General features: G+C 31.9%; 1 protein-coding gene across 8 annotated transcripts; it reads right to left on the bottom strand.

Annotated features, from left to right (window-relative positions):
- Positions 1 to 36,079: 36,079 nt before the first annotated feature.
- On the bottom strand, positions 36,080 to 53,252 carry LOC107877913. 8 transcript variants are annotated; one of them, XM_047393536.1, is made up of 19 exons: positions 53,105 to 53,252; positions 51,784 to 52,087; positions 51,336 to 51,524; positions 51,127 to 51,210; positions 49,025 to 49,084; positions 47,627 to 47,671; positions 46,860 to 47,056; positions 44,125 to 44,583; positions 43,805 to 43,931; positions 43,499 to 43,696; positions 43,224 to 43,313; positions 41,274 to 41,336; positions 40,903 to 40,977; positions 40,765 to 40,815; positions 40,152 to 40,229; positions 39,822 to 39,956; positions 37,629 to 37,736; positions 36,777 to 36,842; positions 36,080 to 36,444 (listed from the first exon to the last, which is right to left on the bottom strand). In XM_047393536.1, exons 2-19 carry the CDS (start codon positions 52,075 to 52,077, stop codon positions 36,376 to 36,378), a joined length of 2,388 nt encoding a protein of 795 aa, XP_047249492.1. In that variant the 5' UTR covers positions 52,078 to 52,087; positions 53,105 to 53,252; the 3' UTR covers positions 36,080 to 36,375. The 8 variants fall into 8 exon arrangements, with proteins under 8 accessions (XP_047249492.1, XP_047249493.1, XP_047249494.1 ...); XM_047393537.1 differs by having other exon boundaries at positions 51,784 to 52,084; positions 53,105 to 53,158; XM_047393538.1 differs by lacking the exon at positions 53,105 to 53,252 and adding an exon at positions 52,463 to 53,102.
- Positions 53,253 to 72,089: the final 18,837 nt, after the last annotated feature.

Genomic DNA, 72,089 nt, shown 5'->3' with positions numbered 1-72,089 from the left:
TAAAATAAAAAAGAGATTATTCCCTCATAAATTGTCCAATACTACTAGTATCAGAATTTGGTAAGATGAGAAAATGTCTTATTTTCGATTCTTAGACGAGGAAACAATTCAATCAGTGAAGAGGTTAATCTAGAGGGGGTTGAGCACATTCATGAGCACCCTAACAATTCAATCAGTGAAGAGGTTAATCTAGTGGGGGTTGAGCACAATCATGAGCACCCTTACCTTTCACCATGTTGAAAAAAGATTTAGAGTATGTTTGCTATACAGGAAAATATTTTTTAATATCAGTAAAAGTTGTAGTAGGGTAGTAATTATATTTTCATTTTTAATTGGAAGTTTTGAATTTGAGTTTTGATAATAGTATTTTACTAGGAAAATAATTATTTAAAATCATGAAACTATTTGGCTAATGAAGATAGAAAAAATAAATTTCATAAATAACATACCACATTGCTTGTCTCCTCACTGACCCTATTGCCATGCTACACCACCCTTTCCACATTGATTGTCTGTTCCCTATCCCGTCACCTCACCCTCCCATACCTACACCACCTCATCTCCTTAGTATTTGTGTAAATTATACATAAATAATCTTGAGATAATATCTGTGGCTTAATTATTAAATGAAAAACAAAAAAATATAATCACGAAATATCATAAATGGCACGCATATACTGTTCGTTATACTTTAGTGCATATATGCCCCTGCCAACTATATTTTGGGATGTATATACTTTTTAACCAAACGGCAAGGCACGTGACTTAATCTTATACATTTATACTTTTTTATTTATTTTATCCAAACTTAAATAACCCATTCAATTTAGACCCAAAATTAATATATTAAATTAAGTTATTGGGTCTTAAATTTCGGGTGGTTGTTGTTGTTGATATAATCATTTTTATTTGTGGGATAAGAGGGAGGACGGAGGTAGTATGGTGGTTTGGAGGCGCGGCGAGCTCATCAAAGCTATTGATTGCGGTGGTGATGGAGCTATTTGGTAAAATGTTAACCGGAGCTCGAAGCTCCAGTGGCGATGAACAGATGAGACAGTGGTTCTCCAGCATAGAGTAGAAGGAGGAGAGGGGCGGTTTTCAGGTGTAGTTGGTTATTTCACCGGAAAGAGGGAGAAAGGAAGCGTTAGGGGTGTGGTTTTACAAGAGATGATTTTTTCGATGGGTGGCGATTGTTCTCTTCTAAAAAGGATAGATTAATCTGAAATTAATACATTAAATTAAGGACAAACAACATAAATTTCGATAGTTTGGAGTTTAAGTACATAAAATTTCAACATTTTATATAATTACTAAAAATATTAATTTTGAATCTGTCGAGATACATAATTAACTCCCAATACATCTAACGAAGATACATTTTTTCATTGTAAAGATACATAAGTAGCTCCCAATACATTTTTTTCAATTCTGAATCTATCGAGATACATAATGCATCGAATGAAGATACATTTTTTCATTTGTAAAAATACATAATTAGCTCCCGATACATTTTTTTTTTATTTTAGGTCTATCGAAATACATAATTAGCTCCTGAAACATCCAACGGAGATACATAATTAATTAAAATTTTTGTAATTACTTTGTAAGGGCGAAAATTTATTTAAATATGGTAAGTTAAGGTGTATGTTTATGTTATTTTTCCTTAAATTAATTTAGACCTAATTTAATTCTGGGTCTAAATTGGACGAATTATTTAAATTCAAAAAAAAAAAGGGTAAATGTACAAGATTAAGCCACCTGTTTCGCCATTTGAGTAAAGGGTATATATAGCCCAAAACATAGACAACAGAGATATATACGTACTCCAAACTCTGAATACAGACCTAGATTATTTGTACAGACAGATTTTTGAGGTGCTAAAATTCAAATCCGAGAGAGAACAATCTAGATCATACGTTAAGGTCCCTAAGAAATCACTTAGTGAATTATGTAATAGCTCATCGATCTAGCTCCATGACATCGAAAATGTATCAGGGCTCAAGTGATTCGCCAAAGCGACGAGACCTTGAAAGTAGTGTCAGTAGAGGAGTCTTTCAGATGCATACCATTTATCATAATCTAAGAATATATTTATCACATTTCTGATTATTAAATGTCAAAAATTAAGTTAAAGAAACCACATAGCTATCATGCAAAAATCACTTATTACCCTTGAATATTTTGTGCATACTCGAACCTTTTCTCTTTTCTCTTTCCCCTCACCCCATGTAAGTATAACTAGTGTTATTTGGCTCGTATAATTTCTTTGTTTGTTCATGTAACATTATAATATTATAATATTAATTAAAAGTAGTTCAATAATCTCTCACTATTTTTAAAATATTAAATTATATATTTATTTAATTTCTTGTGTCCAGTTTCTTTTTTGTTCATTTATAAAAGAATATCTTGTTTCTTTTTTTTTCAGACTCTTTTAATTTATCTTTTTTCATATGACATGTTCAATACCACAAGATTAAAGGATATTTTAGTTTTTTCCACATATATCTTCAATTTAATATGACAAAATTTAAAATCTTTATCACGCATTTAAACTTCGGGCTAAGTCAAAATCAGGCAAACAAGTTAAAATAAAGGAAGTAAAAGTTTTTGTAAGTTAAAAAACAACATTTTTAAAGTATATTTTAGATTTTCTTTTAATTTCAAACAAATGCAGACACTAAAATTATTCTCCTTTTTGTTTTACTGATTTTTTTTAAAATTAAAGATTTTAACAATCTAAAACGATTGTTGTTTTATGTTGAATTACCTTCATTATCTTTTTCCTCAATTAAATTTACTGACTAACCCATTTTATTTTTAAGAAATACAATATTTAAGTAATATAAAAAATATTTAATGTTGCATATTATTGTATGATTACGTCAACAAAGTTAATTTATAGATAAAGATAACATTAATAGTTGAAAGTCTGATTTAGCAAAATACTTTTGTAGATGTTCTTTCAATGAGTGAAATCTTACAAGATTATTAAAACTTCCATTAGAGAGAAAATAGATTTTAAAAAGCTAGGTGTTATCTCTTATTATTTTTTAGTTAATTTTAATCTAATTGAATAAATATATCTTTTATGGTGTCAATATCACTTTTTCTATGACTCATTATTTTTTGTATAGCATTTTAAATGTCAATATAATTATTTAAAATTATAAAAATAAAAATATTTTTTAGTTATTATATAATAACATGTGAAGTAATATTGAACTAAATCAAGGATAATATAAAGAAAAAAGGAGAAAAAATAAATTAATATGAAATTTAATAAGTTAAAAACATGTCAAAAGATAAATTTAGAAAAAGAAACCTTTTAAAGTAATTGATAAGCATTAGTTGCAATCTAACTAAAGATGACAAAATATTTAGATAAGCATTAGTTAAAATCCAACTAAGTACTACCAAATCTTTGGATTCTCCCTTATTATATATTATATATATTATATATTCCATCCGTATCATTTTATTGGCACTATTTATTTGGCACCCGAACTGAAGGGTCGTTTTGTAGAATAAATAAGAATAATGCAAATATAGTGTATTAGTAATACTTGATTAGCTATATTTGCATTAGTTATGCTTGTATTTTTCTAACGCAGTATTTGATTTGATGTATTAAAAATAACATGAATTACATAATTATTTTTACAAAAAATACCCTCCATATATATGTTGGAAAAAATGTGGAAAAACTTTTGAGGGATAATTGTGTCTTTAATCATGCTAATGCATGTATTAGATCCATTGCATTACTAATATCATGAATTTTGAGGTATTAATAATACACATTTTAATACATAATATTGCATTAGCTATACATAGGGTACAAAAATATACCAAACAAGGTACTAGTAATACACAAGACTAATGCATACATTATTCTTTTTAATACACTCTACCAAACGACCCCTTATAGTTACAGAACTCTCATTACATTTTTAAAATGACATTTTTAAAATATATATTTTTTTCTTAAAATTTTGTGCTTGGTCAAATAACTCATATGAGTGATTTGAAAAGGTCAAAAAGCGTTTAGGAGGATTCTTTTTGAGTGACTAAGGAATTTTCAGGGTGCCAGAAATATGAACTATGTGTAGCGTACTCCAAATTGCACTTTACCAACAAAGGTTAAGGCACCGCTCCCTCTGATTCAAAATAAATAGGAGTAATTTTTTTAGAAGAAGCATGCCTTTTAAGAAGGTGAAAAAACTGCAACGGTAAGCTACTCTCTTTTGGGGGAAAGTCAGTTATAATTATCAGTGTACTACAAAGTCTGTCTTTGTATTTATTATCAGCTGTGGTACCTCCAAAGTGTATTACGTATGATCTGCATAAGATTTTCAATAGATTTCTATGTATTACAAAAGAGTTTTTCATAATTTCAGCTTTCTTTTCGCTTAGACTTATTCCCGATTTTTCTATTATATTTGTAAACTGTTCTAATAATTTTAAATGTTCTTCTTTGGTTTTTGTATATAATAATATATCATCTATGTATACTATACAATTAGATAATTGTTTAAAATAACTATCCATAAAATGTTGATATCTACCTGGTGCATTTTTATATCCAAATGGTAATACGTTCCATTCATAAAATCCTTGTGGTACCGTAAATGCGGTTAATTCTTTAGATTCTTCTTCTAGCTTTAGGTGGTAAAATCCTAATTTACGATCGAATTTGTTAAAATAATTATATCCTTGTATTTGTCTTATTTTTAATATCTTATTTGGTATTGGATAATTATATGTTATAGTTTTTGCATTTAAATTTCTATAATCAATTATCATCCTACTTTTTCCTCTTTTTTGTTCACTATGTTTATTTACTATAAATGCTGGACTATTATGTTTTCTAATAATTCATCTATATGCATTTTAAATTCTTTTAAATCGTCAAAATTATATGTTAATGGTTTTTGGGTTATTATGCTATTTTTATCTATTAATTCAATTTTTATAGTAGTTTTATGTTTTTCCCATAATAAATTTGTTATATACAATATATGGCTCAAATGCTAACAAACATTTATATAATGAACATAATTCTTTCCTATTTATTTCCCATTTTATTTCTGTCTCGTTGAACGTACCTGAGTAGTATCTACAATGGTGTTCTATTTTTTCTGCTTCATATCGATATTTAAGTACTCCTCCGTAACTATATTCACTAGCATCTGGGTACAAGCAAAGGAGTTAATCGACCAAGATACCAGAATATGAATATGAATAAAATATTTGAAAAACCATTTACACCAAAAACACAAAAAGACCACTTGTTCATACCCCCACAAGTTAGCACATACCGAGATAGCCTAAATCAAGATAAAAAAGTTTACAACTACACCGCCCAGAAATACATAGAAAATATCTACAGAGTACAAACTTTTCTAAACCATAACCCCAGAGCTACAAACATCAAAGAACCAAACACCAACTATATAACCCAAAAATTACAAGGATATAACAAACTAATTGCACTACCCAAAACTAACCCAAGCCTAGTAAAAACCTGTTTTGACTATGGACTATTAAACACCATATATACCCAAGATGGAGAAGAATTAACAGCTATGGAAGAATTACACAAGATATTCACCACCTACAAAAGGATAACGAAAGAAAATCTATTTTACATAAAGTGTTATACTGCACCGGCAGAGATACTATATGACGAAATAAAACCAGTTATACAAGTTGTAAAGATAGGACTAACTAGAGATATGATCATACCAGAAGATATTACACAGCAATCGGAGATACCCAGAATTGAGATACCCGACTTCTACGCAAATAAACGACTTATTGGACTAGCTATGATTATCCAAGAACTAGCAAATAATTATACTAATGGATAGTGACATTACTTAACCCAGAAAAACAATCTACCGCAAGAGCAATTAAAAAAGGATTTATTTCAGATGGACTACTGACAAGATATTATAAAATAATCGGACACAAATATCCGGATCACCAATATTCAAGGTGTAATGGAGAAGATAACATTATTCCAGAAGTACATCTAGAATAAAAGGAGAAAAAATGTCAGCTGGAAAAATAAGATAAGAAGCAATAATGGAGATATAGCAGATATGATAACATCAACGGAGACAAGATATTAAATTATTTATGATCATTGTATAGATTTTGTCTTTACGTAAAAGAATTGTAATTATTGTTCCTATATGTAGACTTTTTAACTTACTAGACTTAGAATTTTCAAAAGGCTATAGGTCTAGGTAGTAGCCTTTTTGACTTTTTATAGTTTTTTAGCATTGTAAAAAAAACGTGTGAAGATTGTAAAGATGATTTCATTCTATAAATAAAGAAAGCCGAAGGCATTGCAAAGCAAGCCTTCATGCGTTGAAGCAAATACTCTCTCCATTCCACAATAAATATTTTACTCAGTTAATTAAAAACAAACATATTTCAATAGAAAAAGCTATGGAGGAACAAACTTCAGAAATATCAACACTACCCGAATAGGTATATTTATTTATGATTATGAATAGCTAAATTCATAATTCCCAACAATCATGATATGATAAAATAAATTCATATTAGTTACTTTATAGTAGAATTATTCGAAGAATAATATGTTAAGAAGTTTATTAACAAAGCGGAAACGGAGAAAAATCCCTAAGGACTATGCCAGGGTTTTATGGAGTGTCCCAACGTCTCTTTCTAGCTCTGGAACTTTAATGTCTTCCGATCGACATAGCTCTGCATACTGCTGAGTTAGCTAATTTGTAGCTATAGACTTCAGTTTATCTTCATTAGTCTTTAGCTTTTCTATCTCATTACCCATACTGTCCACTTTCATTGAAAGCGTAGTTAGGGTGTTAAGTATTTTTTCTAGAGTATCTTCTTCTATTATTTCAGTCTGTGTAGCTTTGTCTTGATATGTAATCTGCAATAACATTTTTGTTAGTACTGATTACTTCAATTGTAAATGTGAAATTTAATATATTCAAGACTAGTCTTCGAATCTCTTTTGTTGTAACTGAATTTTGTATTTTCTTTGTTAACCACCAGCGTACCTGTGTATTATCTGTTCGTACAATAAACTTGTTATATACAATATATAGCTCAAATGCTAACAAACATTTATATAATGAACATAATTCTTTCCTATTTATTTCCCATTTTATTTCTGTCTCATTGAACGTACCTAAGTAGTATCTACAATGGTGTTCTATTTTTTCTGCTTCATATCGATATTTAAGTACTCCTCCGTAACTATATTCACTAGCATCTGCTTCTACTATATATATAAATTTTCTATTTTCATCTGGAAATTGTAATTTTGGTAATTCTTTACAAAGTAATTTTATTTTTTGAACTTGCTTTTTATATTCTTCATTATAGTTATATTCTACATCCTTTTTTAATTTTTTCTGTAGTGGTTTTAAAGTTTCTGCTAATTTTGGAATATATTCTCTTACTTGGTTTACTAATCCTAAAAATGATTGTAATTTCTTCTTTGTATCTAATTCTTCTTTCGAATTTATTATTTTTTGTATTATATGTTGTTGCATTTTTACTCCACTTTTATCTATTTGTATTCCTAAAAATTCTATCTGGTTTTTCATAATTTCAGCTTTCTTTTCGCTTAGACTTATTTCCGATTTTTCTATTATATCTGTAAACTGTTCTAATAATTTTAAATGTTCTTCTCTGGTTTTGTATATAATAATATATCATCTATGTATACTATACAATTAGATAATTGTTTAAAATAATTATCCATAAAATGTTGATATCTACCTGGTGCATTTTTATATCCAAATGGTAATACGTTCCATTCATAAAATCCCTGTTTAAGGGAAAAAGTATCCGGATTACCATGTTAATAGTGACCGAAGAATATATTATTTAAGAATAATCTAGTATATAGTAATCTAAGATGACCATATTTTGTTATGTACATGGTTGAAGGAAATATTTTGAAAAAAACAATTTTATGAAAATGAATAATTATTTATCTGATGTGATGGTAGATAAATTTAAAATACTTATTTTGTATGTACTTAAAGATATAAAAGTAGTAGATATAAGAAAAATTATATTAGAAAATGCATTTGGTAAATATTACATGACTAGAGTAAATTATATACCATACCTACCTAATTACTCTTACAAATACTTACCATGATAAATTACATAGAATTTTTAGAAAAAGATATAAGAAACATACAATTACTAGAAAAACAGATAAAAATAAATACATGGAAAATAAAGATATAAAATACATAGAATTTCTTAATAAAAATATGCAAGAACTACTAAGGCTAAAACAAACAACTACAAAATATTACAATAAAATCAATTTTAAAAGATAGATCATCTAGATTATCTTAAAGTTTTAATCTTATATATACTTAAAGATATAGAAATAATAGATATTAAGAAAATAATATTAGAAAAAGTAATAGACTATGAAATTGAAACCATAAATTGGCTAGAACAGTTATACGAAGAAATTTACTCAGAAGGATATTATACAGATTAAGAGATGTTAGAATATATTAGAAAAACTAGAGAAAATCAAGATAATCTAAATAATGAAATTATATAAAAACCAAATAAGGGAAATAATGGAAAATCTAAAAGAAAAATTAATATGGATAGAAGAAACCTTAGAAAATTTAGAAAAAAGTACATGTGATAGTTTATATAATTTAAAAAACTCACTACGAGAAGAACAACACAAGATAATAAATAACATTGAAAATCTAGAATTAGATATACATTACAGTACAGTTAGGATAAATTATTATACAGAAATTTGTAACTCTGCAATTACTACAGGATAAAATAATAAACCAAATAAATTAATGAATATATCTTACGCAAAAAGTAAATCATTAAAAGATATTGAAACAAAATTTATGAAATATCCACGCACACAGAAAAATAGATTCACTAGATACCTAATAAATCTATTTCATACGTCAGATATCCGCACCCCCTGAGGACAAAATTAAACCTATTGCTCAGGATATTTCAGGTTTCATATGTTGGCAGTTATGGAAAAGGAGAAACAGAATAAATCATAGAGGTTTCATGTCAATGCATAGGGTCATTCGAAATTGATGAAAATCTACATCATTTAACCCTAGTAAGGTATCCCTAGTTAAAGGAAATACCTAACAGATGGCTTCTTTTGTTGAATTTTTGAAGAGGTACATGCAGAGAGTCCAAACAGAGGTAGTTGAATGGAAAAAACCTGCACAAGAATGGTATAAGTGCAACACTGATGGCACTTCAAAATGAAATCCTGATAAAAGTTCAATAGCATTTTGTATTAGAAATGATGAGGGTGATTTGGTTTATGCAAGAAAATACAAGTATTTATGTAGAAGCACTAGCCATGAAAGAAGAATGCAGCTATTGTGTTGAGCATCATTTGTTGACTTAGAGATTGAAACTAACTCATTTACACTAGCTAAGATGGTGAAAGGGGAATGGAAGATTCCTTGGAGCATAATTGAAATTATAAAAAGGATACAACAAATGATGGAGGTGAAATTGATCAAAGTACAACATACCTACAGAGAAGGAAATTCTCTAGCAGACTATTTGGCTAACTGATGTTTTAGTTTTGTAGGTACAACTAACTTTAATACTTTCATGGAGTTACCAAGGAGAGCTAAGGCAATTGCTATGCATGACAAGCAACAGGTACCACATCTTAGAGTCAGGAAGATGAAACAGCAAGCACCATATTAGTTCAGGTACTTTGAATCATCACTTAGAACTCCCAAGGACAGTAAAGGAATCAGATAGGGGAGGCTCAACTGAACCACAAAATGCAAACAGAAACACAGGTTTTGTATGTACAGACTAATAAAGTAATTGAAATATTACTAGGTCTTGTAGATTTGCTTAAACTAATGTAAAAGTGGTATTAATCTCTAAGAGGTCCATTCCTTTGGAAAGGGATAAGTAAATCTGCATACTAGTAATTTTCATTTTGAGAGAAAATCAGAGCTTTATCTAACATGAATTAAAATAAAGTTAAGTACTTGGAGTTCTATTCCAACGGAATCGATTACATAGCATCTGGTGAGAGATTTAGGTGAGTGGAAGTGCAATCGATACAAAATTTACTTAAATTATTATGATACATTCAGTCAAAGATATCCGATTTCTTGATCAAAAGAGAGGGGAGCATGCCTTATAACCAAATCAGAGGAAAAGTAAGTATCGAATTTCAGATTTTTAAGATGATGACAAACTCTTACAACAAGAAGAAGATACTTATATTTGAGAAGATCTGAATGGTTGAGCTACGAGTTGCAATGGAGTTCACAAGATTTTGACATCAATTCATCTCTACAGCAAGGGGAATGTGGAGGCTCGATTGAGGAAGATGAAGCGACTCAACTTCACGTAGTTGCTAATCGATTTATAAATATTTGGACTTGGTTTTTCTTAATAAAGTGGGCTATAAGCCCGCCCTTAATTTAAAAAAAAAAACTTTTAATAAAGTTAGTTAATGATATAAATTAAAGAATAATTAGTTAATTTAACCTGGAAAATAATTAATACTACATCTTTGATCTTTAAAAAATTCATTTATTTTGTTAGAATTTTCTTTTTGGGGATAAGAGGGATTAATTTTGGGGGGAATGGAAAAAAATGGCCACTCGATCAAAACAATTACCAACCGAGTGGCCATTAGTTTTGCATTTTCCTTATATAGCCATTTGGCCTTTCTGCTTGCTACTTCTTCCTTCTTCCTTCTTCCTTCTTCTTTATTTATTTTTTGTTCTTTTTGTTGTTTTTTTAATTTCTTTAACAATCAGATGTGATTTTCATATTCCCCCTCCCCTCCTCCCAAACTCTTCACTTCTATCTTTTATATAATTAGTGTCTATACATGTATAATCAACATATAAATAGATAATTATTTAGATACATATTTTATACAATAATTATATATTTTCTATACACATCTTATACATATACATATTTTATACAGTATTTTTGTACACATTCTATATATATACATATTCTATTCAACAATTATAAAACTTTTAGCATATCATATATAAAAAATTATATTCTATGAATAATTATACAGTTTTGATACACATTTTATATATTAATTATATAATTATTTTTTACACATTTTATGCAATAATTATATAATTTTTATACACATTTTATACAACCTTTAGCTGCAATTACTATTCGGATACGTATTTTATACAACAACTATAAGTTTCTATACACATCCTATACAATTATATATATATATGATAGAAATTGTATAGTTCTATCAAACTATACAATTTCTATACATATATCATATATTGATATACATTCTATATAACAATTATATCATTATTATACAGTTATATTTAATTATTATTTTTAAACAATCAAAAAAAGTAGACTATTTTCAGTTAAAAAATTTGTAGCAAAAAAAAATAACTGAAAACATCTTTAGAAAAGGTCGAATGACCCAAGTTGAAAAAGGCTGAAAATAACCAATATGGTCGAATAACCCAATGGCCATTAAGTGACATTACTTTGGCCGATAGGACGTAAAATATCTATAGACCCAAACATGGGCCAATATTTTTCTGAGGTGAAAATTATCCCTTATACATTTATTAGATAGAAAATTGCAAGTTATAACAACACTTTTAGATAATTATTTTAATTGCAAGTTGTAGCAACGTTTTAAAAAAAAAAAACTAATTTATTTATTTAAAAAAAAAATGGTTAAATATTTTTAAGTAAAAGTAACTCCTTTTTTTAGGGTTAAGTATTCAATTCCTCCTTAGTAACTATATGGATAATTATGGAGGAGTAAAATCTATTCAATATTATATCTTTATTTATTATCCTTCTTACCTTTTTCAAAAAACTCCAAATTTATTATTTTCTCTCATAAATTACACGATTCCTTCTCTCTCTTTTCACTTCGTTTTACTTTATATATTTTTCATATATATTTCCTCAGAATCAATCAAAATCCTTCATAAATAATCACAAATTTTATTTTTTTACCATAATATTTTTTTAATTCTTCTATTATTGAAGAACTAGATGTAATGCAATTTATTTTATAAATCTTAATTTTTTTCAATACGAAAGGTGGCAGTATCCATTAAATTTTAATTTAATATAAAAGTAGATGAGATAGAATTTTGATTCAAAGAGATAAGCAAGTAGTGTATGGAGTGAATATATAAATTGGTATCACCTAAATTGAATATCACAATTCATAAATATCAGTTTATATATCTATTTCATACACATTTCATGCAAATGTGACATGTAAAACAATTACTTTTATAAAGTGATTTCATTTAGTTTATAATCTTAAGTATATCTTCTTAATTGAATATCACAATCACATTATACTCATTCCATATAAATATAACATGTAAGAAACTATTTTATAAATCTTGAATGTAATATTGATATTAGACAAGTTTCATACGCGAAATAATTTTAAAAATACATATATTTATTTCATAAACGAAAATAAATAATAACGTATTATATTTGGTGAAAATCGGTTTCTAATCCAACTTATGTGATCATTATACTCAATTCACCTAAATATAACATGTAAGAAACTATTTTTATAAACCTTGAATGGAATATTGATATTTCATACTGATTTTATACAGATTTCATACACGAAACAGTCTAATAGTATATAAAAGATAATTTTCACTATATTATTCTTATGAAAGATTCCGATCTACATTCAAATCCTTGTTTATGTTGTTACCAACACAAATAAAGGATTGTTCAGCATTTTCTCTAGAGAAAATACATTAAAAAAAACCTCAAACTTGTATCCAGAATTCACTTGAACATCGTAACTTTACGAGTATTTATATTTCCCCCTAACTAACTTCAAAGTGGATTAATTATCACCTTGACGTGGCAAATCAGATAATTCTCAGTGCGTAAATAGCAAAAATTAAAGGGGAAAAATCAAGTGGGCCCCACTTTGTCTTCTTTCCAATGACCTATTCCATCCCTTCTTTCTCTCAAAACCCTCTTTTTTTTTCACTGTTGACGGGATCTCCTCGAAAACATGGATAGCGATCCAATAAAGCTCAATCACCACTTACCTCACACCATCCCTATTTTTTTCTCCTTCTTCATTGCCAAGAACTCGGCGCGCGACCAGCCGCTGTGAGATCGTGGTCAAAACGCTGGTCAATTTTTTTTCTTAACTCTCTTTCTCTTTTATTTTCTTTCTTTTAATAAATTTTGTACTTTTTGCTTTTAAGGCCAACCTCCGTGAAGGATTTGAAAACATTCAGACATGCTGTGTTTTGTGCCAAACTCCGATAATCGCCATTGCAGCAATCGTCAGGAGTTCTTCACTAACTCAAAAAAACATGATTTTTAAGATTTAGCTTTTAAAGGAAGAAATAGAAATATGAAAATAGTAAGTCAGAAAGCAAACAAGAAAATTGAACGACATTGCAAGTATATGAGAAAGAGTAGTACCATCAACTCCAATTTCAAGTTGATATTTGTATTTCACCCTTTCTCTATTTTACACACATCATTTATCAAATTACTAGAATTATATTGTGAGTATTAAATTTTCTTTGTCAAGGTTAACCTTTAGCTTTGTATTTACAAAGATGGTGAAGAATAAGAAGAATAAAAAAGATAGATGAATAGTAAAAATAAGAATAAAAATGACATGGGCGAAAAAAAAAGAAATGAAAATTGAATTTCTTCAGTATCTGACATGTCGTCCATGTATCATTGAGGTGATGACTATGTGATACAAACTAGCCAACAAACACAAGAAACAAGATGAAAACAACAACACAAAAGAAGCAAACACAAGCCGATTACAAGACAAAAAGAACAACACCAACGATTCACAATAAAGAAAAGGATAGATAGTGAGACATAAGCTATTACAAGCCTTAGAAACTAAAGTATGTATCAAACACTAGAACCCCTAAGACCCACAATAACAACACTACACTCTTACGAATACCTCAAGGGAATCGGAATCTTCAAGCAACCTTCGTTTCTAAATGGGTAACCAACACAACGATTCCACGTTGCCATAAGTGAATCCGCACATACACAAGTGATCCACACTTGTAAGACACTCTAAAAGAGTATTCTACCAATATTCATCAAAGTTTCTAAAAATGACCTAATGAAAGATATTTAAAGTCTTAGGCTACACTTATTACATAGTAAATAACCAAAAGTCCCTAAATGACAGGTTACACTTCATAGGCGTCTCTATGCTTCATGCAATGACAAAAAAGGCCCTTAATGGGCGACCTTGGGGTGTAAATGGGCTATTCTTTACACTTCAACACTTATCCTCTTGGTTAGGCATCCCCAAGCTTGAGTCTTTACGTATGTGGCCTCCAATGGTGTCGTTGAAAGCTATGATGCCCCTTTGACTCGTATCATCCTCCCCTTCTTGAAAAAGGATTCGACCTCGAATCCGAACCTTTCAAAAGAGTAGAAGACACAAGCAAATAGACTTTTCTCATAGAATGAGGGCTAAGGTTAGCACAATCAATCATTGCATCTTTCCAAGGTTGCTCAAATTGCAAATATAACCAAACATCCTTCACAATATTGGGAGAAAAGTTATCATTTAAAATGCAAAGGAGTTGGTTATGACTAACATCAAGAATTTCCCTTAAGTGAGTTCCATTAACAACATAACCAAGAAAATCATCACATGTTGGAACAACTAAGGGTGGAAATAAGGAGTCTTCAGGAATTACACTACCCTTCCAATCACAAGAAACTATGTCCAAATACCGCACCTCCCTCTTACCCGAATACCCTTCCAAGAAAGAATCAACTAGTCTATCTATATAAGTGTGACAAGAAACAAGGAAAAAGAGTTGCTTATCAAGTGGAAAACATAGACTCTTCTTGGAACAACAAATAGACTTGCAAATCGAGATAGAAAGGCCATACATTTTGTGCACATTCAAATCATTTCAAAAGACATCATCATCACCATATTTCAAATAATCACCAGGATCAAATGAGAGGAGTGTCCATGGACACGGGTTTAGGAAACACTTTCTTTCCCCAAGATTACTACCAATACAATCATTTGTACTCTTTATTCTAGCATTATCAACAACAAAGGCAATTAGAAGGTTATTCCCATTCAATCGACCAATATTTTCAACATCACAATTTTCACACACAAGTTGGTCTTCATGACTTCCACAAGATAATGTACTGTCACTTGTCACAATGGCTTCAACACTAGGTGGACACAAATTGATCTTGATAGAAGAATCAATTTTGTCATCATTAGGATCAATTAGTGTATCCACAATCTCAAGTTGTACATTATCATCATAAAGTGAAGGAACATTCGGTTCACCTAAAGACAAACTATCATTCACACATAGTTGGCTACTAGCCTCATTCACTAGAGTTCAAGAGTTAGTTTGATTACCTTGTAGCTCATTTGGAGAATGTCCACTCAAGGAAACTTGACAATTTGGTGGAGCGGGAAGGGTGGATTTAGGAAAGCTTGGATGCTCTACCAAGTTATCCAACTTCTTGGAAAGGGAGTTTTCTATGCTCTCCATTCTTCCTTCAAGAGATTTAAATGGGCTATTAACATCATGTTTCATGCTTATTATGGCTGCCATCAAATATTTAATGGTTACCTTTCCTGATGATATATTACCTATTAAGAAACACTAAACAAAACAAAAATAACAAATAAGTTAAGGGTAATAAATCAACCTCACACACTCTCAAGCTCTTACACTTTGAAACGTCACTCAATTGGCCTCACAAGTATTGGTATCTCGTTTATACTCCAATTAGGTTACTTGGTTCCAATTGTGGCTTGATATCGGAATAGATCCTTATTTGAAATGACTCAAAGAAAATGTGTAAGAACTTGAGGCAAGAAACTACAACGAATCAAAAAGATAAAAGCTTACAAAGAAAGATGACAACAAGAAATAGATTCAAAAGACTAATCCACAACCTAGTAGGTAATTACTAATTGTTAATTAGTACTAGAATCAAGCAATGCAACTAAAGAAATAAGAAAAAAAACTTAAAATCTAAAATTTTGAGCTTAACCAATTTTGGGTAGGGTGATAACGTGGAAGACTTTCATTGGTTGTTGAAATTTTGAAAAAAAAAATTTTACCTATTCAGAATTTGTATTGATCAATCTTTAAGTTGGAAGAATGTAAATCGGATTGGGAGGGAAAAAACAACAAGATTTAGAGCCCTTTTCAATTTCAAAAAGTGTTTGACATTCTTTGCAGCTTTTTGGCAAAACACCTTTTTGAAAGATTTTTGGCTCTTTCCTCTTTTGTATGCCTTGGTAGGTGCCCTTTATCCCTTTTGGCAAGACACATTTAGGAAGCCCTTTGTCTCCTATCTTTTTTGTAATAGTGTTAGAATGTATTTTCAAGACTAACAAAGACTCCACTCTCTTCCCACTTGGGTTTAGATCAAACACCCACTTTCTCTTCAACAAGTTATGAAGATAGTGAAGAACACCAAGAACATAACTTTTGAATCTTGGAGTTATAATGTTCACGTTGGACCCTCAAATATCAACAACACAAGTTCAAGCTCAAATTATCAACAACACGTTTTTCAAGCCACCAATCCTAAACAACAAAGAACAACAACACATTTTTCAATCTCAGGATTTAAATCTAGACTTAAATAGTGTTAATGAGGAAGGTCTTAACACTAGAAACAACCAAAACACATAAAAAAAACCTCCTCGACCTAGGTTCAAACTTTCAGCCAAGGTACCAAAACAAGAACAACAATTTCGGCCAAGATACAAAACAAGAACAACTAGTTTTTTTTTTGTAAGATTTTCGAATTTAGACACTATTTTTTTTGTTGATTTTCTAGGCAACAATCCCAAGAGTGATTTTGTTAGAACAAAATCAAGTCTTGCTCTTGATACCAAATGATACAAACCAGCCAACAAACACAAGAAACAAGATGAAAGCAACAACACAAAGAAAGCAAACACAAGTCGATTACAAGACAACAAGAACAACACCAACGATTTGCAATAAAGAAAAGGATAGATAGTGAGACATAAGCTATAACAAGCTTTAGAAACTAAAGTGTGTACCAAACACTAGAACCCCTAAAACCCATAATAACAACACCACACTCTTACAAAGACCTCAAGGGAATCGGAATCCCCAAGCAATCCTCATTTCTAAACAGGTAGCCAACACAATGATTCCACGTTGCCACAAGTGAATCCACACTTGCACAAGTGATTCCACACTCGTAAGACACTCTAAAAGAGTATGCTACTAATATTCATCAAAGTTGCTGTAAAATGACCTAATGAAAGCTATTTAAAGTCTTAGGCTACACTTATTACATAGTAAATGACCAAAAGGCCCTTAATGACAGGTTACACTCCATAGGCGCCTCTATGATTCATGCAATGACAAAAAGGACCTTAACGGGCGGCTTTAGAGTGTAATTGGGTTATTCTTCATACTTCAACACTTGTCCTCTTGGTTATGCAGACCCAAGCTTGAGTCTTTACGTATGTGGCCTCCAATGGTGTCGTTGAAAGTTATGATGCCCCTTTGACTCATATCACTATGTGGCACGCGTGTGTATCACCTCTCAACAATGAAATTGGTGTTGTATGTATAAGGTGGAATTTAATTCACTTTAAAGTTGTTTAGGGATGAATTTAAATGCTCGTAAGTTACAGTGTTAAAGTGAGTTTTCGAGACAAGTTTGAGGGGGACTTTATGTATTTTCTCTTTTCTCTAATATCCATTGACATATCTTTTGTTGTTACATACAATAGATATTTAACAAAGAAATTAATAATACTCCTTATATCAAATTTTTTTAAAGAACAAAAGAAAAATTAGAAGAAAGAGAATTTCTGATGAAGGAGAAGAAATCGTTAGTTGAAGAATGATTTTGAAAGTATGAAATCATTTGGATGTTAATGAAGTAGGAGTAAAACCGTTTCAGAGAGAATTAAGGGGATGACTGATATCCTGACAATAACTATCATCCCTTTTATGGGTATGAAATTCTTTTTTTCTTATATAAAAATTGTATTTTTCTTTTTATATTATTAGAAAAATAATTTTTTATTTCCTTTTTTATACCCTTTTTGCTATGGGCCCATTTAGATGGGCTAAAAAATGGCTTTTAAAAAGTTCTTTGAAAGTGCTTTTGAAAGTATTGAACTTATTTTAAAAATAAACAGTTACGTGTTTGGATAAAAGTGCAGAAACTGAAAAAAAGTTATTGATGCGTTTGGTAAACAAGTGCTTTTAAGCACTTTTTTTTGGTCAAAATATCTAAAATACCCTTAAAGTTGTTATCAATATATAAAGTTGATTATTATTAATTTTTATTTCTAAAATAATGCAAATTAATATATATATATATATAATATATATATATATATATAATATATATATATATTAAAAATATTTACATGAATGACTATTAATTTGTGCGCTAAAAAACCTTTTTTCTTTGTTAAAAGAGTTTAAATCATTAAGAAAAATATATACGTTGCTAATCATTATAATTACATTAATAGATAAAATAGTTGGTCACAAATGATACTATTTGTTTGATAAAAAGACTCTTAATTAGAAAATATATTACTTGTTGATTGAGTAATGACTATCACTATTAAAACATTGGCGAATACAAATATTGCGCCGTGAAATATAGATGGATCATTCACTAATCGTCTATGAAGTTGTATATCTTCAATGAGTATTCTCCATATATTTTGGTTGGTGGGTTAATTTTTTATTAGAGAAATTCATATGTTGTACAATAATAATTGTCCAAATTTAAAAGAATTTATTAAAGAAGGAGAATAATATAAAAAAATTCATATTTCTTAAATTTGAAGTTTCATACAAAAGAAGTACTAATATAGTTAGAGTTAAGTTCGCCATAAATACAAAAAGTAGAAATATTCAATTAATACAATGGAGGGACAAAAATGTCTTTTAATTGGTCAAAATACAATGGCTTATAAGCCAAAAAAAATAAGGAGGGAATTGGAGCCTTTAGTTGTTGGCTTATAAAAAGCAAAATTTGACTTTTTTTAAGCAAATTTTAAACTTACCAAACTCTTGAAAAGGTCAAAATAGATTAAAAGCTATTTTGACCAATATATAAGTCCATCCAAACACCCACTATAACTTGCAAAGATGAAAATTATGCTATAAATTGCAATTAGTCACCTAAGGAGGGTTATTTGAATTTTTTTATTAGTCCATGTCCTTTTCCTTAATTTGTTTACAGGATCCCAAAGGCTATGATTAGTAAAGAATTCTAAATACTGATAATCCCAGCTCTTTTTCTCGTACATGCACAACATGAGCAGTCATATTTTAATGTTGATAAATTTCCCCTTTGCTGAAAGGACAAGTAGTACTGTTAAGGCTTCTGCTTGGTTAGGAAACAAGTTAATTTGAGATTACTATTTACTATTCAGTGATTAGTTATTCCACCCTCAAGAATGAATAAAAGTAATACTACAATCTCGGAATAAATGAATAAAAGTAACACTACAATTCTGAAATAAGTTATTTCATGAATTTTATCCCAATCAAACATGAAATAAATTTATTGTAACATTAATATCAAAATTAATTATTTCTTATCTCTCCTATCAAACCTCCCCTCAATTAACAAAACAGTACATTTACATTTAATATTTCACACGACTCCAAAAGCATGCAATGCCCTATGAGCTTTAAGACTACATCGACAATGTAGGACCATGTATCTGACTCCAGCTCTTTGCTTAACTAAGGTTTTTCTTTTCCTGGCAATTGACTATTTCCCCATGATTAACGTTGCCATATCAGCATTCTTAGGAACCGTTTGGCCATAAAGAGTGTAAATAGTTTTTTAAAAAAAAAAATTAAAAAAAAATCTTGACAGAAATTATTTGATCATATAATTGTTATTTTTTGAAAAACAATCCAATTTCCCAAAAAATAGAAAAGCAAAATTAGTTTTGGGTCAAATTCTAATTTTTAGATACTTTTAAAAAATTCAAATGTGGAGAAAATTGAAGAAAAAATGAAAAGTCGTTTTTTTTGCATATAGGTCAAGTATGTGGAGAAAATTGAAGAAAAAATGTCTTTTAAGTCTTGAATAAAGGATTGGTGGCATTAATCAACTTAAAGGGTCAAACATAATTAGAAAACTTGATTAAGTTTATTGTGGACTTGATTAATATTTCCAAAATTTTCTAATCTTTTCAAAAATACAAATCAACCCAACTCAGACCTCTCTTCAATTCAAATCAATCATTCTATCTCCTCTCTCTCTACAGTTTCTCTCAACTCTCTCCCAACCAATAGTTCTGTAAATTTCTCCTTTCAATCCTCAGCTTCAACCTTCAATCGATGTGACAGCTTTGCTCTCCGACCACAACAGCTTTGAATTCTTCATTGTTTCTTTTCTTCTTTCACAGGTAAAATATTATGGACTTTTTAGTTTTGAGAAAATGAGGAACTTGAGCCAACTTCTCTTAGAGTATTGGTTAACAATTTCAATATTTGTTGCTTTAATTTGAAATGCGGTCTAAATAAAACTCTAATTTTTGGTATTTCTTCTCTTCTCTTTTCGAAGTGAATTATGATTTATTGTTGTTTGTTACTTTTTTTTTGAAGTTTGGTTTTTGTTGTTTGTGTTTATAGAAACAAAACAATGATTTGGGTTGATTTGTTCTGTTCTTGTTCTTGGTAAAAATGGTGGTATTGTTATTTTTTTGTTGAACAAAATCGTGCTACTATTTTTTTCTCCAACAAATTATCCATCTGGTGCAACATATTAACCATCTGATGCAACATATTTATCATATGATGCAACAGATCAACCATTTGATACAACAAAAAAACCATCAGATTAAAATTCTGATGCAACAGATTAATCATCTGATGCAACAGAGAAACCATTGAATAAAAAAATCTAATACAACAAATTTAGCATATGATGCAACATTTTAAATATATGAAGTAACAGATTAACCATATGTTGCAACAGATTAACCATCTGACGCAACAAATTTACTATCGGATGCAACAGAGGAACTATCGAATAAAAAATCCGATGTAACAGATTAACCATCTGATGCAATAGAGGAACCATCGGATTAAATATCTAATGCAACAAATGAACCTCTTTTGGATAAAATCCTATCAACTCTTCCAACAGGATATGTCCAAGACTTGATTTTTCCAACTGATCATTCATCTGCCATGATAGACGACCCTTTTGTTGGACAAAATCTAAATAATATTGACTGTTGATAAGTTTTCGAGTTTCCTTTCAACTTCAACCTTCAATCAACGTGACAGTCTTGCTTTCCGGCCACAACAGCTTTGAATTCTTCATCGTTTCTTTTCTTCTTTCACAGGTAAAGTATTATGGACTTTTTAGTTTTGAGAAAACGAGGAACTTGAACCAACTTCTCTTATAGTATTGGTTAACAATTTTAATATTTGTTGCTTTAATTTAAAATGCGGTTTGAATAAAACTCTAATTTCTGGTATTTTTTCTCTTTTCTTTTCAAAGTGAATTATGATTTTTTGTTGTTTGTTGCTTTTTTTATGAAGTTTGATTTTTGTTGTTTGTGTTTATAGAAACAAAACAACGATTTGGGTTGATTTGTTCTGTTCTTGTTCTTGGTAAAAATGGTGGTATTGTTATTTTTCTGTTGAACAAAATCGTGCTACTAATTTTTTCTCCAACAAATTATCCATCTGGTGCAACATATTAACCATCTGATGCAACATATTTATCATATGATGCAACAGATCAACCATTTAATGTAACAGGAAAACCATCAGATTAAAATTCTGACGCAACAGATTAATCATCTGATGCAACAGAGAAACCATCGGATAAAAAAATCTAATACAATAAATTTAGCATATGATGCAATAGTTTAACTATCTGAAGCAACAGACTAATCATATGTTGCAACAGATTAACCATCTGACGCAACAAATTTACTATCGAATGCAACAGAGGAATCATCGAATAAAAAATCTGATGTAACAGATTAACCATCTGATGCAATGGAGAAACCATCGGATTAAATATCTGATGCAACAAATGAACCTCTTTTGGATAAAATCCTATCAACTCTTCCAACAAGATATGTCCAAGACTTGATTTTTCCAACTGATCATTCATCTGCCATGATAGACGACCCTTTTGTTGGATAAAATCTAAATAATATTAACCGTTGATAACTGCTCTAACAGATCAGTCATGTGCTGCAATAGATGTGTGACCTATTGCACAGACCATTCATCTTTCTTAATAGATAAGTGATATATTTTGTATAGTCGCAACAGTTACTCAGCCATTGCTACAGGTTAGTTAACTATTCTGATAGATCACTTATATATTGCAATAGATGTGTGATCTATTGTAAAGATTATTTATCTTTCTCAATAGATGAGTGATATATTTTGTATTATTACAACAAATTACTCAATCATTACTATAGGTTATTTAACTGTTTCAACAAATCACTCAGATGTTGCAACAGATGATATTACAACAGATGTGTGATCTGTTGTATAGACCATTCATTTTTATTAACACATGAGTGATATATTTTGTATTGTTGCAACAGATTACTCATCTGTTATAACAGGTTATTTAACTGTTCAAACAGATCACTCATATATTATAATAATGTGTAATCTATTACACAGACCATTCATCTGTCTTAAAAGATGAGTGATATATTTTGTATTGTTACAACAGATTACTCATCTACTGCAACAAGTTGTTTATATACTGCAATAGATATACTACCTGGTGCAACAGATCAGTGATCTGTTGGAACTATTATTTTACTGTTTTGCTTGTTAGATTTACTGTTGTCCATTTTTAATGATGAATTAATCAACTACAATATATTTTTTATGTTCCTGTTAGTTTTATATTATGGCTCCTAAAAGAACAAAAATCTAATTAAGTCCAAGTAAAGGAATATGTGAAGCAGCTAGGCTACATCCACCACTCTATGAGCTTGCTTTACAAGCGTTATTTCAATCAGGAGTAGAATATGATTAATACGGGGAGGAGAAATATTTTAAAAGAGATGATCTAAATGCTAATAGCCCTTCCACCAAAGAGTTGGTCAAAACCTTCAGCATTGATCGTTATCCTATGAGAATGTAGTGTAATGGTGCCATGGATTTAACGGGTGATTTTGTGGTTAAGTTAGCCATGGGATAATCTTTTGACGCCTTCAGAAAAATACTTTGAGAACAAAAATTGGATGCTTATTTCAGGGACAGCTGCTTTAGGAAATATCTTGATTTACCGGAGGACAATAATGCTCGTTCCAGATAAAAATGATATATAAACTTCTCAAGCTTAGGTTTATGTATGAAAACAAAGATAAGATGGATTAGGTAGGGATAAATTACTGTGGCATGCCTGTTTGTTTTGGTTGGAAGTTGTTTTCCATAGTTATTGGACTAAAATGTTTTCCTCATTCTCCTTCTCATGTTATACCTATCCTAACTAAAAAAAAAGCACCCCGTACACCCAACAAAGGCAAAGGCAAGTCATGTGATCGTGAGGATCTGGTGTCCATTGTTGGTCCAAGCTTCAAAAATAAAAATTTGATAGAAGCATTGAAAAGTAAAAGAATTTCAAAGAAGCACAAGCAATCATTGTGCTTAGTTTGGTTTGTACATAATATTCTTTGGGCGAGAGACGTTAACAACAACATAAGCATTGGTTTAATAAAGCTCTCTAAGGATCTTGAGGCATTTAACAGTTATCCTTGGGGTTATGAAAGCTTCAAAATAACTATTAAATATTTGTTGACTCCGTTAGCACTAAAGACAGTCAACTTTTATGGCTTTCAATGGGCTTTCATGGTAAATGTTTCTTTTTTTTTTATTATGATATCATTCATTGTTTTACTCAATAATGATTTTGATTTATTGGTATTATTTTATAGGCTTGGGTGTTTGAAGTCATTCCTTATTTGAGACAACAAGTGAACTACCAGGAAGAAATTTCTTGTTCAAGAATCTTGAGATGGTTGTCGGCTAAAACTGATAAAAATGTAAAATTTCTTAATCTTTTCAACCCCCCAAAGGATGCAGTAAGTATAATTATAATTAAGTTTTTATTTTAATTAATGATTTTTTTTAATGATCTAATCATCATTCTAATATATGTAATGATTTATGTTAGATTGTGCATCCATCGCTAGTTCCGACCAATCGAGAGTTGAAGATGCCATTTTTTACTTTATGGTCTGTAGAAACTTTATCGAATCCTAAGGTCGTTGACAGAATAAAAATAAAATTATTTGGAGCAATAGCCATTACAAGAAAAATAATTTTGGGGGGTGGGCTTGTTGTTGTTGATGGTCTTAGTAGTGATGGAGCTGTTGCTAGTGGTAGTGGTGCTGCTGTTGGTGCTAATGATGCTCCTCTTACAGTATTTAAAACAAACCATTATGAGTATGATCATACTGGTTATACAGATTTTGCCTCTCCCAGCGAATGTTCTGCATACAAATGTCAAGACTGTATGGCGAAACATGATGTAGTGATTAATGTTATCAATGCAGGGCAAAACATAATGTAGTGATTAATGTTATTAATACATTAACTGCTTCTGTAAAGAAATTGACATCTAAAAGGGGTGTCATTCCATCAAAAAGGATTTTATATCCATCCACTTCATTAGAGATTAAGGCTAAGAGGAGAAGAAAAGTGACTTCCAAGGCATTATCAAGCATCCAAAAAAGCAAAATTCCAACTCCTCTATTCGTGTGTTGCACTGCGCAATATACAATTTCCAAAGAAGAGCAGAACGAGATGAAAAAGGTGAATATATATATATATATCTTCCAACTAACAAACAGATACATATCTGTTTCAACAGATGACACATCTGCTGAAAATTATTAAATAGATATATACATTTGTTGCAACAGTTAACTAACTTATTGCACCAGATAAAGTACTTATTGCTACATATTTCTCATTTATTTTAGTAAATCAAACAGCTCTTCGTACCACTTTTATTTATACCAACAGATGACCTATCTGCTGCAATAGATGAGTCATATGTTACAACAATTAGTTCATCTATTGGAAATTATCATACAGGTCTTTCTCATGTAGAAATTTATCCTAACAATTGATTCAATGTTGCAACAGAAATATAATCTATTTGGGATAATTTAAACCAGGAGGAATACCTTCTTGATTTGCTAGAACAGATGAGTTATCATTTTCCATTTTATTGTATCTCCGTAATTAACATTGACTAATTCTGGCTTTTCAGGTGGATGTAGAAGCTATTGCAGAACATCATTGACAATATGATACTCTTTTTATCAAAATACGGAGAACAAAAAGTGCAGAAACCATACGTAAGCGATAATAAAGATCCAAGATGATCAAAGCTGAATTTTATAGCACCGAATAAAGAACAACTTATTCATATTGAGTAGATTTTTATAGCTTGAGCCTATCAAAGTAATAGACTCAGCCCTCCTTAGGAATCCTTGGCATCAATACTTAAATTGTTGATGTATTTGTTGAGATCTGTACCCATAATAATTTTTTTATATTTCATTTATTCGTTGATTTATTTTAGCTAATTTCTGAAGGCTTCGATTTATTTCATTTTGTCTATGAATTTTATTTTTCCTTAGATTTGAACTCATTAATTGAAATGAAATATTAGATTCAAATATTGCAACATATAATATATTTGTTGCAACAGACGACACATCTGTTGGAAAATATCAAATAGATTTAGATATATGTTGCAACAGGTAGGTAATCTGTTGGAATTTATCAAATAGGTCTTCCCACTATTACAACAGATAGACTTAGGTAGAAACATCAACATAATGCAACAGATGACTAACCTATTGCAACAGATAAACTATATGTCAGAACAGGTAGAATATCTGTTACAACGGATGGAGAATCTGTTGCATTATAAAAATTCAACTTTCATTGAACATAAAAAATTGTCACTACATGCAAAAAAATTAAAAGTGAATTGAAATAAAAAAGGCAAAACTCATCGACAGTGTTCAGTTCAAACACCTAAAATAAAATACGCATCAAGTAAACAGTGTTCATTTTAAACATGTAAAATAAAATAGGCATCAAATGTGTCAGTTTAGCACTTTTTGCCCTATTGGCTTCTTGCGTGTAATTCACGTAGTTAAGGCTCATTGCACCCCCATTTTTGCTAACTTGGCGTCTGATTTGGCCCCCAACGATTTTTTTTCCCATTGTCTTATATATTCATCTTCTTCCTAAAATTTAACCCTAAATTCCCAAATCTTCTTCTTCATCGTTATCTTTTTTTATCTATCTAAATTCTTCAAATTATTTGCATTTGGTCTTTATTTTCTTTATTTTTTTTTCCAACTGAGCTTGACAATGCCGAGCGAATCTTTCACTGTTTTTTTATAAAGATTAAGTCATCTATTGCGACAAATGACCGAGCTTTGGAAAAATTCAAATAGAAATTGTCATCTGCTGCACTTAGATATTTTAAGATCTTTTTTTAAAGCAATTTAGGTATTTTATGTCCGAGATAAAAAAGATAAAATACTAAGGAGGTAAAAAATATTACTTGGATAACTCAAAAATCTCCTAAGTGAGTAGTCTTATCTAGTCTTTTCAATGTCACCGTCTTCTCGTGCCCCTCAAAATTTATTAATGAATATTTAAAACTCATAGCTAGAATATTCACTCCTTCATCCATAAAGTAAGACTCAACTCATCTATCTCACTTCTTTATTCTTAATTCTCTTTCTTTTTTTCCTTTCTTTTCTCTCTTCTTTCGGATGAGGATCCTTTCGAATCTCAATCGATCAATATCTTTTCTCTATTGAACTGGATATTATGATCCCTTTGCTTTTTTGACATTGTAGGTATGGTTTACTATTGCTCTTTCCATCTCGTCTTCTTCTTTGTATGTCATTTAAATTAGATATTTACATCTGTTGCTATTAATGATTTACCCATTACCAGTTTTCTATTTATTGAAAAAATTAAAGAAAAGGTGACTTTTAAGTCTTGAATGAACGAATCGTTGTTTTTATTAAAATATACAAAAAAAAGTCATCTGTTGGGAGAACTTAAAAAGTCTTGTTATCTGTATAGTTTTTTATGTCTTTTGTTTGTTACTTTGCTGGTGCTGTTGTTAGGGGGAAGTCGTGTTGGAACGTGTGGTGTTTGTGTTGTTGATGGTGTTGAAACATATGGTGTTGTTTCTTTGTTGTTGATATTGTTGGTGGTGGTGTTCCAACAGTTTTCTCAACTGTTGCAACTGATGAATCAACTATTGGAACAGACAAATTAACTGTTTGAAAAAATCAAACCAGTAGCAAGACTGGTTTGATTTATTCCAACAGATGACCTATCTGTTGTAATATGTCATCCATCTGTTGTAACAGATTCCTCATCAATTAAACAAATGGGTAATTTATTGTATCAGATTGGTCATCTATTGATTCACTCAATTTTGTGTTACCCTTTTGTAAAGACGGAGCAATTGTTTGAAGAAATCAAACCAGTAGCAAGGCTGGTTTGATTTATTCCAATAGATGACCCATCTGTTGCAACATGTCATCCATCTGTTGCAACAGATGCCTCATCGATTGAACAAATGGGTAATTTATTGTATCAGATTGGTCATCTATTGATTCACTCAATTTTGTGTTACCCTTTTGTAATATTCTTTTTGTTCTTCTCTTGTTTGACGTCAAATGTATTTCTCTTATTTGCAGATAAAAGAAAGTGAAACTGGATCCACTTTTGCTTAACCGGCATTAAAGGCTAGAGTAAAGATGAGTTCAGAGGAATAAGCTTCTTGCAAATGGAACCACTTCATATATGAGAGGTATGTATAGAACCTATCGTGAAAACACACATCCGGTATAATAATTTTGTGAATGTTTGTTCTTTACCAATTAGGAGTTAATTCTTCAAACAAGATATAGAATTTCACAGTTAAGATTGTTAGGTTCAAACTGGTAAGGCTGAGGGACCAAGTAGGTGGTGTCGATACCCTATTATAATTTAATGACCATTTATGCTCATGTTTTTGTGTCAAGTTTGGGGAAGGGTTTAAGTTTTTGGCGACAGTGTAAATATCCAATAGTGATTGGATCAATTTTAATGGCGCAATGGACTTCTTGAAAGGCCTGTGAAGCCTCACACTGCAGAAAACAATGATGGAACCAATAGAAATTCCCCTGGTCCAAATTTATATGGATGGGTTGCTGGAGGAGACTATTATACAATAGAAGGCGCTTGGGAGAATACCTATGTGGGAAGGGGGAGGTTGAGAAGGACATATATCATCTCAGACCTTGTTTAAGAGGAAACACAGGGTAGGAAGAAAAATATAGCGAAATTGGCTGATGAAATTGACAACAAAAATGAAAAAACTGGATAAGCTGCGAATGTGAAAGTTTATCCAAAAATGAAAATCCATCAGCCATTGAAGAAAAAAGAAGAATGGTCAAGAGGACTGGAGCTGGTCACTTTGCTAGAGACTACAACTAGCGAGCATGGACTCAATGAAGACCCATAAATACAGGACCAAAACTCTAATAAAGCATCTTCGCGAGCACGAAAGGTGATAAGATTGTCGGTCAAAATTGAAACCTGAACCAACCAATCCTGAATTAAAAATACGGGATCAAGCCAAGGTGGTAATTTCTCAAGTTAAACTTGCATTCCATGCCTCCTTTTTATGGCTCTGGTCAGGTCAAAGGTAGTGGAAACAACAAGGCATGGGATTTCTGCCCAACTTCAAACCTTTTTGTTTCTACTGCCATTGACCTGATCATAGCCATAAACAGCAGGCATGGCATGCAAGTAAGACTTCAGAAATTGATGCCTTGGCTTCCCTTATTTTTAATTTGGGAGTTGTTGGTTCAGGTTTCAATTCTAATCGATAATCTTACCAATTTTATGTGATCGCGAAGCTTTTTTCTTAGAGTTCTGGTCCTGCACTTTGTGAGAGTTTCCATTGAGGCCACGCTCACTAGTTGCAGTCTCTAGCAAAGTGTCCAGCTCTAGTCCTGTTGACCATTCTTCTTTTTCTTCAATGACTGACGGATTTTTATATTTGGATACACTTCCACATTTGAAGCTTATTTAGTTATTTCATTTATCATATCAATTTCATTGGCCAGATTCTCTAGAAGTTCCTTACTTGCTTTCCTGTGTTTCCTCTTAAACAAGGTCTGAGATGATATATGGCCTTCTCTATCTCTCCCTTTTCGCACAGGTATTCTTCCAAGCACCTTCTGTTGTATAATAGTCTCCTCCAGCAACACATCTATATAAATTTAGACCAAGGAAATTTCTATTGGTTCCATGATTGTTTGCTGAAGTGCGAGGCTTCGGAGGCCTTTCAAGAAATCTATTGTGCGATTAAAATCGTCCAATCACTATTGGATATTTACACTACCGCCAAAAACTTGAACCATTCCCCAAACTTGACACAAAAATATGAGCATAAATCATTATTAAATTGTAACAGGGTATCGACACCACCTTCTTGGAACCCTTCGTCCTTATCAATTTGCACCTATCAAACTAAACTGTAGAATGTAGGATCTTGTTTGAAGGATTAGAAACTAATCGGTAAAAAACCACATTCACAAAATTATTGCACTTTATGTGTGTCTATCACGGTAGCCTGATCAATAATACATAACTCCCACGCATGAAAGTGGATCCATTCATCTGCATATACCTTATCTTCCTACCCCATCAAGACATGTCAGACAGTGTTATTTATTCATCTGCATGCAAAACAGATGATGAATCGAATTCTCCATCTGTTGCAACCAATAAATCAGCTGTTAGAAGAAACCAAAACATCTCTTTCAATAGATGGTCCTTCTGTTGCAACAGATAATCCATATGTTGCAACAGATATTACAGCAGTTGGTAAATCTGTTGCGACAGACCATCTGTTACAATAGATGATAAATCTGTTGCGACAGATAGACGATCTATTGCAACAGCTCAATAATAACGGTGGTTATCACGTCTCAAACTTTTTCGAAAAGGTGAGAAGTATTAATGTAAAAGAAAAAGTCGTGACTTTTCATAAAAAACAAAATGCCAGCAGTTTGAATATAATTAATACAATGGAGCTGAACAGTCGTGCCTTTTGGCCTGACACATCCTGATTCAAACCTCTATAAATAGGTCCCTCCTTAATCTTCATTCTACTTCACTTTATTTATTTCTTGCATGTGTGACATCTTCAACCACTTCTCTTCAAAGAGCATATTCCTTTCTCATTGAGGTAAGTTTTTTTTCAGTGTAAATCTAACAGTTGGTAGCATACGTTGTATTACATTTTGACTTTTTTCTTTACTTTTGTGTCTTACATTTTTTGTCAATTCATGTGTGTTCTAGATATGGCTGATCCTGTTTGGGACATTGCTATCCTGTGCAACACAGTGCGGGAACTTCAGAGGCAGGTTAATGTCCTACAGAGGGAGTTGATCGTCTTAAGAACAACAATGTTTAGAGAGATGCAGAGGCTGATGAGGGTCTTGCTACTGCGAGTTGATTGGTCGACTGGCATTAATGATGATTATGATGATAATAATAATAATTAGAAGTGTTTTTTCTTTTAGCATATATATTTTAATTTTTCTATATCGGACTTACACCTAATGTATTTTATTTTTCGTTTAATGAAAATTTTATTTTTAGTAGCCTTTGGCTTTTTAATTCTTATTTAATTTTTATTTTGTCTATTTTTTCTTATAAACATACATGTTAACATGTCGACGGTTGAAGGTAAGGAGCAATTTTGAATCCAGTAGAAATAACAATTTTGACTTTTGAGTTCTTTCAACAAATGGACCATATGTTGGAACAGATTGGTCATTGGTTGGGTTTCTATCAACAGATTATCCATCTATTGCGATAGATTTGTCATCTGTTGGAGGAAAATATTCCAGTTTGATGGACCTATGTTATGTTCTTCCAGCTAATGTCCATATGTTGCCACGGATGGGTAATCTGTTGAAAATAATTGTGGTCTGCTATATTATTTAGTTCATGTTTTGCCTCTTTTTATTGATCCACAAGTTATTAAAAAAGATATTTTATATATAATAAATAATAACATTACATTCACAACAAAGAGTTAAATATATAAAAGTCCACAACAAACAACAACACAAGTTTTTGCAATTACAACGATCATGGTGGATTACGATCTGGGCATGTAGTTCTTTTGTGGTCAGCGCGCTTATATACGGAGCACTTGTTTCTTTTTTATGAAAATAATTCTCCGACTCCTCGCCCCCTCTTATATGGCTTTCTTCCCGGTTTGAAAGTGCTTGGGTCAATTTATGGAGGAGGTATTAATCTCCCCAAAAACTCTGCAGGAACAACCCAAGATTCTTCGGGAGGCATCGGAGTAATATGTCCACTATATGCCATTTCATATTTTTCCACCGAATAATATTGAGAGGAGTGCTCGTAAACTTCAGGTCTATATTTTGGACCGTATTGAGCTCGAAGCGCGGCCATAGCATGTGGACGGGGTATTTTTTCAAGTCAAAAACTCTACACGTACGAGATCTTGTTTGAAGATCGACGTGGAAACATCACCATAACCGGTGATACTGAATTTATAATCTGTTATTTTATGAGATAATAGCCTATTCCTCAAACTAATGTTCGTTGATATTATTTTTTTGATTTCTAGAATAAATGGAGTTCCTCTTGGGCCCTTGAACTTCGCACGCTTTCGTTAAAAAATCGGCCATACTTCTTGTTTTTCATTTCAAACAGAGCCTTGATGAGAAATTCTCTTTCATCGCCAAATAATGAATTCACCGATTCAGCTATGTTTGATGTCATAATATTGTACCTATACAAAAGAATCACTTAGTACGACATCATACTAAACTTGTAACTCAAACAAGACATTAAATTCATAAGAATGTACCTATCTGTCGAACTGCCAGTCTCCATCTCTCAAAATCGACACGTACGAGAAATTCTGCTACCTTGAGATTCACATCCATTATTTAATTGAAATGGTCTAAAAACTCCTCTCTACTATATGCTTTAGCTGCTCTATAAAAAAGGGTCACGATCCTTTCGTTGTGATAGTTGGTCCGAATGTTCTCTCCAAGATTCCTGATGCAACAACCAAAGTAAGCTGAAGTAAAGAAAATTGAACCCATCTTTGGAATACTTGGATGCCTATCTAAAACAAAACACAACTCTTCTGTATCTTCGACGCAGCTTCACAGTTGTTTAAAAAAATCCATAAGAGGCATCATATTCCTTCTCTGATACACAAAAAGCGACAGGAAAGATGTGATTCTCCGTATCCTGCACCATTGCCGCTAGCAAAACTCTATTTTACCTGTTTCTCAAGAAGGTACCGTCGACGGCTATGCCTTTTTTCAAATGTCGAAAACCTTGAATCCAAGCACTATAGGATACAAAAAAGTACTTGAACCCTCCATTTTTATTAACATGCAATGTCGTCTTAATTTTGGGATTTGTGGACTCAATTATGTAATGGTAGGCATCCAAGACTGCATACCCATGCTCGTGTGTCCCCCTAACCAAGTCCTTCCAATAACTGAACAGGACACCCAATTTTGTAAGGAGTTGATTGGCCATAACCCTTGTAAAAGGGCCTTTGCCATCAGGGAAACTACTTTTGAAATATTCACCGAGGACCTTTGCCATGGCATGAGGATTTTGGCTCGAGATGTGCTCCAAACCACATGTGTGATGCTTTTCATGTTTATGAATGACGAATCTGTCAGAACTTACGTACTTCACCGTTCTCAGCCACCACTTGCAATTCAGATTAGCATATTTATAGCTAAAGACACTGCTTGAATTAATCACCTTCTTTATTCTGAAATCTTTTTTGAATCAAGAAATAAACAAAGTGGTAGATAGTTCATTCTTGTCCTTGAATGACATTCCTTTGAAAAAGCTGATCCCGTCATCTTGAAGATTGCCAGGTTGTGTCGATCGAGAAGAACTGCCCACCGTATTGATCACATCAATGGGCGTAGGTGTTTGATCATCATCTGGAATATTCATGTCTAGATCATCCAACCTATCATCAAAGATGTCTTGTTCTTCTTCTTCTATGTTCTGGTTCTCATTCTCTCTCGTCTTCTCAACCACATACACACTTAACACAGGCCTGGATGAATCACTAAGATAAGCATACAACCAAACCTGATCGGTTAACTGGAAAGGCGGTACCCTCTGATTTTTAAAGGAGTTGTGCATGTAGCTGATGACGAGTTCTTCCGATTGATAATTCAGTCCACAATAGCTGATGATTAAGTTCACAAAATCGTCATACGAAACATCACTTTGGAATGTCATAGCTATCGTCTCTAGCATTTCACCCTCCTTCCAATGCCATACATATCGATTGCTCTTCTCGATCCATTGACCATAGCAATCCACCTCTATTGTTATTGATCCCTCCATTAGTGGTACCTAAATAAAGTCATTTGTTAAAAAAAAAGTTGATAGTGATTTCATAGTGTCGTAAATGAAGACCAACATATGTGTAATCTGTTGCAATAAGTAAGTGATCAGTCGCAATAAATTACTTACCTGTTGGGATTCATGTTATGCTCCTGAAGCTGATTTCAACAGACGAGTCATTTGTTACAACAGGTGAATCATATGTTGCAACAGACTATATATCTATTGCAACAGATGAAGCGCTTGTTGGGATAGATGTTATAGTACCAAATAGCCTTTGAAGTTGATTCCAACAGATGAGTGACATGTTGCAATAGATAATTAACCTATTGCGACAGATGACTTACCTATTGCAACAGATGATGATCTGTTGGAATTGAGGTTAGGTTTTATCGAAATAGGTTACTAATATGTTGCAATAGATATTTCCCGTCTATTGGGATCGAGTTCACCTTCTTTGTAACAGTTAATAATTTGTCGCAACAGATATTTACCTTGTTGCAATAGACAACACGTCTATTGGAATCGAGTTTAGATTCTGTTACAACAGGTTACTATTCTGTTGCGACAGATATTTATCATGTTACACTAGATAACTAATTTGTTGCAATAGATAGGTCATATGTTGCAACATATGACTCATCTGTTCGATTCATGTTACGACCCATAGAACCATAAACATGAATCCAATATATCAGTGTTCCATTGAAACAATATGTCGCAAAAGATGATTTATCTGTTTAAACAGATGTCTCTTATGTTACTCGGCGTGTCGCTACTTTAATTCAAAAGGTAACCAATAATTCCCGACTTTCTCCGCTTTCCGCAACCGTAACCAATTGTCATTCTGATTACTTCATCCATAAATCTTTTTTTATTTCAAAATAACAATACGCTCTAAAAAAGTAAATGAGAAGCTTCCATTCTAGAAGTGGTAGCTTTCCGCCTCCCTCGGGGTGAGAAGTTCCCTTCCCTTTTCTAAAATGCCTGAGTGGTCTGCTCAACAAACGTACAAAGTGGACCACAGTTTGGCTAACCCTCTTCTTCCCATTCGTGTTAGGTTGACGGATTCATGATCGGGTTTTATTTATTATTGGAAAAAAATAGCAGTAACTGTGTACCCAGATGACAAATTCGAATAAAAATCATAATTTTACTTACCAAAGTCACCTATGAAGTAATGCCAAAGTGGAAAGTGATGTAGGAAATAAAATTTGACCTAAGAAATTGGTCAAATAGCAACAGTAGCGGTAACAACAACAACAACAATGGTCAACAAGAAAAAGATGAAAATGATAATGAAGTAGAAGATGATTATAATGAAGCAAAATATGATTAATAAAGCAACAGCAAGAATGAACAAAAATCGATAAGAGAGAAAACAACAATGGATGACAAGAGAGAAACGTGTTTTTTTCCCTACGTTTCCGTTATATTAGATTAACATTTGAATCAAAGTGTAAATTTAAAAACTTATGGGTTATTCTCAAACTTACCCAACTTTCTTAATCCATAATAAAGTAATTGTCACCTCCACTCAATTATTAAGACTTGTGTCACCTACACCTCATTTTAAAACTCTTTTGTCACCTATAGCCCAAAGCCCCAAGTATGTGAGAAAAGTTGCCTTGAAGCAACTGGTACAGTTATTGTCGTGTGACTAGGAGGTCACGGGTTCAAGCCTTGGAAATAGCCTCAGACAAAAATGCAAGGTAAGGCTGCGTATAATAGACCCTTGTGGTGGAGCCCTTCCCCGGACATCGCATATAGCGGTAGCTTTAGTACACCGAACTGCCCTTTTTTATGCATATAGTTCAAGTAGTTTTGAAGCTTATAATCTATGATTTCTTAAATCACAGAACATGTTCGTTACATAATATGATAACATAAACTTATGAGTATAAATCATATTTTATGATTTCTTTTTCTTTAAAAATTGAAATATATTTATCAAGATTATGGCAAACACATGGTGTAACCTAAACTAAAAAGGATTTGCCAAAAATATGTGAAAACCTATAACCAAGCGTTAACGTGTCTATGAGACTGACCCTATTTCTGTAGCAACTTTATATGTTGCGGATACTCAAATCCCCCTTGGACAGACCATCTTTAAGCAGCATTTCTGGTGGTTATAAGTGCTACATGCAGTCTAATATTTTTGAGTTAATGAGTGATCGACTTAGTAACGTGCTCGGAGATAATTTAGCATCTCCATATAATCGTACAATACATCATAGTTTCGTATCCACCTTAAAATACAAATCAAAATTATTTTACTTTTGAAAAATGAATTGAAGAGACGGTCGATGGTCCCTTCCAAAGTTCACTCCATTCTCGGGGCTCGAACTCAAAATATCATGTTAAGAATAGAAAATAGAGAGGTACTTACCACCTGCCACAACCATTGGTGGTAAGAGGGAACTAGCAGTTGTGCTTTCACTATAAGATTTGCGCTCCCTACCCCACCCCCCCACCCCAAAAAAAAAAAGGAAGAATGGAACTCAGACCAATAGATATTTTAGCTTTTGCTAGAATTTCACTCGCTGTACAATTCTATGATTCTATGCTACATTCCTTCATGTTCTCCATTGGGTTGAACAATCGAGAAATGTTTCTGTAGAAGGGAAAAAACACCAGATCTGATGTTGGACATCAGTACAAGTGATTAAATATGTATCTTCTATGAATTATGATACATAACTTCCCCTTACATTAGACTGAGTGATAAGCTATAAGCTACAGATACAGGACTTGCATTCCACTATTACATCACGAACTGGATCTTTGCATGGCGGCTCTATTCCTTCTGGAAGAAAGAGAGTACAAAATCTGTATGTACAGAGAAGAGTTGTGTGTCCAAGAAAAGCTGTTTCACCAAGAGCAAGAAGTAACAGATAAGCATGCTCTTACTTGCATGAGGAAAACAAAAGTAACGGCTTTACCATAGAATGAAGGGTAACGTTTAAACACATACAATTTTTATATGGAAGACGTTGCAAGAGAAGATTTTTAGTACAATCTAAAAGGGGCTTGTAGAGAAGACAGATTTAGTTTTGCACGCAAACCATTAAGATGAACAAGTCCAGCTCACAGATCATTTTGCAAAGCACAGTAATGACATTTTAGCAGGGTGCAATATAGTGAAGCTATATGGTTTTAGATAACCACTGAAAAAAGTGGGGAAGCTTGAGCACAAACCTTCATAAAGGGCCGATCTCGGCTAGGGAAAGACTCGATAAAGCTCTCCTTCAAGAGCAGAGATACCTAATAACCAAGGGACAGAATAAACAAATTCTGAGTAAAGAGGAAGTCACTTTACCAATCAGTGTAAGAATGAAATGCAGAAGGATTTCTTTTAAAAGCTGATGTGTGTCAAAGTGTAGATATTATTACAGGAAAAAAGAAAAAAACAGCAACTAGCTCAAACTGAAGAGATTTATACTCTTCAAGTTCTAAAAATTATTAAAAATACCCATAAGTTGGACACAAAATTATCATTTTATAATGAACTCATAATACATTATCCAAAAATTATAACACGATATTTTATTAAAAACTACTAATAACACAATTACGTGACTCACCAACCAAAAAAGGTACTAGCATCACTGACTCTAGTAATACAATAGTGATTAGTCAATTCTTTTTAAGCAGAAAGTAGCTTGTTTAACTTCACCAAGCTTATAGATGGTTGGGTAGATAGATTATTGTAGTAGTAATTAGTGGGTTCTTTTTATAAAGTGTAAAAGTTTGGGGTATGAATTAAATTTTTAAAAGAACCCAAAAAATAGATTGTGGCCCCAAAACCATTTTTTTCTAGTTATTGGGATCTTGGATTTTTTGCCAAAAATTGACAATTTCTATGGCCAACCAAATTTTGCCAAATTTCCCCATATGGTCAAACACATGTTGAAACTTCACCTAAAACTTCACCAAAAACTGACTTGCCAAAAATATTTGGGAATCTGACCAAGCTCTAGCTAAAACACTAGATGAGTTTTTAACACAAGTAGTCAGCCAAATCAAATGCTCCAAGAAGAAGCTACAAACCTTATCATCATTTGATTGGACATTAGTAATTGTATGTGAACGAAGGCTCGAGCAAAGTGAATCCAGGTAAGACCGCAACACTGCCAGGAAAGACTTTGCAGCTTCAACCTAAACATAATGTCAAGGTTAAACAGTAATGAAGACTGACTAGATAGCTGGAGTATAATAACACTGAAGATATTACATTGAAAAATTATTATCTGGCTAATTAGCATTCTAATGAGGTTACAAATATCATATAAAGGAAGAAGAGCCAGTGACCAAAATGACAAAGGCAGCTATATGAAATCTGTGATGCCAAAGTTTCAATAGAATTACAAAGATATCGTAAAGTTAAAGCCCTGAAGAATTTTTGGAAAAAACTATTTTGAAAAAATGGTATAAAAGAGACATGTTTAGATAGTCACAAACTTTTTGAAGATTTGGTGAGTGTTCTGCGACTGGAAAAGAATTTTTCTTTGAAAAAAACCCTGAAACCACTTTTTCAGAAAAATGATTTTTTTAAAACTCAATCAGGCACATTTTCGAAATTTCATTAGCAAGATTTCAAAAACAATATGCACAAACACCATCTAAAATTGTCAACCATCCCAAATAGATCATCGGTGTTTTTGAACTCAACAAAAAAAATTATATATACATAAGAGGCCACAAAGTAATGCTCCGTGGGAGAGCTGAAGGAAACAAAGTAAACACCAACAACTATCTTCAATAAACTCCACTAGCTACCCTATACACCTTCAGTTTACATTTTAAATGTTTCATAGAAAAGAAGAAGTACTCAGGTATGCAATTACAAATGATACGTACCATGTCTCAACAATTCACCAATCTTATCATTTCTACCAATTTACAATTCAATTAGCAAGATGGTCCACTGGCGGTGCGATGACTTCATTGGGATTACATACTTTTGCAAACAGCTTCACAAAAACTAGGCTGTTTCTGATAACAATTCATTCCCCCTCTGCCCATGCAGAAAACAACCTTCTATAAGCATACGGATAAAGAATCATAAGCTCTCCCTTAGCAGGGTACCTTTTTACCCCCATAAAAGGAACCTCCAATTTACCATTTACCCATTCTGGTTAATCGTTTTTGGGATCTCAGTCAAAAGGAGAAAAGGTAAGCTACCAAGACAAAATGAGCATCAACGAAAGGGATAAGGGTTAAAATGGTCAAATAAGTGGTTATCCATTCAGAAGGAAAGGAATATGAGCATTTGCAAAGGGATGGAGCTTAGAACGGTAAGGAAGTGATTAAACACTCCGAAGGGGAGGAAAATTGAGACTCCCTCTAACAAGGACAGGGCAACATATTTGCACCCAAGGTCTGGCCTTGTGGTCAATAAAGAGCGAGGAGAATTAGGAGGTCTCAAGTTCAAATCCCATAGAAGCAAAAATCACTACTCCTTTTGTCCCAATTTATGTGGCACTTTTCGTTTCCCGAAAGTCAAACAATTTAGGTTTGATCATGAATTTGGGAATGAAATTTTAATTTATTTTTCAAATCAAATTTATATAGTCGAAAACTACGTGAAAAAATACTATAAGTCACAATATTTGACAATTCAAAATATTTAAAAGATATATAAAAAATTACGGTCAAAGATAAGACTTTTTTGAATCTTAAAATCTGAAAAGTGCCACATAAATTGGGAAGGAGGGAGTACATGATTTCTTCGCATTTGCCCAAGCCTTGGTAGGCAGAAAAATATTACGTACCCGGTGCAATAGTTGAGGTGCATGCAAGCTAGCCTAAACAACACCGTCATCAAACCAAGATTAAAAAAAAAAAAATAGAAAAAAAAAGAGGAAAACGAACTAAAATTGAGTTCTAGTTCGTGAGGCTCCAAAAATGGACGGACTAGACCTCACAACATTTTAACTTAACCCATTTACTAATTCCAACTGAAGGCATAATTAGATTCATTTGTCCTTCTATCTTCATTTTTTCTTTTGCTTCTTGATGTACAATAGACTAGAAGTTAACAAACACACGGACAGTGATCAAACGTCAAACGTTCAATTATTAATGCTTTATACATGCTATTTCCAGGAAAAACAAGTAAATAAGTCACATTAGCTGGACGCAATCAGCTACATAAGATGAGTCAAAAATAAATCATGGCTGCCCCTGTGGCAAGGGACAAATGAAGGAATAGAAGGGGAGCAATGAGACATTCAGCAATACCTGGACATCTGTGCACTCATAAACCGGCCTCTTCCTTGCCAGATAACTTTCTCCCACCAGCTTTGCATGGTAAGGACTTAAGGAAGAGTACAACTCCTTTTGTTGCGGAAGTTGTGGTAAAGTTGGTGATTTCACCTGATTTTGAATGTAATACAAAGGAAAAGAACATCCCTCTTAGAAAACTTAATAACAAGCAACAACAAAATTCACAACATCCATACAGTACTCAGTAATGAAGTTCTGAAAACAAAATCTAAGAAGACAGTCTGCTGGACAGTCATGCAAACGGTTACTTTCAGCTAATGCAATAGAAATGACCCGTTCACAAACCTGGTTCTTGTTTGCATCTACAAGGATGGCATTTGTTAGCTTTGACTGAACCTCAGAGGTCTTGTTCTTCACACCTACCTACTCAAAGGTAAGGAAAAAAAACATATAGATATAAGTTAATGCACCAGAAACGACCCCTTGTGACCTAAGAATAATTTGTCGAAAATAATATGTGGGTATGTTGTTGTGGTCATCATAGGAAGCACTCAAACAGGACAAACAATTTGATTAATTGGCAACACAAAATCCCCGGAAAGATAGATACATTTTGATAATATGCAAGAAACAATACATTCTTGCACAGATGAGATCAGCTAAATGCAGGATAAACATACTGAATGATTTCCCAATAGCACAAGATATCAAAGGAAAAGCTGACAAATGGTATCAGGGCACATGATATAACAAGATAGTCAAGAAAACATTCATTACTGACGACGAGTGCACCTACAAGCCCATCAACTTTCAGCCAAAATGAAACAAACCCTTCATTCAAGTACTCCAATCATTTCAAGAATAGCCTCATCTAACTTCCAACAAAACCTCTTTGCTTATACATTTCTTTGGGAGACAATCATGAAAGACAGAAAATCCTAAGACATGATATACTCACTATATAGGGAACAGGTGCATCCAGAAAATCCAGCATGTCATTAGGCAAAACCTGGGCAATTCACACACCAAGAAAGTCGGTTACATCAGAAACGCAATAGATCCCTGCGGAAAACATTCATTGTCAAAAGAAATTTACCGGCATCAACAAGCTTTGCCACTGATAAGGACGAATCAAAGGGATAATGGACAGAATGCATGCCGACAATATTCCCTGCAATTAAGTACTAAAAATTAGATTCTGCATCAAGTTTTGTGGCTCCCAAAGATACCAGCTTCAAAAAATCATGCTAATACTAAGGGAATGTGGATCAAGAAAGAATTCTTCACCAAACATGTTACATGTATAGGGAAGATAAAATCAATCTTTGCAACAATAAACTATGCTGCCTACTAGGCAGAACAGACTAATTAAGAAAGCATTCAGAATGTGAAATCAAAACAGCACTCCTCTGATGCCAAACTAACTGAATCTACACCACAGAAAAGATGCCGCAAACTGATACTTACCAAATTTGTACAAACCACTACAATTTGCTTCTCCAGCAAAGCTCCCACAAACAATGTCAGCACCTATAAAATGTGAGTAGGAACAATAGTGTCAAAAGACTTTGACGAGCATAAGACCAGTGCTTCCTAGCCAATTGGACAAGTGTGTTTACCAATATAAAAAAGACTTTAACAAGCATGCAAGAATGTTCATAGACAACATGGAGAGAATAAATAAACTTAAGTATACAACTAGATAAAAGAGGGTGAAGGAATTCATTATTCCAAAACTCAGTGCAAAAAACGTTGGCGATAATTGGGTAAATCACTATTTATATAGCTTGAGCAATTCTCAAAAATCAAAAGAATAAACCCATCCCCCATACTGCTGGTAAGAAACATTTTTCCCTTAACCTTCTTCTTTCATATTGAGCAATAATCTGGAGGCCTCCACAAGAGTATTGCTGCCATAACAGCTTAGAAATAGGACAATATTAATACAAATGATTAATTTTAAGGACAGTGAAAAGAAAACTATCATGTCATAAGAAATAAAAATTAGTCATACCCTTTTAACATGATGTTCATTATTTCAACGGAGAAGGGACAAATATACCCCTAACTATATAAAGAATACATATATACCCCCCGTTATACTTTGGGCACACATATGCTCCTACCGTTAATGAAATGGTACGTATATCCCCCTCACACTAACGGTAAGCGCATATATGTATCCAAAGTATGACGGAAAGTATATACGTACCATTTATCATAGTTTAGGGGTATATTTATCTCTTTACTATTTTAATTTTTTTATCCCAAATAATTAACCCAAACCCACAACCGACCCAATAAACCAACTACCCGATCCAGTCCCAACAATAATCCAAGAGACGCATATCTAACAGACGCGTTTTTCCCACCCCTATATCTATATACACACACAATATAGTAACACTCACTACTACCATTTTCAAAAAAAAAAAAAAACATTAACCCAAAACACCCAAAAACAACACCAAATAAATTGAACCCTTCGCGCTCTAAGTTTCAGCAAAATTCTATCAAAAAAAATACTATCCACCACCAATCAACACCACAGAGCACCATTTCTGTCGAACCGAAAACACCTCGCCAACTAACCATCGCTGCACCCCTAACTCCAACCACCTTCGACCTAATCTCCACTCCCTCCAACTAGTAAACACCAACTAGCAGCAACGACCAATCACTGCAATTTGATTGCAGGTCATGTTTAAGAGAAAAACAGAGGGAGTATCGGGTTTGGAACAAAAAAAAAGGTCAGGTCAAATTGGTTTGAAATCAAATTCGATGAGTTTATTGGGTCAGTAGAAGGTTTTGATTAATTATTTGGGATAATAGAAAATTAAAATAGAAAAGGGATAAATATACCCCCAAACTATGATAAATGGTGCATATGTACCCTCCATCATACTTTGGGTACACATATGCCCCTCCCGTTAGTGTGAGGGGCATATACGTATCATTTCATTAACGAAAGGGGCATTTGTATACCCAAAGTATGACGAAGGGTATATATGTATCATTTATAATAGTTTGGGGGTATATTTGTCCCTTTTCCGTTATTTCAATAATATTCAAGTAAATCCGTGTCTGCAAGCCAGAATTTTGTAGTGGTTTTCCACTTCAAACCCATTACATTAAGTCAAAGATTGGAGCACATCACACACGTTCCTGTCTACAAGTATGAAATCAATGCCTACATTTTCTCTTTAAATCAGAACTCCTCTCCAGTGACCCATCTCCCATCTGGCATTGCACTTCTCTTCAAAAAATTTGGTGACAAGAGGCCATCATTTCTGATAAAGGTCAAAAGGCTTTACAGTAGTCTTGGAACATTTTTATTTATTATAGTCAAGCAGACAAATTAGTGCGTCAATCATTCAATTGAATGGTTATATTTAGGTGGTTAGTATCATCACGCACATGTTCAAGCCGCAATGAGCCACATAAGCATGCAACAGCCCAAACTGATAATGCAGTTGCTTCCTCTTCCACCATGAGTGCATTGTGAGCCTGTATTACGGAAACCAAATTAACATAAGCTGATAATGCATGGAATACCAACTATTGAAAGTCGTAGCTAGCTGGATAAACCATTTCTCAACCATAAAACATGACATCTCTCAGCCCACCCCCGGTCCTTCACTCTTCAATGATGAAAATATAATAAAACCAGAAATCGCCAAAAAAGAATTTACCTCTGCTAATTCCAAACTTGACCTGCATGATTTTAAGTCAATTGTCGACCCAGCAACGTGTAAAAGTGCTTCATCAGGTCTATAATATTCTAAAGGATGAAGGTGATCCAGAGGATGGAACTTAATTGTTGAGCCCCTTACAGGACATTTTAGCTGGTAATATTCACATAGTATCTGCAAAGATCCATGATTATTGGCCTGGAAGGTGAAGGAGAATGAAGGGATCAGAGAAGACCTGGATAACCCACTAATGACAAGCCGTAACTTGAAAATTTTAATTGGGTATGCGCCAAATAAGATTCAAACCTTAGCCCATTCTACTATATCACTATACTGGCTTGAATCATCTTGACCAGAAAAAGATGCTTCCTCAGCTTCAATTTCATCAAAATCACTTCTAAAATGTCTATCTTCACTACGAGAGCCCTGGAAGCTGTATCCACAAATAAAAGCACTTCATAGAGGTAGGACTTAGGAGTTGCCGGCAAAAACTACCAACTTCCAGTAAGATGTTCTTTCAATATTTTGGACACAATAGATATAGTGCAGAGCAAAAGGGTCACACATTTATGAGACAGATCAGAAAGAAAAGAAAATTACTAAAAGCCAAATATGAAGTAATATACCTAGGGGAAGATTCAGAACTTTCGCACTGATTATAACTTAGAAGTGGCAAAACAGCATTTGGTACACCCTTTTCTACCAGCTGTTTGTAATCATCAGTGGAATTATCAAAAGCTTCATGGACTTGCCTTCCAAGTATAAATTCTTCATTAGCAACATCTATATCATTACCAACCATACGTTCCCTGTTATCACTTCCATCCTTTGGGAGTACGTCCCCTTTTGCAACTCTATACTCCAGATGAGACTTGTCACCCACAGTTTCACTAATTATAGAATCTGCAGTGATTGGTTGTGGGCTTTCTACAGTTCCATTCAGGATGTACTGAGTTGTTTCTTCCAAAAATCTGCTGGGAGGATTTTCTTCAAAATCTTCTTCCTTATCATCAATCACAAGTGAATCAAAATCAAGATCACCAACTTGCTTTGTTAACCGCTCCAACCTTTCTTCAGTGAAAATGCTAGAAAAAGGACAAATAACAAACAGTATCTCAGCAGGCACCACCAACAGAGATAAGAATAATGACTTGCGAAGAATCTCCCAAAATTAAACCATACATTTACATATTTTGCACATATATAGACTAGTAATAGAAAGCACCAGAAGCTGGTATACTGCTTCTTCTAGCTCGTGATCATTATTACAAGCAAATGTTAACGTGTAAGCACCAAAGCAGTACTTCCTTCATAGACTTTCTCAAGAGCTCTCTTTTATTAAGTTCTCAAAACAATGGCCAAAGAACTGAACTGATTGTATTATGCTTCTGATTCCTTTTAAGTATCTAAGTAAAATGTGCAGCCCAGTGCACTAAGCTCCCGCTATGCGCGGGTCGGGGAAGGGCAGGACCACAAGGGTCTCTTGTACGCAGACTTACCCTGCACTCCTGCAAGAGGCTGTATCTAAGTAACCAAATAAAATAATATTGAACTATTTAAGATGTTGCTCAAATGTTTGTTACAGCAAAGCCTGTCTCCCAGATGAATTTCAGCTGAAAAAATAAGCCAACATTGCATTCTGCGTCAAGGTCACCTTACTCTCCCTAGGCTCGTTGATTATCAGAAATGTTGATCATCTTTGTACATGCTGGCAACCTCGAATAAAATTCACAAGAAATGAAACAGCTTATGAAGTTCATCATTTTTTTAGAAAGCTGATGGGAAATCCATCATATGTACAAGAGAAACATATCAGAACATTCAGTAGCTATCCCATAGTTGACAGAAACCTTGACCTTGCCTATATTGGAAGGGAGGAGTGGGGGTTGGGACTTTCTTTAGATATAAACACTATCAATAAAATAGTTCTCTCACACTGTGTTTGGATGGTGGTTTTCCATGATTTCATCATGTACAGTATGGTATGGTATTGTACTGTACAATACGATAAAATGTTTGGATGGAATGTATTGTTTACTACTATTTAATACTCCCTCCGTTTCATAATAAATGAATTGTTGGATTTTGGCACACATATTAAGAAAAAAACATTAAAGACATAAATTTAACACAACTTTTCATTTTTATCCAAAAAAAGAAAAAGTTGACCTTGTAATACCTTTTCAAAAGTTAATTGGTTGTCAAATTATAGGGGCAAATTTGAAAAAAAATTCAATGATTCACTTATTTTGAAACACCAATAAATACCCCCAACAATTCACTTATTCCGAAACGGAGGGAGTAAAAATTTTATTGTTTGGTTTAACGGTATGATATTGCATAGTAACTGATAAGTTTACTAAAATGCCTTAATTATTATAAATGTTAAATTTATCAATAATTGTTAGTAAAATAATTTTCTTACTGCTAAATTGTCACAAATTATGCCATGTAAATATATTAAGTTGTTAAATTCATATAAAGTCTAACAAAATTAATAAAAGAGTAGATCAAAATAAATGTAATCAGATTCATTTTTTTATAGTAACAAATTTCATTTCTTTTTGGTGTTTTGAGACGTGACCACCAACAAGTACAAAGTTTGGATGCATCTTTTGTGCAAGCTACAGGTGTGTTCGGTATGGAGGAAAATGTTTTCAATTTACTAGGAAAACAATTTGTTTCTTACTTATTTTTTTGTGTTCGTTACGCAAGGGAAAAAAAATTTTTCTAAAAGCATTTGCATATATTTAACACAAACAATGAAAATGAATAGGATATGAATTTTTTTTTAGTTCTTTTTAAAAAAAAAAAATTGTTGGGGGTAGGTGTAGGGGTAAGAAAAATTTTTGGAACTTCCTTAAAAAAAGAAATTAAAAATATTTTTTTTGTGTGTGGGGCTGGGGTAAGAAATTTTTTAAAAAATAAATTAAATTGATTTGGGAGGGGGGGGGGGGGGGGGGGGGGGGAAAAAAAAGTTTTTAAAATTTTTTTTAAAAAAAAATTAGGGTTGGGGTGGGGGGTGGGATGAGAATCTTTTTTTTTTTAATTATTTTTCTAAAAACCATGGATACCACCAAATCGGGGGTTACATAAAGTGAGGGTTTCCATGGATTACCAAACCATGAAATCAAACCATACCATACCATACATTTTAAGAAACAATCAAAACAAACATAGTGCTCTTAGTAACCATACCATGGGAAACCACCATCCAAACAAAGTGTCAATGTAACCACACAATAAAATCATCCAGGTAATTGAACACTAAGGGGCTATTGTTCAACAAGATTCACAGATTAGGTCCATCAAGTTTAACAACCACAAAAAGATCTAGACAACATAGAAAATTCAAACGAACCTATGTAATACACCAAAGTGAAGATCGAAAAAAGGAAGTCTGGAGAGAATGCAATAACAGCGGCGTGTTGTTAAAACTTGGCGGCTAATACCCAAGCTATGTTGTCCATCTGAAATCATTGACAGCAATCCAGAGGGTTTCTGAACCATTTCCTCAACTAAAACACAGCAACCGTACAGAGTTGAATTATCAGCAACCTATATCAAGAACTGAAGTTAAAATACATACTCCAACTGGCAGGCACCAATTCATTTAGATCCTATCTTTTTTACATTAGGATGAGAAAGGGACAGAAATCCTGTTTATAAAACCAAAACTGGCACATTAATGCAGGGTAGACATGGAAGTTGAAAGCTAATTCTTACTGTTGTTTCCTTTTTAATAAGTTACGTGAAGCTATTAATCAAAAAAAGAGTTAATTAACGTTGGTGATAAATACATCGGCTACACCTGAAAGTGTAAGGCACTTTTTACGTTATATTTTCAAGTACGTTGCATATTCTGATTGCATATACCCCCAGACTACATGGACCTATTTAACAAAAGAGGAGACTACTAAGACCAAAACAATCAAAAAAATGTATAATTTTGCATTGTTGTAGATAGAAAATGGAATCTAAAACAGTTCCATGTGCAAATTAATGTTATGCTTGATAACAAAAAGAAATCAATTAGAAAATTCACTGGTCAGAGATGTGAAGGGTTATATGATGTTATAATGCAAGGCAGATCTTGCATAAATGGAAGCAGAATGTCAGACGGGATACCTGAAGCCGGAACACAAAGGATAGATCATTTTGTTTAAGGTGTTCCTGGAAAAGTAGCAGCACATTAACACGTATATATGAATAGAGTAGACGTTATATTACACCTCGAAACCAAACTTACATACCAAAACACTGAAATTAGCTTGTAATTATCAGACTGATGACAAAAGAATAACAAATATATAATTGTCCTTCAAATGGAAAATAAACAATGGGACAGATAATTTCTTGATGTTATTGTGTTCTTCTCTTGGTATGGAAAGAGAACTTCTTGTAAACAGGAAATACACTACTCCAGGTCAGGAAATCATTAGGGAGGTGGGACAGTTACTTGATGCCATAGATAATGAAAAACGGAATTTATCTCAGGTATCATAGATGAAGTTACTAATAGTTGAAACTACTCCAAATAACAGATAACAAAGTATATTACACCTCGAAACCAAACTTACATACCAAAACACTGAAATTAGCTTGTAATTATCAGACTGATGACAAAAGAATAACAAATATATAATTGTCCTTCAAATGGACAATAAACAATGGGACAGATAATTTCTTGATGTTGTTGTGTTCTTCTCTTGGTATGGAAAGAGAACTTCTTGTAAACAGGAAATACACTACTCCAGCTCAGGAAATCATTAGGGAGGTGGGACAGTTACTTGATGCCATAGATAATGAAAAACGGAATTTATCTCAGGTATCATAGATGAAGTTACTAATAGTTGAAACTTCTCCAAATAACAGATAACAAAGTATGCCTTCATTAATTTTCAAATCCTTGTTTCTACAAGAAGCCTAAATCTGATCCCAGAATAGAACCCACAGAATGGTCCATTAATGGATCCTAGAAGATACAGCTTCTTATAGTACAGAATAGCCACTTGAAAGACGCATATATGATTTAAAAAGTTTCGGAAAAAATATCCTTGCACCTGCACAAAGCCTACAGTTGTTCCACTATGAATATCTAATTGTCAAATAAAATATTAAGCCACTTCTTTTGTTTGAGAGAGTATTTTAATCAGCTTCTTTTTGGAAATAAGCTGGGGGACTATCGGAAACAGCCTCTCTACCTCATCGGAGGTAGTGGTATGGACTGCGTACATCTTACCCTCCCCAGACCCCACTATGTGGGAGTGGGAATACACTGGGTTTGTTGTTGTTGTTTCTTTTTGGAAATAAACTTTCCAACAGTTTGGTTTTCCTTTCAGGAATTTGATTGCAATTATCTAAGTTGCTTGGACTCTCCAAAAATGTTGCAATACCCGTGTCGGATCCTTCAAAATTACACTCTTTTTGAAGGATCCGACACGCACCCGTCGACATTCTTGAAGAGTCCGAGCAACAGAGGCAATTATCACTTCAGAGGTCATTATAAAAAGGAAGCATCACTACCTGACCCAGAAGTATTTCGTTTAACTCACTCATTGATGGAGTTCTCTCAACAGCATGAACCTGTAACAAGATGCACCATTTTTGAGCTATCAGAAAAGATCCATCGCAAGTATAGCTGAATAAATAATGTAGAGATGTTGTTGTGAATGCATGGAACTCAATTAATTATCAAATTATATTTTAAGTAGCTTTCTTTATTATTCTAGAATAGGATTTAAGTGTAATGATGTAACATGACTCCTATTCAAAGGGGTTTTTGAAGAATAAATCAAGAGATTGGAGTTCTCTCTTTCATTGAACTCTAAGGTTTCAGCCTCCCTTTGATGAGCTGAAGAGATCAGAGTTCTCTCTTCAATTGAACTCTAAGGTTTCAGCCTCTCTTTAACGAGCTGAATTTAACTACAAATAGGTCAATCTAGGAATTCAAACAAACGCAAAGGAAAGTCGAAATCAATTGATTCAAACTTTTCTGTTCATCGTCCTGTGACTCGATCCTGCCCTAAAGATCCTAACAATTTGGTACCAAAGCCTAACACAATAGGCGATGAGATCAATTTCAGATTTCCGAAAGAGCGTGCGACTACAGAAACCCTAATGGACTCTAAAATTGCAGCAATGGAACAACGCCTCTATGAATGAATTGTCCAAGTCATCCAAAAACAACTGTCTAGCTTGGAAAGTGGCTTCACAAAACCAGCAATCCACAGACTTGAGTCAAGTAACGCCCCAACAATTGGCAAATCAACAATTTCTTCTACCAAAGGCAATACATCGCCTATTCAACTAGCCGATCAGAAGCAACCAACAAGTGGTAATTCCCATTCAACCATACCAAGACATGCAAAGACGGATTTTACTACTTATAACAACAACAACGATCCATTAATTTGGGCAGATCATTGTGAACAAATTTTTGGAATGGTTGAGTTTCCCCTGTTGGGAGAAGCACAATAATGGAATTATTAGCATATGGGCAAATTAGTCATGCCCCGGCAAACTGATAAAATTGAAAGTTATCAAAGTCAGTTTCAAAATAAGTTAGCTAGGGATGGAATTGGATGATTCCATTGACACTATTCCAGACGTTCAGGATGACTGCCATGAAATTCAAGCTTGAGGACAAGCTCTTTCAACATGAGGAGAGTAATGTTATGGATGCGTGAAACTCAATTAATTATCAAATTATATTTTAAGTAGCTTTCTTTATTATTCTAGAATAGGATTTAAGTGTCATAGTTTCATAAGGAATAGGGTTAGGGTTTTATGTTTCCTACTTTCATAAGGATTAGACTTCATAGAATAGGGCTTTATGTTTTCTACGTTCATAGGGATTAGACTATTGATGATGTAACATGACTGCTATTTAAAAAGTTTTTGAAGAATAAATCTATAAGTCAAATTTCAGCAAAAAGCAAGAGATTGGAGCTCTCTCTTCCATTGAACTCTAAGGTTTCAGCCTTCCTTTAATGAGCTGAAGAAATCGAAGTTCTCTCTTCCATTGAACTCTTAAGGTTTTAACCTCCCTTTAACGAGTTGAATTTATTTACAAAATAGGTCGATCTAGGAATTCAAACAAAGGCAAAGGAAAGTCTAAATCAATTGATTCAGTGGCCTAAAATACATTCCAAATTCAAGCTATAATCAATTGTATCTTTTTCCCCTTTGATACAGAAGGAAGAATGCCTCATTTAGTTGCTTGTAATTTAAATCAACTAGTCTTTTTCTTTATGTTTCTTTTTCTTACCTAAGGTAGGATTAGGTAAATGTAAATTGTGAGATGAGTGATCCATCACCTATAATATGTTGTATGCTTCAACTGAAAGTTATTGCTTTCTACATATAAATTTTTACAGAAGTTCACCAAGTGCAGTCACATTTGAAGCTTATTAATTGCTTTCTACATCTAAATTTTTACAGAAGTTCACCAAGTGCAATCACATTTGAAGCTTGAAATACTTCAAGATAACTCGCTCCTATATCTCAACATTACAAAGGAAACTACCTAAAACTCCTTTATCAAAGACAAAAAAAAAAACTCCACAACACCATCAGATATACATCTCAAATAAAGGGGTAAAACAGGCTGATAGGGATAAACCAACCACTACTCCTGCTGGAAAGCAGAATGAGAGAAGATCCTTGTGTTTCAGTGGCAGTTGCTTCTCTGGAGGGTAAACAAACAAGATCTGAAATCCAAAGAAGAAACAACATCTTAACTGTTACCTTCTCAAGAAAAAAAAAAACATCTTATAGTCCATTACAATGATACAATTCTAACTCCATGCAAATTAAACCCTACAAGAATCAACACCTGAGGCTCAAGGTTAGGTTCCACGCGTGATTGACTTTGACCACCAAGTGCGCTTCTAAATCTCCCTGGACCATCTAGCTTTCTTGAAAAATAAAGCCTTTGAAGTGCTTGAATATCACAGTTAGGATGGAGTCCAACAACCACCATGCTCTCAAAAAGCCTTGATGGCTCCTTCCAAACTCTATGATCCTACAAGCTTACATAATATAATTACCCCTCATAGTATAAATTGAAAACTACATTTAACCATCAAATCTAGGTGTTTCTTTTTTTTTTTTTTCTTTGGGGGGGGTGATAATGTCTTGTCATTCACCATCATAAAAACTTCAAGCTGGAATTAGTAATTAATTTGGAAAAATTAGATCTTGAGGGGAGCTTTAAATGGATAATTAAATTTCCTGCATTTTAGCATACAGCAGAAAGCTCCAGGGTTAGGCATATAGCATACCAGGGATTGCAACTGAAACCTAGCCCATTGACGCTTTTGGCTAGTTAGTATTTCCGGGTTGTAGGGTCCACTTTTAACTTCAGGGGGACTGGATAAGCCTTTCATTAATCTAGTTACTTGACGCTGAAATTTCTGAAGCTGACTACCACTATCATCTTTAGATGAATATACCACAGAAGGTCGTGGCGATCTAACGGCAGCTGCAGCAGCAGCAACAGCTCTTGCAACATCTTCCGTTGTTTGAAAAAAGGATGCACCCCAACCAGGGCTACCTGACTCTTCAATTTTCTCCATCTGCTCTCTTCTACAAAGAAAAAGCAAAATTAAACTCAGAGGAAGTGATTGCAATAATAAAAACTAAAGAATGCACACTTTTTGGTGCAGATTGCATGTTAAAGCACACCACATCGAAAACCAACTGAAGTAGAAAGCCAACCAGTGTAAGTTAGTCCTTACTACATTACGCATTTCAGATTTCACCAACAACAGCATCCTAACAAGGAGAACAACAGATTTTTCTTTTTTTCATTTTGAAAGAAATTCCAAGTCAATGCTAAAAAGCTACTGAAGAAGCAAACGGTTAAAAAAAAATTATTAGTATGATATCCTTTATTATTTGTCTAATTTCTTCTGATTAAGATATAGCTATGCATCATCAAAACAATGGCAAATCACTTACCAAATGTTCACACAGAATTTGCAAATACTTTATAGTAACCCAGCAGCCAGAAAGTATATTCCTTTAAGAAAAAGAAGATTTGGTTTTTTGATAACCAGACCAGCTTGTGTGCACCTAGACTAATGCTTGCCACCTCCCACCAGCATCAGGTACCAAGTAAGTCTATCTACCAAAACTAGGACACAAAAAATCTTTTTCATAGTATAGATCATAAAAATTTCCGTAAGGACTAATCACAAATTATTTTAGTCCAGTCCTTTTTCACTGTGCGCGTCATCAAGCAGAGAAAATTTCAAGTATAGCTCCATTTCTACTTCGGATCAATCAAGTATCAAATCGGTACAACAATTATAAGTACATCTAAGCTGAAAAAGGCACATAAAGTTGCCCACTTTTGTGAACTAAATCCTTAGTTAAGCTGCAAAAGATCCAACTTTTCACCGATAGACAATAAATTTCAACATCTAAAAATGAACTTGGGTTTAATCAAATCATTTAACAATCCAAATCAAACCATGAGAGAAAAAATACCAACAGAGAAAACAAAACGCAAACATCACATAGATCAAAATCAAGAAATACCCACATAAAATTATCTCAAGGAAATGAAAAATAAATAAAAAACGATAATAAAAATCTTACCTTTAAATTATTGTCAAATTGGGTAAAAAGTCAAGAGAAAGAGTGAAATGTTTTGGGGTATTTAACAGATAAAAGAAATAGAGATTTAGAGGGTGTTTGCATAGGATTAAAAAAATAAAAATTAAGAAGGTAGATGTTTGAGTTTTTTATTTTTTAGATTAAATTTTTTTTTTAGATTTAAGTAAAATATTTATTTTTTTATTGCTTGTATTTTCTTCTAATTTCAATAATAGCCTAAACTTTGTAACTGTTATTGATTTTTCTTTCTTTTTCTTTTTATTATTTTTTTTCATTTTTTTCCTCCAATTTTTTCTTTATCTTTCTCTTTTATTTTTTTTTAGAGAATCAATTATTACATAAGAAAACAATTAAAAATTTTATTATCAAATCGAGCTTGTGGTAAGTTCTTCTCTATCCGTTCATATAAAATCTTTACATGTTATTTAAATTTTAAAAATTGATTCTTTTTAATAGTTTGTTTCGTTCCTAAAAAATTTTTGTTGTTTACAAGTTGCAATATTACAATATATTACTATATTTATATAAAAAATATCTTAAAATTTTATTTTTTAATATTTAAAAATAAAAAAGTAACTTATATTTATAAATTAATCTAGCATAATCACTTTACGTTGAAAGTGTATTTAAATAGAAATTATTTTTGAAGTATTAGAATTAAAAATCATAAATAATTCACGTTGTTATATATTAACAGCTTTAAGAATATGTAAGTTATTTTGACAATAAAAAAGTGATTGACAACACTTGTTTACCAAATGCATCAACAGATTTTTTTCAATTTCAGCACTTTTATCCAAACAGTTATCTACTTAATTTAAAAGTACTTATTTTAAACTTTTAATCATTTAAGCTAAAAAATAATTTTTTTCATCCTATCCAAACGGACTCTTAAACAGATGAAAACAAGAGAGACTATTATAATTCTTGATGTTCAGATTCTGTGAAAAGGAAGAACCCCCCACCCCCACCCCCGCCAAAGAAAAAAGATGCAAGAAAGAAGTAGCATGTATATGTTTAATTTTGAAAGTTAGGAATGGAGTAGCACAAATTAATTTTATCATGTAGTGCTAAATAGCATTATATTATTTATTTATTAAAGATTTTCTGAGAAATACTAAGATTATACTTTATTGATGAAAAAATAGTGTCAGGACTAAGGAGGGAAAGGGGAGCCCTCGTATATGACAAATGACCAAAAAAATGAGCTCTGACGTTTTCTGTTTAAGCATTGTTTGTTTACCAGATATTGAAATTTAGAAATTAAATTAATTATTTTGGCCTTTTTTTTTTATTTTATTTTTTTTGAATTGTATCACTCTAACTTTATGGGATGTCCTCGATGGGAATGATTATTCTGGATTGTTTTTTTTTTGTTTTTGCTTTTTCAATTATTACTCTGAATATTTTTTTCTATTATTATTTTGGATTGCAGATAGTCATTCTTGACACATAATTATTTGACTTTAGTGATATCTAAGGCCCTATTTGGCTATGAAAATCATAATTTTTTGGAGTTGGAGTTGTGTTTGACCATAAATATAAATTAAAATTATTTTTAAAATTTTGTGAGAGAAGTATGAGTGAAAAAGGACTTGTTTTTATTTTTCTAAATATAAATTAAAATTGTATTTGAAATTTTCATGGTCAAAAGTATCTTGTTTTTTTTTTCACTAAATTGAAATAATTTTTATGGCCAACGACTATTAAATGCGTCAGAGGCGGATCTAAGATTTTAAGTTTGATTTTTATGGCCAACGGCTACTAAATGCGTCAGAGACGAATCTAAGATTTTAAGTTTGTGGGTTCCTTGAGCAAAGTAAAAATTCAAAAAATAAGGTCATTGATGGGGTTAGAAACCCACAACCGAAAGGGCAATTATATTCCAACAAGTACCTTACTTGCCACTAGATCAATAGAACACTTCATTATGAGTTCCTAACTTATAATTTTTATATATTTAATAGATTTCTTAATATAAATGTAAGATCCGCACAAAAGTTAGTGGGTTCTCGGGAACCCCCACATTAGCTTCTACATCCGCCCCTGAAATGCGTACAAGAATTTTTTTCTTTTAAGTTGTTTTTACTTTATCGCTTCAAGAGAAGTTATAATTAGTTTGTTTTTTAAGTTTGCCGGTGAGGGAGAGAGAGGAACAAAATTTTGTTTTTTTAATCTTTGTTGAAACCTAATTTTGTCCTCCCCATTTCAAATTAATTCTTGAGTTTCTCAATTAATAATTTTTAAATATGTGTTTTAAGTTATTTTGAAATAAATTCCAAGCCTACCTTTTTGAATTTGGGTAAAATTAAAATGTTTTGCGTTTAATTATGCGGGATCACGTAATTATCAAATAAAGGAAAAGATTTAAAATTTATTTTGAGTTAAAAGTTTGATTAAATAGCGAATATTCTACTTTTCTTAAGATTTATTGAAAATAAGAAACTGATGACATAATTAGTTTCTTTATTATTATTATTATCATTATTATTATTATTTTCAAAAATAATAAATGAAATAAAAAACAATAAATTTGTGTTTTATTAAATATTTATTTTGAAATTATTGAATTTGAAAAACTCATTAAATTAATTAAAAATTAATTCCATCTCAACTTTGACCAATTAATTCAATTGTAGCCATTTTATTCATATAAAATGATCATAATTTTTAATTAAACTCTCTCTCTTAAACTAAATTTACCCAACCCCATTTTTTCCCTTTAAAAAATTGGGCCGACCGGCAGCCCATAACACTCTCAACATCAGCCAAACACCACCCTCAGCCAAACAAGCCACAAACCCGGACCAAAATCCCATTTCCCTATTCCCTTATAACCCTTTAACCGTACCACAAACAACACTTCAACAACAACCGACAGCTAATCAACGCTGTAATAATAACGAACAACAGCGACAACCAGCGAGTCAACAACGGCAACCCCCGCCCTTTTACGATTTTGCCTTCATTGTACAGCCATCTATGGCTAAAATCAAATAACTTGTATCTCTCTCAGTCTATGATTCACAATTTTTGATAAGTAATTAATTACCAACGTTCCCCCTCTTTGTCTCATTATGAAATTCAAAATTCCTTAACAAAATTAACTCCATTTCAGGTTTCAAATTCGAAAAATCTTATTTCTTTGTCTTATAAATAGATGGTGGGGGGGAGAATTTTGGGAAAAAATTTGGAGGTTCTGGAGGTGCATGCCTCTAACCTCACGCAATCAAAATTCCTACAAAAACTAAACTCCGGTAATGTCACTGTAATTTCGATAGATGGGAATTGAGCTTGACAGTGGTGAAATCGTCGTAGACTCATTGTTCCGGTTCGCTGCCTGAAAAAGGATAAACACATTTTTCACTTTTAAATTTCCTCGTTGTTTCTTCTCCGTCTTCGCGCAAGTAGCGTGATCGTGGGATTATGTGATGTAGAGTCTTTGAAGGCGGGTCTTTGTAATTCTGCTGAGTCTTTATTTGATACAATTTGTTTGTGATTCCGTCGAGCCAATTCTGGCCTGTTCTTGATTTATTTGATATAATTGATATGTTTTTAAATTAATCTGATACTCATTAAATTGGCCTCGTTAGTGTTTGAAAAATTTGACATTTTTATTAAAATATTATTACATTGGTGATTTAACCATAAATTCTAACTTGTTTGCTTGTTCAGTAACTTTTCTCCTCAGTTTGGTGTTCAAATTTTAGTTGTGCCCTCTTTTCAACATGGTTAAATCTGCACCTTTTCATATGAACTTAGGTCATATTTGGATTGGATGATTTCTAATTGGAGAAATTGATAACAATTTTGATGCCTGTGTTAAACTTGACAATATGTAATAGTTTTCATAACAAAATAAGAGTTTGGACCTTGAAAAGAAAAAAAAGGGATTTGGATACCACCTAAACTGATGGAAGTTCTGAATCCATTAAATGTGGTTTAAAAAAAAAAAAGAATCTTTAAGTAATATTGTTGTTTACGAGAGTAGAGATTGTGAATATATGAAATGGCTATCTTTTGTTTCATATCTTCAATTCAAATTGTTTGATCTGGAGAAGTTGTCATTGTGAGAAAATGTAAGCTGCCAACTTGTTGCACAAGTATTTGCATATCTTTCCAGTGAAATTAAGGCTAATATAAGCCTGTGGTGTTTTCAAACCTATATGCATATTTCCTGAAAATTTGTACATGCAACCTTTCTAGACTCCCACATGTTTTTTTTTTGCATAAAATTACTCTTCTTCCACCTTAATTTCTTACCTGTGTTGTTCGCCTACTCGTGAGTATTATTACCCGCATTATATAGATTTGAGGTCTTGTTCGATATGATTAGTTTGTTTTGAATTGATAACTGATCTTTATCTTTTCTTTGTAGCATGTTATAATAAACTTGAGTCCAATTGGGCTCCATACCCTTGCATCTCCTCGGGATTAAGTCCAAAAAGTCCTCGAAGGACTAATATACACCGATATACAGAGAATATACAGGATTTATGATTTGAAAGTGGTTGGTATATGCGCATACATGATGCATACCGAAATTGGAAGAAAGTATACAGTTTTTATACGCTGATATACAACGTATATACACAAAACTAAGAGAACTATGGCTGATATACATTCAGTATACAGCTGGTATACAACTGCAGAAATGGACCAAAAGTCCATAAAGAATGGGCCCAAAAGCTGGCCAGATTTGGAAAGGGAAAATTACCTTAATAAACTTATTAGATTGTTTATTACAATTTATAACAAAACTTTTTAGTTTTCAAGTTATACCAACTTTCATTTTAAAAAAATCAAAATAAATATATTTTCGTTTTTAAAAAAAATCTCATCAAAATCATCACAAAAATGAAAAATAGTATTTTAATATAATTAAACAATAATATTACTTCCTTAAATATAGTTGCCATTTAATATTTGATACTAATCACATCCCTCAAATTTCTCTTTTATACCTTTCTCTCTCCTTTTTAAAACACCCTGATTTATCTTCCATCTTCGTACTTGTTCTTATTTTTTTTTTCCTGCAAGATTATATTGTTTCAGTAAAAACATTTCATAAGTTATTGTTGGTTTATGCATCTTTTGAGAATTTTTATTGAAAGAAAAGGTTCTCTAATCTGCAAAATAAAATAAGAAACATGTAGATATGAGTTGTAATAATTTGCGTTCAATTATGATACATCATGGAGGAAGATGGAATTCTTCAGGTATGTTAAATTTAGCAATCTGTTATTTCACATTCAATATTTAATGAATTCAATAGTTTTACTTAAAATCGTTTAGAGAAAAAAATATTAAAAGTTTTTTTATATATATTTTTCTTCACTGATATAGTGTTATGGTGTTGAAATTTATATAATAATATGATGTATGTATCTAGAAACAGTAATTGATATAGTACAATGTGTATGATTATGGGTTGCATAATATAAGTAAAAGTTGTATAATATTTGTCGTCAGAACAGGTAGGCCAAAAGATTTTGGAGTAGATGGAATTAAAGGTTTGGTAGAAGCAATTGCAACACAACTCAGGATAGATACAACTTCAAATCAGTTTGAAATAAAGTTCATAATAAGTGATAGATGTCCGCCAATGATCATATATGATGACACAAGTATGAAAGTCTAAGAAGAAGAACAAGTTCGGAGAAGTTCGGAGGAGATGGATTAAGGTTGGGATTGGGTGCGGTATTGCTTGCTGGTTTGTTGGTTGGTGATATGATTTCAGATGTTGGAGAGATGTTTGCTTATAATGATGGGTATGGAGATGTTATGGATGATATGGGTAGTGGGTTTGATTTTTAGCTAAGAATTTTATAATATGGTAAATTTTCTTTTGTTTTTTGAAATCTTTTCAAAATGTAATGAGCTTGGGTATTTTGATAGATTTTGGATTTTGGTGGTTTTTATTTTATTTAAAATCTTGTAGTTACTGTTCCTTTTGTGCACTATTTTGCGCATTGTAGTTATCGATTTTTTTTTACAATGTTTTGCTCTGTTTTTTTGCTTTCTCGTCGTGATTATTTCACTTCTGTTATTTCTTTTATATATGGGCATGTATGTTGTTATGATAGATCCTGTATTATGGAGTGGTGTCTTACTTCAAACTTTATTTTATTTAGATTTCGTTTGATTACAACCTGTTAGAAATTTTTAGCAGAATATGCTTTTTGTTCTGCGGAATAATTTTTTTCATACATGAGTTTTCCTGTGCCTACTACTTTTATATATTTAGTGGAGTAGGAATCTTTCTTATAGGAAAAGAGAGTGAACAAGTCTGTAACAACATAGCAGAAAGACAAATCATGGTTCATCTCATTGCTCTCTTAAGTATACATTTCTAATCTACGGTCAATAACAATATAGAGTTTTACATTTTTTGCCTTCCCAATTATTAGTAGGATCTTGTTACGTAATCCTTTTTCTTTAAAAATCAGTGTTCCTATCTCCCTGTGGTTAAGTGACTTTAGGCCTTTTTGCTTTATATATATTAGTTATAAGTGCGATTGAATAGTGTCAATAATGATGTCATGGTACAGTTCAAACAAAATATTAAGTTTACAGGAGATATTGCACTCTACGAATTAGGTATAGGTATAGTCCTTGTATACTAACCAAATAAACACACATTATAAACTACTCACAGTGCATATAACCCATTGAAGATAGAAATCCAACTTAGTAAGTCTCCAGAGAAACGAATTATCTGAATATTAGAGATTTACATCTCAACTTGTTTGAATGAAATACAAAACTAATGCACAAATTCAAAAATACTATCAAACATTGCAGAAATACTAAGTCCTACTAAAATCTTAACAACAAACATATATAATGATCCAGTGTAAACAATCTTTTATATTTGTTGCAAACTCATCTAATTAGTCGTCGATAACCATTGAGAAAATCTTCAAATGAAGGACTCTTAGATGAATAACAACAAGCGTAAATGCCGTATTCTGAAATGCAAAATGCATTGATAAAGAGGTAATGCAGAAATAACTTAGAAGCAAAAGTAAAGGACAAAGTGAAATTTTGTTGCAGGTATCCGACTTTCAATTTTTCATAACTTAATATGATCATAGGAAATCCCAAAAATTTCAGTATAAGCTAATTTCACTAATGTTCCAACAAAATATGATTGTTCTCTAAGAACATAATCAAAATCAACAAAGGCATTTGCAGTTCACCTCAGTGTGAATTACACATTGTCAGATGATTTTAAATACATTGCACACACCAATTAGAGCTAATATTCAAGACTCAGATTGCTGGCAGACGGTAGTAGCGCTTACACCACTTGATGACATCACTCTCCAATAACTTTAAAATGCAATTTCTTCCTTCCTCAAACTTGAGCTATGTTTGTGTAAATGCAGATGTGAAGTAGCACGTTCGACTGCACACATACAGAGTCATGCTTGCACATGTTTGTCAAAATTTAACATTTGATCATACAGATAAGTTATTTCTATTCATGTTTGATTGGATATACCAGAACTTTCAATACAGATTTGCTGCTATAATCTACACTACATCAAGATATTCAAATTTCTTCCATTGGTATGATTCTTATAAATTCAATAAGAACTCAATGAAGCGCGAAATAAAACCTTGAGATTAACACAACATGGGCCTTTTTCAATCAAATACATACACAAACTTGATATGTATGCCCCGCATCATTCAGCAATATGATTGCACATCTAAAACACAGCTTAAGCAATCAAAACAAGTAACAAAATTATTCAGATTACTGACCTTCATCTTGTGCAGAATGGAAAAATCAATTTTAACCGGCAAGATTAAACTTTATTATGAAAAATCAATTCACTTTCGAATACCTTCTTCTTGTTCTTGGATAATGGATATGTGATAAAACACCTCAAATCAAAAGAGGATAAAAAAGAATAATCAAACTATTTTCTTGTATTAATCTATACTTTTTTATTTGGAGTAGAATCAAATTTGATTTTTTCAGACATGTCTCAAGGACAAAAAAATAACAACACGATGAAAGTAACAGTTGATAGAATTGAAGGAATGAAATATGAAAAATATTAATTTCATATGCATAAAATATCAAAAGAAGAAAAGTCCTCGATAAAGAAGACATTTAATGACAAAGAAGAAGAGTCTTCTAGGTAAACCAAAACTGAAAATGCTGTAAGTATAGAACTACTAAATTAATTATTAAAGTTAACAAAAAATCAAATATCAAATATCATTTTTAAAAGATATATTTATCATATTTAAATCCTTGAATTGTGAACAAATTTTGTTACTTAATTAATATAATGAAAAAAAGAGAGATAATTATTGCTATCAACAATCAGCCTTGCCATAATTATCAAAAGATTTAATGAAGAGTGATAAATATTAGAGGCTATAGATAAGGATAAAATATAAATATTAAAAATAATAAAATAATTTTCTAACTTTTTTTTAAAAAAATATTTTTCTAGAAAGTTGCTATAACTTGCAATAATTTCTTTAGCCTATTAATTATTGAAAAGTTTTGCTATAAGTTGTAATAAATAATCTAATAAGTTTATTTAGGATAATTTTCATATTTCATTTGGAAAAGGCCAAAATTTTATTTCCTCTTATTCATTTCCTTGTAAATCCTATTTGATTATGTGTTTGTATTAAATTATTAATTTGGTTAGCCTTTATAAATCTCCTTTGAATCGTTATTTTGTTTATCCATGTATTTTTCCTTTGCGTATTTTATCTTATAGCGTAATATACGAAATTAATAAAAATATATCTTCCTTTATATTTTTCCTTAGAATGAACTTTTAAAAAAAATCAAAATGACATTTTACTTTATCAATATGTTAAAGTAGTTCATTTAAGTTAAAAAAGAATTCTCATCTACTTAAAATCAATTTTTCATGCGAAAGATAAAAAATATTTTCACTAATTAGTCAAGGCTTATAATTTGTTTAAATTGATATTTTTCGTTAAAGACAGATTTTTTTTAATCAAAAGTGATATTCAAAAATCACTTTCTTTCTCCCTTTTATTTGAAAGAATGATTTATGAAGAAACGAGTTTAGTTCAACCTTCTTTACATGAAATTTTCTCAAGTTGAATAGGATCAATTTTTGCTTGGTTGGACAAATATCATTTAAAGTCTTTAACAAATAGTTAAAGGTAATATTTTTATAAAATCAAGTCTACGAAAATTAGTCACTTTTAGTTAGTCAAGTTAGTTCTTTTGGTAAACCATTTTAAACGGACGCTCCTAAGTGCCTTAAAAACCTTCTTAGGACATTAATTGAACTCTTATCCAATTTCTCTAGTTTTAAAGGTTCTATTTTAAACTTTTGAAACTCTTTTAAGCTTTTTTTCTTGATTTTTTCTATAAAAATCAAGTGGCGATTCTGTGAGTTTCTTAAAATTATTTCGAAATTTTCTCAAATCTTTTGAAATAGTTTTAAAGAGGTCAAAACCATTTTCTCGCCAAATGAAATCCGAAGCATATAAAACAATCTTAGAAATGGACATATGTATAATTAGTTTGTTTTTAAAGTTTGCTGGCGAGGGAGAGGGAGAAACAAACTTTTATTTTTTTAATCTCAAAAATGGACATATGCTTTTATTTCTATTTATCTATTCTATACTATAAGTGAGGATAAGCTACTGAAGCAAGCACCTTGTGGACAACGTGTTTGCTTCAACAACTTCAATCATGATTTTACTATATTATCCTTACTATATTATAAGTGAGGATAAGTTGCTGAAGCAGGCACCTCGTATCTTGATTTTACTATATTATCCTAATTATCTATTATCTATTACTAATATATAAGTGACAATGAAGCTATTGAAGCCGGCAGCTTGTGGACGACATGCCTGCTTCGGCAGCTTCAATCGTGATTTTACTATATCATTTTGAATTAATTATTATAAGTCATATACGTGTTAGAAAATTAATAATATTTAATTAAAAAGGTAAAATAGATATTTATGACACGCCTCCTTCAGCTGTTTCAATCGTGATTTTACTATATCATCCTTAATTATTTACTATAAGTCATTTACGTATTAAAAAATTAATAGTATTTAATTAAAAAGTAAATATTTATTTATGACATGCCTATTTTAGTTGCTTCAACCCTGATTATTCCTAATTAATTATTATAAGTCATTTATGTATTAGAAAATTAATTATATTTAATTAAAAAATATAATAAAATTCATAACGTGTCTTCTTCAACTGCTTCAATCGTAATTGTATTATATCACCCCTAATTAATTATTATAGATCATTTAAGCATTACAAAATTGATAATATATCATAAAAAAGGTAAAATAGACAAAAAATTATAAGTTAACTCTTGATGTTTTAAATTAACTTGACGACTTATATGTGTTCCACTTAATTTTTTTTCGCAAGTACTTTTTATAGTAATTTTACTATATCACTTCTAATTAGTTAACCATTGATGTTTTAAATTAACTTGACGACTTATATGAGGTCCACTTGAATTTTTTTCACAAGTATTTTTTATAGTAATTTTCTTATATCACTTTTAAATAGTTATTATGAGTCATTTAAGTATTAGATTATAAATAATATTTAATAACAAGAATAAAATAGATAAAGAATTATAAATTAAAATGGTTGAATGAAATACCTTGCAGTAGTAATATCTGTGTCAAAAAGAAAGTATGAAAGTAGCACACATACTGAGATTTAAATGATTAGATTCAAATAAAAAATTAAATACATAGTTATGAGCTAAAATCTGAATGATCAAAATATCAATTTTTATTAGGTACAACTAAATGAAGAATAAAATACGTAAAAAAGGAAATTAATTTTATTTTTTTAACTACTTTTTTTGTTCCGGTGGTCGACATGCTTGCCGACCACTACTTGCTCCGTGATTTTTCTATATCATCATTAATTAATTATTATATGTCATTACGTATTAGAAAATTAATAATATTTAATAAAAAAGGTAAAATAGACATTTATGACATATCTGTTGTAGCTGCTTCAACCGTAATTTTACTATATCACCTCTAATTAATTATTATAAGTCATCTAAGTATTAAAAAATTATAATATTTAATAAAAAGGTAAAATAGACATAAAAGATAAATTAACTCTTGATATTTTAAATTAACTTGACATCTTATATGAGACCCGCTTAAATTATTTTTTCAAGTATTTTATAGCAATTTTGCTATTACTTCTAATTAATTATTATGAGTCATTTATGACATGTCTGCTTCGCTACTTCAATCGTGATATTTGCTTGACTCTCAAAATTATATCTGTGTCACTTAAATTGGAATAGAAGAAATTAGAATAATTTAAAACTTAAATTATTTAAAAGTATTTAATTTTTTATGCCACTTCATGCATAAATTATAAATATATTTCCTTAACACTTAATGAAAGATCTAAACTTTAGGTAGTCAAATTACCGGGAGAATATAAACTGCAATTAAGTTTCTAAATACACTCATATTATATATAAATATATCAATACTTTTTTTGATGATTTATTTCACTGCTTTCACAATAATTTTAAAAATTTAATCTTAACATGTTGCGCTCGTGCTCAGCACGGGCCTATTACCACTAGTCTATTTCTATTATCTATTACTTATATATAAGTGTCAATCAAGCTGCTGAAGCAGGTAGCTTGTGGACGACATACCTGCTTCGGCTGCTTCATCCGTGATTTTACTATATCACCCCTAATTAATTATTATAAGTCATTTGAGTATTAGAAAAATAATAATATTAAATTAACAAAGTAAAATAGACATTTATGATATGTCTGTTTCGCGATTTTATTATATCACCCCTAATTAATTATTATAGAACATTTATGCATTAGAAAATTGATAATATTTAATAAAAAAGGTAAAATAGACACAAAATGATAAGTTAACTCTTGATGTTTAAATTAACTTGACGACTTATAAGGAATCCACTTAAATTGAAAAAATGTGTGGATGAAACTGCTGAAGTAGGTAGCTTATGAATGACATGCCTGCTTAAGCTGCTTCAATCGTGATTTATAATATCATCCCTAATTAATTATTATAAGTCATTTACGTATTAGAAAATTAAAATAAATATTTATGACATGTCTGCTTCAGTTGCTTCAATTGTGATTTTATTATTTCACCTGTACCTAATTATTATAGATCATCCATGCATTAGAAAATTGATAATAATTAATAAAAAAGGTAAAATAGATACAGAATGATAAGTTAACTCTTGATGTTTTAAATTAACTTGACGACTTATATGAGGTCCACTTAATTTTTTTTTTCATAAGTACCTTTTTATAGTAATGTTACTATATCACTTCTAATTAGTTCTTTTAAGTCATTTAAGTATGTGATAGTAAATAATATTTAATAACAAGGATAAAATAGATACAAAATGATAAATTAAAAATGGTTGGATGAATTATATGAGTGTACTACTCATATATTTTATCCATGTTTTTAAAAATGATAACAAGGGAGTATATGAGTAGTACACTTATTGAGATCTAAATGGTTGAACTCAAATAAAAAATTAAATATATAGTTACGAATTAAGATCTTAATGATCAAACTTTCAATTTTTATCAGGTACAAATAAATGAAACATAAAATACGTAAATAAGAAAATTAAATTTTAATTTTCTTTACTACTTTTTTTTATTTCGGCGGTCGATATGCTTATCAACCATGGTTTGCTTCGTAATCTTAATATATCACCTCTAATTAATTATTATATATCATTTACATATTAAAATAGTAATAATATTTAGTGAAAAATTAAATAGACAATTATTACACTAATTTTACTATATCACCCTTAATTAATTATTATAAGTCATCTAAGTATTAAAAAATTAATATTTTCTCCATTTAAAAAAGAATTACCTACTTTGACTTGACACAAAGTTTAAGAAAATTAAAAAGACTTTTGAATCTTGTAGCCTTAAACTAAAGTTGTGTCAAATGTACCAAAATGCCCTTTAATCTTGTGGTCCTAAACATGCTATGTGAAAAGTTGAAATTAAAGTATTGCCAAAGAAGGAAAGAGATTATTTTTTTTTAAACAGACTAAAAAAGAAAGTAAGTCATTCTTTTTAAAACGGAGGGACTAATATTTAATAAAACATAAAATAGACATAAAATGAGAAATTAACTCTTGATATTTTACATTCACTTGATATCTTATATGAGGCACACTTAATTTTTTTTGCAAGTATTTTTTATATCAATTTTGTTATATCATTTGTAATTAGTTATTATGAGTTATTTAAGACAAGTCTGCTTTACTATTTCAATCGAGATATTTTCTTGACTCTCAAAATTATATCAGTGTCATTTAAATTTGGATAGAAAAAAGAGTATTATAAATCACAATAATTAAAAACTTAAATTATTTAAAAATATTTAAATTTTTACGCCACTTCATGCATAAATATATTTCCGGAACACTTGATGAAAAATCTAAACTTTAGGTAGTAAAGTTTCAGGAAAAATATAAACTACGATTAAATTCCTAAACACACGTTTACTATATATAAATATATCAATACTTACTTATGAAGATTTATTTCACAGCTTTCATAATAATTATAAAAAATTTAATCTTAGCATGTTGGGCCTGTACTCAGCACGGGACTATCGCCACTACTCTATACTATAAGTGAGGATAAGCTGCTGAAGCAGACACCTTGTGGACGATGTGCTTGCTTCAGCAGCTTCAATCGTGATTTTACTATGTTATTCCTAATTAATTATTATAAGTCATTTGCGTATTAGAAAATTAATAACATTTAATTAAAAAAATTTAAATAGATATTTATGACATGTCAGATTGATACAAGATCTAAACCCAATACACAAAATTAAGGACTCAAGACATAGAAATCAACAACCACAAGACAAAGAAAACAACACAATAAGAAAGGGGATGGAGAAGAGATGCATAAAATGTAAAGATAGTAGAAAGACCTTTACTCCTACCAAGTGATTAACAAAAGATGATGTATCAAACCATCAATCACACCTCACCAATAGAAGCTCAAACCTTCATCTTAGGTGGACCAAAGGACTCACACTTCCTCAATCACACCTTTCTTGCCAATTGTTCAACACAAATGAAATCCATCAATTGTATTAAACTCTCAAGTTTTTGATGTTTTTTCCAAGACTTACACTAAGATGGCTTCTCCAAGCCCTACACTAAGGAAATAAACTACACTAAGAGTAATACTCAATTTCAGTTCATCAAAGTCTAAGGAAGATAGAAGCTAATATGTCTATTTATACTATTACATAACAATAACTAAAACACCCTTAATGAAGGGTGCTTCTTTGGAGTGTAAAAGAGAGCCATCAAAAGACAATATTACCCTTAATAATCCTAAGTATAGGCGGCCTTGAAGTGTGAGAACCCTTTCTCCAATCTTCAACTTGAACAAGACTTTGTAATGGTTCCAAAACGTCTTCAAGCATTTTCAAATACGAGGCTTGAACCTTTGATAATCCGAAACGTGAACCTTCTACAAAACCTTGTAATCCTTGTGATATTTATGCTTGTATCATCCTCTCCATCTTGAAAGGAATTTGACCTCAAATTCAAACCTTGTAAAACCAAAGAGAGGGAAAACAAGCACACATTTCTCATGATAAGAGGGTTAGTATTAGTACCACACTCATATCATCAACCCACGGTTGCTCACACTTGACATACACCCATATATCCTTGGTATTTGACATAGAAAGCTTAGCATAAAGGATACCAAATACATGAATAGCATCAATATAAAAAATAAGTGAGCATGGCCCGAAACTATAACTTTCACCTCGCAAGAGTATTCTGGGGTCAAAGGGAAATAGTAAACAAGGGACTAGGCCATGGTTAAGCATACCTTGCACTAGATTATCATGCCAAGGGGGTACATATTTGACATACAACCAGCAATCCTTTATTTTGTCCATGAAACAATTTGTGTATGCATCACAAATGATAGGGCTAAGGTAAACATCAAGGGAAAATAAGCACACGCCAAAATAATCCCTTCCCCACGCCACTAGTACACCGATATCAAATGGGTGAAGTGGCCAAGGGAATAATCCGAAGCTACTCATTCCATTTACTAGGGTATCACACTCACTTAAAGCATTTGTTCTTAAGGAAAGACTAGCACACAAGGATAATGACCTACGGCTTAGTAGGCCTCCCTTAACAACATACATTTCATTATCTGCAATCTCTCCATACACACGATCAACTCCTTCAATATCATTACTAATTTGAGACTTATCAAACACACCACACATATGCTCAAGTAGTGGACTACATTCGTGAGTAGGTTGATCATCATTCACATCTTCACTAGTTGTTGGCAACTCACATTCCAACGTAGACTCACCTTGGTTTTCACAAGGGTCAACTAGTGTGTGAATACTCTTATCACTTGGTAATGGAACCTTATTCAAGTTATAAGTGCTAGCACTAGATGGATACAAATCCTTCTTACAAAAAGAATCAATTTTGTCATCTTTAGGATCAACTAGTGCTTGCAAACTTACATCAACAATTTGGTCTTCATGCAATCTAACAATACTAAGAGTATCACAAAGCAAACCATAAACTACATCCATTTGGATACTACTAGCCATATCACGACATTCTAAGTTTATAGGAGTGTAGAAGATGGCATTGTTACCTTTTAACTCACATGAGGTATGGACTTCACCTAGGTTTGGATTATTTCAACCCATTTGTTTCTTTGGGAAGCTCTCATTACAAGAGATTTTTTCAAGAATTCTTCCTTGCATCACCTCTTTGTAATTTTTTCCAAAGTTGGAATTCTTAGCCAAGAGCTCCATTTGATCAACAACCATATGTTCTTGAGGAGCTCTCCTTGAATCCTCTGGTGGAAGTATATTATCTTGAACCTGTACACAAGGAGAATTGATACTAGGAAAAATGCTAGTATCTTGGTTAGTGGTGTTTCGGCTTATATGGCATGCTTCAATCATCAATTGGCGTCGACTTTCAAGGTGCCGATGGAAATTTTCAAAAGGATCCGAGGTAGTATAAATACTATAACTATCTAGAGTGGATGACGTTGTTCCTTCCATTGTCAAGGTACCTAAAAAAGAGCAAAAAAAAGCAAAGGCAAAAATCTACAAAACGAACAAATAAGTTAGTTCAAATAACCTCACACACTCACACTCGGATCTCATCTCACACTTGGTCTCACAAGTGTTGAATACTTGGCAATACTTGGTAAGTGAGTTGAGTGGTGAATATGCCTTGGTCCGGAATCAATTTTTGTTTGATAAGACTCAAATAAAATGATGCACAGACTTGAACCAAAAAAACTACTACGACTTAAAAACAAGAAAAGCACACAAAAATCGTAGACACGAAACAAACGGACTCTAAACTAATTATCAACCTTGTAGGTACTTACTAGTTTGCTAATTAGTGATAGAATAAATAAAATTGAAACTAGAAACAACAATTAGAAACTAGAAAATCTAACTAAGAACTTAATTTGGTCATTGAGCTATGATGACGTGGCATTCAATGATTGGACGTTGAGTTTTCAAAATTTTGACCCAAAAATTTCATGTCTCGGCCTATAACACCCTTGGAGAAGAAGAATTTTCGTTTGGAATGGAAAAATTGAAGGTTTGGAGCCCTTTTGGAGCTTCAAATGAATTCAAAATGGATTGGTCCCCCTCTTGTACTTTTAATTGTACTTGATTATTCCCTTTCTCTCTTCTTTCTTTTGGATGACAATGAATATGCCAAGGAATATTCTTTCTCAAACACCAAGTACACTCTCTTTCTTCTCCCTTTTTTGGATCAAACACACTCTTTGAATATTCTTCCTTAGCAAGACTTGATGAACATGGAAGAACAAGATGAATATTTAAGAGTTGACCAAAGTTTGACCTCTAACCAAATGAACTCCAAATCTGAATTTTTTTGTAGATCTAGGTTCCTTAGGTCAAGGTGAGCTCAAATATGTAAAAATCAGCCACAAAACTCGTCCAAATCACAAGCCCAATTTCGGATCTTGCTTAAAAGCTTCAAAAAACACCATACCCATGGAGGTTCTTAGCTCAAACTCAACAAATCTTGTTCCAAGTGTAGATCTAGACTCCCTAGGTGTTAGAGAACAAGAATCTAACACAAGAAACTTCAAAAAACAAAGTAAAAATGTGTAGATATAAGGATTAAATTTTGGATCTACCACAAGACAACACTAGACACCCTTTTTTTGAGATTTTCGGATTTGACTCTTTTTTGATGAGATTTTCTTAATAAGAACACTAAAACCAAGATTTAGGGATGTTGGAACAACCCTAAACAAGGCTCTGATACCAAATGATACAAGATCTAAACCTAATACACGAAATTAAGGACTCAAGACACAAAAATTAGCAACCACAAGGCAAAGAAAACAACATAATAAGAAAGGGGATGAAGAAGAGATGCATAAAATGTAAAGATAGTAGAAAGACCTTTACTCCTACCAAGTGATTAATAAAAGATGGTGTATCAAACTATCAATCACACCTCACCAATAGAAGTTCAAATCTTCCTCTTAGGTGGACCAAAGGACTCACGCTTCCTTAATCACACCTTTCTTGCCAAATGTTCAACACAAATGAAATCTATCAATTGTATTAAACTCTTAAGTTTTTGATGTCTTTTTCAAGACCTACACTAAGATGGCTTCTCCAAGCCCTACACTAAGGAAAGAAACTACACTAAGATTAATACTCAATTTCAATTCATCAAAGTCTAAGGAAAATAGAAGCTAATAGGTCTATTTATACTATTACATAACAATTACTAAAATACCCTTAATGAAGGGTGCTCCTTTGGAGTGTAAAAGAGAGCCATCAAAAGACAATATTGACCTTAATAATCCTAAGTATAGGCGGCCTTGGAGTGTAAGGACCCTTTCTCCAATCTTCAACTTGAACAAGACTTTGTAATGGTTCCAAAACGTCTTCAAGCATTTTCAAATCTAAGGCTTGAACCTTTGACAATCCGAAGCATGAACCTTCTACAAGACCTTGTAATCCTTGTGCTCTTTATGCTTGTATCACAACTTCAGCTGCTTCAACCGTGATTTTTACTCTATCATTCTTAATTGATTATTATAAATCATTTATGTATTAAAAATTAATAATATATAATTAAAAAATAAAATAGATATTTATGACATGCCTGCTTTAGCTACTTCAACTGTGATTTTACTATATCATCCATAATTAATTATTATAAGTCATTTAAGTATTAAAAAATTAATAATATTTAATTAAAAAAGTAAAATACATATTTATGACATGTCTGCTTCAGCTGCATTAACTGTGATTTTACTACATCATCTCTGATTAATTATTATAAATTATTTACTTATTATAAAATAAATAATATTTAATTAAAAAGTACAATAAACATTTATGACATGTCTGCTTCAACTGCTTCAATCGTGATTTAATTATATCACTCCTAATTAATTATTATAGATCATCTAAGTATTAGAAAATTGATAATATTTCATAAAAAAAGTAAAACAAACACAAAATTATAAGTTAACTCTTAATGTTTTAAATTAACTTGATGATTTATATGGTGTCTAATTAATTTTTTTTCATACGTACTTTTTATAGTAATTTTACTATATCACTTCTAATTAGTTATTTTGAGTTGGATGAAGCTGCTGAAGCAGACATATCGAATAGGCAGTTTGTAGACGACATGCCTGCTTCTGCTGCTTCAACTATGATTTTACTATATCACCTCTAATTAATTATTATAGATCATATAAACATTAGAAAATTGATAATATTTCATAAAAAGAGGTAAAATAGACTCAAAACGATAAGTTAACTCGTGATGTTTAAAATTAACTTGACGACTTATATGGGGTTCACTTAA

This window comes from Capsicum annuum, chromosome 7 (assembly GCF_002878395.1).
Source record: "Capsicum annuum cultivar UCD-10X-F1 chromosome 7, UCD10Xv1.1, whole genome shotgun sequence".
Classification (NCBI taxonomy): domain Eukaryota; kingdom Viridiplantae; phylum Streptophyta; class Magnoliopsida; order Solanales; family Solanaceae; genus Capsicum; species Capsicum annuum.
The sequence above is the reverse complement of the archived record's forward strand: the minus strand, read 5'-3'. Positions and strand labels throughout refer to the sequence as shown.

Excerpts from the sequence above, each read along its gene's own strand:
- LOC107877913 (XM_047393536.1), bottom strand. The coding sequence starts at position 52,077 with ATGGAGAAAATTGAAGAGTCAGGTAGCCCTGGTTGGGGTGCATCCTTT. Across the intron at positions 47,672-49,024 it reads ACGAAATACTTCTGGGTCAG|GAACACCTTAAACAAAATGA; the intron begins GTAGTGATGCTT and ends CTACTTTTCCAG. Across the intron at positions 40,230-40,764 it reads ATGCACCTGTTCCCTATATA|GTAGGTGTGAAGAACAAGAC; the intron begins GTGAGTATATCA and ends ACCTTTGAGTAG.